Source organism: Ambystoma mexicanum, chromosome 7q (assembly GCF_040938575.1).
Source record: "Ambystoma mexicanum isolate Mex_15411 chromosome 7q, UKY_AmexF1_1, whole genome shotgun sequence".
Lineage (NCBI taxonomy): Eukaryota > Metazoa > Chordata > Amphibia > Caudata > Ambystomatidae > Ambystoma > Ambystoma mexicanum.
In genome coordinates, this window is record NC_090941.1 from 350,915,607 (window position 1) to 350,987,695 (window position 72,089).

Genomic DNA, 72,089 nt, shown 5'->3' on the forward strand with positions numbered 1-72,089 from the left:
GGCGCTGGTTTTCAATGCGATTCCTGTCACGTGATTGGTCACGTGTTCCACCAAAGCTACGCCCCCTTGAGGAAGCGGCCAGCAGCAAGAGCAAGGCTCGTAGTGCTGCTTGAAGTGAAAACTCGATTAACACAGGAACGAGTGTTCAAGTTAGTGAAAGCACCTTCCCAGTAGCAAGAAACACGCCGCTCGGGCGGCTGGGCGCTGGTTTTCAATGCGATTCCTGTCACGTGATTGGTCACGTGTTCCGCCAAAGCTCCGCCCCCTTGAGGAAGCGGCCAGCAGCAAGAGCAAGGCTCGCAGTGCTGCTTGAAGTGAAAACTCGATTAACACAGGAACGAGTGTTCAAGTTAGTTAAAGCACCTTCCCAGTAGCAAGAAACACGCCGCTCGGGCGGCTGGGCGCTGGTTTTCAATGCGATTCCTGTCACGTGATTGGTCACGTGTTCTGCCAAAGCTACGCCCCCTTGAGGAAGCGGCCAGCAGCAAGAGCAAGGCTCGTAGTGCTGCTTGAAGTGAAAACTCGATTAACACAGGAACGAGTGTTCAAGTTAGTGAAAGCACCTTCCCAGTAGCAAGAAACACGCCGCTCGGTCGGCTGGGCACTGGTTTTCAATGCGATTCCTGTCACATGATTGGTCACGTGTTCCGCCAAAGCTCCGCCCCCTTGAGGAAGCGGCCAGCAGCAAGAGCAAGGCTCACAGTGCTGCTTGAAGTGAAAACTCGATTAACACAGGAATGAGTGTTCAAGTTAGTGAAAGCACCATCCCAGTAGCAAGAAACACACCGCTCGGGCGGCTGGGCGCTGGTTTTTCAATGCGATTCCTGTCACGTGATTGGTTACATGTTCCGCCAAAGCTCCGCCCCCTTGAGGAAGCGGCCAGCAGCAAGAGCAAGGCTCGCAGTGCTGCTTGAAGTGAAAACTCGATTAACAGAGGAACGAGTGTTCAAGTTAGTGAAAGCACCTTCCCAGTAGCAAGAAACACCATTTCATTTGAATGAGCTTTCACTGACTCCTTACGTTTCCTGGATGAGTACTTTGAAAGTATAGGTATAAGGTTCAAGTGAGGAGCATACAGTACATGCAACCTATTATATTCTTCAATGCAAGAAATGCCAGCTGTCACTTTCCTTTCATCAAAGTTTATTAAAAATAAACCTTCAATATTTTTCACACATGGAAAAGCTACATGTGACATTCCTTCTTTAAACAAATGTCAATAAGTGCTGTTTCTAAAGTCAACCCTGGTGATCAATGAATAGTTATTGCATAAGCACAGCACACGTGAAACTGTACTCTTTTCACAAATGTATCATTTAAAAGCATGACACGTGTAGAGCTCTGAGAAATCAAACAAGTACCTTGTACTCAATCACACTTAACTTTCACATGTTCAATATACTGCACTGTGAGGAAAAGCGTGAAATGCAATCACTTTTCCTGTCACTCCATTAACTAGACCAATTTCCACATTCAAGTTCCTCTTTAAATTACTTGTGCATTGATGCAGTTTTAAAACTCCTTCAAGACCTGCTGTTTTAGAAATGAAAATAGCATTGTAGAGTTAAACTTGTTAAACTCTGAAGTGTGCACAACAAAGCAACACAAGAAATGTTTCTTTCCTTAAGCGTCAACCTGGCATCAGACGGACTGCAATCTTCATGAAACATGTTAGAAATCAGTCTTCTCTTTAAGACTGCTTTCACATTTTCCTCAAGAACACCTATATGAATCTTATTAAGCATTTCTACATACTCTAAGTCTCCAGATGGCCGCATAGTAATGGTAAGTTCCTGGAATTCCAAACAATTCCAAAGTTTAAAATGACCAATACTTCCTATACTTTGAGCATCCTTAGATTTCAGCATTCTGAAAACTGTTTGATCTTTCAAAGGAGTTAATTGGAACAAGTCTCCAAAAACAAGTACATGTTTACCTCCAAACAAAATGTTGTAGTCAGTCTTCAAAACCTCTTGCATTCACAATTGAATGAAACCTGGCATCAAGTTAGACACCATACTTACTTCATCTACAATCAAGGTATTTCATTTTCTAAGAACTTTTCCTACTTCTTGTGCTGCACTTGATACCATTTTCTGATTCTCTAGTTTGTTGTCATGTTCAACTGGTAACATCAACAGGCGATGTAAAGAAACACTCCCTAAATTAAATGCTGCTAAACATATTGGAGCAGTTACACTACATGACAAAGAGTAATCTGTTACATTTTGGACCATAGCTCTTATTGCATTAATTAGATTTACCTCTATGTCCACTAAAATACAACAGTACAGGTTTGTATTACACACAAGAGGATTCATGCTTGTCATGCAGTAAACCATGTAGGAACCTATCTTTAATGTATAATAAACTTCTTTTTGCTTTATATTCAGTTTACTAACAAATTAATCACAATTCACATCTGCAACTTCACTTTGTTGCATTACAATTTCTACTTCCTCATAGCAAGCTCGACATCAGTTTGAATAATTGGCTCACCAAGAACATTTTGACATCCCGCTGCAGCATCTTGACAGCCCTCAGGAGTCTCTTTTGCAAATTCAGCTGCCAAAAGTTCTTCTTGACTTAGTTCTTTCTCCAGTAACTCCAAGTACTGGTCACATTTTGGATATCTAGTTAAGCCTTTTTTAACCAAAACATGATTTTTCAAAAGATTGAAAGCTTCCAAGTAAATCAATCTCTGCATGCCATGTGAATAACAACTGCAAAAGGCAAACATTGCATTATTCCTTTTTCTCTGCCGTTTGGCAAGCCAGTTTCATGTGGTTAATGAGACTTGCCTTTTCATGTCTCACTAGACAACCACTACATTGACAGTTTAAGGTACGACAACCACTACATTGATGTACTTTAAACTGTCCTCTGTCACTGTTTTCTTCAATATTTCCATATGAGTAGCGTTGTGCTACTTCATACAAACCAAGATCCTCCAACATTTCAGATTGATTTGGATAATATGCGTCAATCAAGATGGTTTTCAGAATCCCTGTACTGTCAGGTCCTGATTCAGCTAACAGCTCGAATTCAGTCAAGGTCTTCAATACCCGATTTCCAGCACTAGCTGGTCCAAGACTTAATCAAACTGCATTAATGCTATGTCCATACAGAGGCAAACTACTAAGCCAATCTGCACTGTCATAGCTACCACAATCTCTATGTGAAAACATCTTCAAACCAAAACTTACAAGTTTCGGACTGAGACTTTTATCTGATGATAAATATGCCTATAATTCAGATGCATTGCTCTTTTCTGCTTTTGTCATGTATGCTGTAACATAACGAGCAACAGCTCTTGAATCATCAGCAATAAACTGTACATGACAATTTGCATTCCATAGCTGAGCAATGACAGGATTGTAATTATTAATGAATTGGCATTCCTTATTTCTTTCAAATTGTAGGTATTTCTTGGTCACATACCAGTAACATGGTGTCGAACTGATGGCATTAAACTATTCCCTCGACCAACTGGTGTCACAGGTCATGGAAAGCCATATCTGCACTGAATGTAGTACTTGTCTTTAGTATTTTCATTGACAGTACTTTGCACATGAATGCTTTTGAATGCTTTTGAGACCTTTCCACCTTGTTCCATAGATCAGCATTCATGTGCTGAGCTGGAATAGAACAAGTAACATATTTGTCATTGAACTCCATCACAGAGCCATCACTTTCCTTAACAAACTGAAGAGCGTCTTTGATCCACAACAGCATATGTATACGTGGAGCCCCACATTCATGGTACTCTTGCCTCCAAAACAAATGTTCCAGAAGGCTTAGTGGAACATTTTCTTTATTACATATAAAGTGTAAAATGGCTAAAAATATCTGATGAAAAAAACGTGATGATGTGTTCTATGTTGTCTTTCTCTGCATTAGTTTCCTGAATCCACGCTGCAATATCATCCCAACCAAACTCAGAGCAACTTAAAGTCACAAACCAGGTTGGAGACCCCAAGTTTCTGATCAAGCAGATAAACTTGGTGTGTCTCCTATATCAATATTCTTTAGTTCTGCTCACTGTAGCAAGAATGTTCGCAAGTTTGATCTCTAAAATTCCATTTCTTTCTTTCACCTCTTGCATCTCACATGCAGAAAGATTTTGACATCTAGTTCCAATCTGAAGTTTATGAGCAACAGCATAACATAATGTTGAAAATTCACTTTCATATAATAAGTGAAAAATATATTCAACACTGTTACAGAATCGTGAATATTATGAGTACATTCTTGTACAATGATATTCTGAAGCATAGATTTGAACCTTCCGATCATCCACTCCCTCTCCAATACAAGTTGGAAAAAAACATAGGGAAACAAGGGTCTTCTAGTGTATTTTCCCAGATACTAATTGGGGCACCTTTCGTTGCTTTCATTTGATACAATTCTAAACGGTCGCCCATGACTTCACTTGAGTATAGAGGTGGAATAGTGGAATATTCATACAAAAAATTCCCTTCGACAACAGATAGACACTGACCTTCACTGCTTTTGTGTGTTGACTCAACATCAAGCATAGACAAGTCTGGCACAGTCTGACTGCCTTTGTATAAATCACTGTGCTCCAATAGAAACGCCATTGGGTTTTTCACTTTTCAATATTGAAAATCTGTTTCGAAATCCTCTGATCTTTAGTGGCAACCCCATTTACTAAAACAAACAAAGAATCTGCAATGTCTCACTTCACTCCTACAGTAGTAAAATGTTGTTCCAAATTCAGGTATAAATGCACAACTTTGCCTCTCACACCTTGCACGAATGACTTCTAAGGCTGATTTGACATCTTTGCTTGTAATCTAACAATAACTTGGAAAGGATGAACAGACTGCAATGCAATCACTTCAAACATTTTCAATTTTTGAAGCACAACAGGGATATCAGGCACTACCAAATCCTTTAAGACACTTCTTGGTGAAATGCATGTTTCTTTATAAAAACCAAAACAGTGTCTACAAACATAAAGTGCCTCACTTGTGTCAAATCGTTCTTCTACAAACAAATACAGATAAAGTTATTTCCAAACATCTTCTACAGTGTGTTTAATTTTGTTCTCAACATACACTTGTTGCACTTGAGACTTATAAAAATGTCAGTTCTTTCAGCAGAAGACAACTCAGACATTGCAATACTTCTTTTATAGTGTTGAAAAATCTGATCCTTTGAAAGCATAGAATCATCATTTCCACTTCCTGTAAGTGTTTTATTAACATACACATACTCTTTTACATTGATCATATTTATCATATGCATTGTAGAAACTAAACGTTCTACTGTTCCAGTCAAAAGTATTTCATTTAAAACGGCAAGAGACATACTTGGTGTTTTGCATTCATACAGTTTAACTAGAAGGTATCTCATTTTAGTATGATGTTCAGCCAGCATATGATGAAACTGACTCTTGCATCTACATTTGTCTACAAGCTAAAGATTGGCCCAACAGTTTTATTTTTCACAAACTTCATACACATCTATTCTTTGTAGCATCCTGATCTGTCTTTGAACATTATCATTTTTGTGCAAAACTTGCAAAAATCTCTTTAAAACTTTAGAAGAAAATGCATCAATATTGCACAAAAAAATGTGAGTCTATAGCTCACACTCCTTCTTTTGTTTCATTGTTGACTGACCAACAGTTTCCATTTCCGTATTATTATACTGTATATTTTCTTCTTTTTTAGAAATCACACCCTTTTGGACTTCTTAGCTATGTCCACTCTAATCAATTGCTAGTGGAACATTCTTTCCTTGAATGTAACTCTCCTAATTAAAACATCTTTCAGTATGAAAAGTGTGTTTCCACTCTCCACCAAAGATGACACAAAAGTTGTCACGTGTAAGAACTTCAACTGTTTTTATATTTGTATATAATTGTGTAGTCACCTTATGCAATTTCTTATGTTTATTGCAGATGAAAATGAACACTTTTCTTTTCATGTCAAAAGCTTTGTTAATGATTACTTCTACTTTTTTTTGCAAATACTGTTTTACCACATATATAGATTTTGGTTTATCACTTCTCCAAAGATTTGTAAACACGCGTGAGTAATACATTTTCCTATATATAGATTTATATTCCTCATTTATATTCCTCTGTTTCAAATTAATAAAACATTTGCTAATGTTTTTCTGAAAAACTCTTATTTATTTTACTAGCTTGTAGATAATTTGAAACATTATTTTGTTTTTTTACTTTCAATAAAAACATTATTGGATCCAGCAATACTTTGTTTTGACATATCTCTATTTCATCTTCAACAATATTAAAACGTTTTTTAACAAACCTCATCAATAATACTGTTTTGCCAACCCACTATGCACTCTTAATAATTTGACATCTTACACACCACATTACTCATTTCTTACATACCATAATAGTTTGACATCCACAACACATCCGGAAAAAATGGTTGTGATATGTTGAAACCCAGTACATGCCATAACAGGGAAAACAGGATTTAGAAGAAACAGCATGGCAGGATTTAGAAAAAACAGCATGTAGATACCCTGACACAATAGATTTTGAAACATCAGCCATTTGGTCTACCTGTATTGCCAAATATAGAACATTAAACCACCAAAATAACCTCCACCACAAAGGAGCTGGGCATGCCTGCCGCATGCTATGAAATGAAGCAGAGGTGCATCCACTTGACCCGCTGTGGACAAGACAACCCTATATGCACCTCATACAAGTATCAGAGTACTATGCAACCTGGTGGAACACCCCCTGCTGTATCCTGTGGAGCCTTCCCTACTGATTAAGAGCATGATAACATGCATGCAACAGATGGCCCTGCAAGTAAGGAGGGGAATATTATTGCCACACATACCCAGAGTCAGACTGTCCCATAGGGCCAAACAGAGTAAAACATTAATAGATCATATTAGCTGCATCAGCCCACCATCATCCCCATACTCCAGCTCATTGATAGAGATCTTGCATGCAAACAAAACATACACACTGCCATGTCACAACATTTGAAGTCGGTAGCTACACACCAGTGTTTTGAAACAGGCTACTCCTTATGCACTGTTGGCATGGTTCCTAACCTGATACAGCCAACATTTCCACACATGCTCACAAAGGTGGTAATAGCTCCCCTACACCATGCAACAGCACACATGGCAACCCAAAATACTAGGGGCAACAGATGATATAAAAAGTTGATTTGACATCATTGGCGAGTTCCCAAACACCAATGGTCCCCTGAACTGCATGCATGTGCAATATGCCATGTGTGTCACCCATTGGGAGGAAGCATGTCTTCCACAAGTGTAAACAACAGCAAACCCTAAATGTCCAAATTATATGTGATGCAGACATGACCTCCACACCCTGTTTCACCAGGATCCCTATGTCCACACAGGACGTCATGGTACTATGAAACAGTACCCTGGATGCATTCATGGCACACACATGGGACAAGTTACATTTCTACTTGGTAAGTGAAATAACATGGAGAGAGACAAGGGAGTGACTGAGGGGGTTCAAGAGTGAGTGCCTGCTTGAGGTGGAGGGCTGAAGTTGGAGTGCCTGTGTGGGTGGGGGTGATCGGGCTAGTCTGATTGGAGGTGTAGAATCATCATATGACCTCCAATTATCAAATATATCCCCAGGAACATCCCAAATGATATGATATGATACGTCATTTATAACGTGCATGTACACATGTGTTTCTAAGTGCAACAAGACAAAGGAGGAAAGACAAAGGACAGACAAAATAAGCGATCTTACTAGGCTTTATGTCATTCAGGTCATGCAAGTGCAAGAATGAGAAGTGCAAAGGGAAAGAGAGGGAGAAAGGGAAAGAGAGGGAGGAAGTGAACGAGAGAGGGGAGTGGAAACCAGGGCACAAATGCTCTTAGTGCAGCCAAGGGACTGTAGGGCTACAGTTACAGCCCCTAAGTGCGTGGTAGATGCAGAGGCAGTGCAAGAGTGACTGATCAAGAAAAAGCCTGGTACCCAGTGAGACTGTTAGGGTAGCCAAGCAACCAGTTGTACAGCAGATGGATTGGTCAGGTAGGACAGAAGGGAAGGAAGAGAGAAAGCAGAGGAGACAAGGAATGTTATGAGCTGCTTCTGGGACTTCAGGTGGTCCGGCTGAAGTTTGAGATGGGGAGGGATGCCATTCCAGAGGGAGGCACCTACAGAGAAGAGATATTTACCCCTCACTCTCTGCCTGGAGAAGTGTCTAACCCTTAGAGAGTTGGAAGTAACAAGAAAAGGGCTTGAGAAGGAAAGTATTTTGGAAGAGAGTGTTGGATGTAGTTTGGGCCCCGGCCTCGGAAAGCCTTGTGCACAATGAAAATGGTCCTCAACTTGATCCTTGCAGCCATCTGGATCCAGTGGAGAGATTTAAGAGCTGGAGAAATACAGTCCCCGGGCTTGTGGCCAATGATAGGTTTTGACGATTTGGAACCCATTCACTGTAATTGTGAATATACACCAAAGTAGCATTCAGCACTGACTCGTCTTCTCCCTCATCCCAACAGCTGATGCTGGGTATCTGCTCCAGATATGGCTCATGAGACCATTCCAAAAACCACAGACCCAGATGAGCAATGTTAAAATGTAGCCGTCAAAAGAACAACATTATTGAGGACATTTGCACTTCTGTCTGGTTCTTCAGCCGGGGTGGCCTGTGCAGGCTTGAAGGGCTTGATGGGCTTGACTTTGCATTCTGGATAGAGGATTTGCACTGGCCACGCATTTGGAATGATCTGTGCAGGCGGCCTATGGATCCAGGGGTTCCCCTTCTTTCTCGGGTATGTGCATTATTTTGTGTAGCCTTTTAGCTGGTGGGTACAGAGGTTGCAGTGTTGCTTGCTATACCTAGGGCACTGATGCTTGCTGGTAGAGTTGTGGGCCCACCTGATCTTAAGAATGACACACCCTCTTCATCTCCTCTGTGAAAACACATGATTTACATGGTTGGTTAGCTGCTGTGCACACTTTTGAATTCATGGCATATACAACAGGTTTAGTGACCTTAGCATCACCACTTCCTGTATTTCCAGTGATGTAAACTACTATTGCTGTTTTTTCTTCTGGCGAGTGCATGACAGGGACTGGGATGGTTCCTCTACCAGAGGCCATGCAAGCATCTATGTGGTCAGATATTATTTTGATTGCCCGCCTCTTCAGGTCATCACATTGCTTTGTAATATATCTCACTATGTAGGGTTATGCTGACACAGCCATTACTTTGTCCCATATCCTGCCCCATATTGTTGTATGCTTGGCTACGGTCTGTTTTAGATAACGGGTAACCAATGAACCCTGGATGTCTCATTGGCCCTTTCCTCAGCTATTATCGTTTGCTCCTACTCAGAAAATCCTTGTTTCCATTGACTCCCATGAGGTCCTTGACCACTTGTCGGGGCCCCTGACCACTGACTGATTATCCTCTTTCAGTCAATGTGGTATTATTCACAGGAATTGTGTCACCTGTTCATGAAGAGAGGTGAAAATAGTGTGCTCAGTGCTTTAGTCAAAGATGATGGTGATACAATGTCTGGAGAAAATCAGTCCAGTAAATAATTTTACCATATGTGGCAAAGAGAGTTGTACTGGATGATTAGAACTGTGTCACCACACATGCAGTAACGGTAATTACTGGATGCAAAAACACAACAAAAGTGCATCTGGGAAAACCCGAAATGTATAATTTCTATCAGTAATGCTTGTACCAGAAGCAGAAACAAAACATATGCTGAAGTAAACACCTCAGAGGGAAGCCAGCATAGGAGCTCAATCCATCAATAATAACAACCAGGGAATGCATCCATGTTTCAGGTGGATGCTCTGCTTAGATGCATGTGATTTGTAAGTTTACATTAAACAAGAACTCTTTAGGATGATATTTATGGTTAAAGCATTAAAGCATCTGTGACCATCGTATGCACCCATGTTCCACATTGACAAATACAGTATAAAGAGGTTTTTGTTTGTACAACCTATTAGTAAAAACTATATGCAGTACAGCTTATTTTAAAATACTCTATTGCATCCAAAACCAAACGCTCTTAGGGTACTGCTTTTGTGAAACTATGCTACAACTATGCTACAAAATGCACAGATTACACAAATTGTCTGCAAGGTTTTTCTGGGCAGAAACTTCTGAACCCATTTTGGAGGATGTACGTGCTCGCAAATTCAGAGATCCCCATTTATGCCTCACGCCTTTACAAAGACACCAGCAATTACTCCTACCAACAATCCTGCTGAACGAAGTAATTCCCAGCTACATCTCACCTTTAACTGCTTAAATAATGTGGAATATAACTGAACAGCTCATCATATACCATACATAACTTACAAAAAGTAGAATTCCATTAACTGGACATTACGTTTGCCAAGTTCTAATATATCTGTGCTAGGGACCATACATTTTTCAAGGATAAACCTAAATGAAAAGTGTGTTAATCTTAAACACAACACTACCAATTTCTTACATAGCATAACAATTCTTAATGAAGCGTACACATAAACATTTTATATATACATAAACCATTCATGACAAAGGAATCCAAATAAAAAACTGCACAATAATGCACTGACACTGTGTTATTCCACCCAGCTCCAATTTTCAAAACTCAAAACCCTCTACTAAAGGATTGCAGGTTAAATCCAGATAGACAACATTCAGACTACTGCTACTCACATAACTGTGCTGTCACAACCTTCATCATCCTAACACCCATTTAATCAGTCCTTCTTAGTCATCCTCACCCAATAACATGTAAAGTCAAATGCATATTCAACTATCTGACATTTCACCTAAAAACTAATCACTACTACGACTAATAATCAACAAAACATATCAACATGCTTGTCCTCCTTTCACTGCCCATCCCCACTCCACTAAAGTTTCAATGACCATGTGCCCTAAGCAGCCCCAGAATACTTTCTTAGCAAACCTCACCAATAATAATGTTTCCCCCAACCCACTATGCACCCTCATTTATTTTACATCTCCATATGTCAGCGCATTGCATAACAACATATTGCATTACATAGCATGGAACCCAGATAGATTCCAACCCTTCCAAAGCACAGCATTTTCAAGCAAATTGGAAAAATGCCAAATATGATTGTGCATTGTTTCTAAATTACTACCAACAATTACATGACAGTGGACATTCTGCAGTATAAAAACATGTCCAAAATAATATCAAACCCTACCCACTTAACCAATATAAATTCACCTTCTTCACTTCATAATTTCACACTTCCGCAATTCTAATAGTAGTAAATCACCCATATAGGGTCACATGCCTGATGTTAGATCAAATGTACTGAGGTACTTGGCTGAACCAAGTCTATCCACCAATTCATCTGTCCTTGACAATGGATGGGCATCAGTCTTTGTGACTGCATTTAGAGCTCTATAGTCCACACAGAATATTGACTCTTTGGATCCTGCTTTTGGTGCTAGAACAACTAGACTGGACCATGGACTGGAAGAGGGCTCTATAACCCCGATATCAAGCATCTTGTTGACCTCTCCTTTGATGTGGGATCTCACATGTTCTGACATTCTCTAACCTCTGCTTTTCACAGGTAAACATCACCAGTGAGAATATCATGCTGGCCCCAATGGGTCAGGAATGGTGAAAGTGAAAACAGGGAGGCAAACTGATTCATCAGAACTTTGCACTCCTCCTGTTGTTCAGATGTCAGCTGAGAGGCGAGATTGACTCCTATGTTCTCATCTAAAGAATGGCCTCTGAGGAGGTCAGGTAGAGGTTCACTCTCCTCCTCCTCTTGAGCTGAATCTAGAAGCAAAGCTCCCACTTCTGGTCTCGAGACACATGCCTTCAAATGGTTGGTGTGAATGACTCTGGGAGCCTACTTAGGTCTGCCTAAGTCCACCAAATAGTTCACCTCTCAAAGTTTGCCCACAACCTTGAAGGGTCCTATCCATTTATCCTGCAAGGCCCTCTGCCTTGTTGGCACCATAACTAATACAAGCTGTTCTTGAGTAAACTCAACCATGCTGGCCTCCTGGTCATGACAATGTTTGACCAGAGTTTGACCTGCTTTTAAGTTAAAACTAGCTTCTGCCATCATGTGTGACAGCCTCCTCCAGAGACCTATCACATAGTTAGTCACTCTGACTGGCTTAGGGGAAGGAACACTCTCCAACCGCTCATTAATCAGGGCCAATGGACCTCTGACTGGATGTGCATAGAGAAGTTCAAAGGGACTGTAACCAACTCCCTCCTGAGGGACTTCTCTATAAGCAAAGAGAAGGCATGGCAGTAGAAGGTCCCACTTTCTTTTAAGGGGTTCCTCTAAAGCACCAATAATGTTCTTCATAGTTTGATTAAACCTCTCTACCAGTCCATATGTCTAAGAATGGTAGGCTGTAGAGAACTTGGAAGTGACACCACAGTTCTTCCACATGGCTTGCATGCAGTGGGACATAAAATTGGATCCCCTCTCGGATATCACTTCCTAATGAAACCCTACTCTGGTAAAAATACCAAGTAGAGCCTTAGCCACAGCCTGAGCTGTAACACTCCTCATAGGTATTGCTTCAGGATACTAGTAGCATGATCTACTACAACTAGGATAAACCTGTTTTCCTGAAGAAGTGGGAGGGTCGAGGGGACCAACGATGTTGATGCCCACCCTCTCAGAAGGAACTCCCACCACTGGGAGAGGCACCAGGGTTACCCCATTCTTGGCACCACTCTTGCCAGAGGTTTTGCAAGTGTGATAGCTCCTACAGAATTTGTCAACTTCTGAACCCATTTTAGGCCAGAGGAAGTATAAGGAAAGCCTTTCCTTGATCTTTTTGAAGCTCAAATGACCAGCCAAAGGTATCTCATGTGCCAACTGTAGGAACTGGAGTCTGTTTGCTAGGGGCACTACAATTCTTGTGCAGTCCCCAGGGATAGAATCAGTCGGTTCACTGTAGAAGAGGCCATCTTCCCAGCTCAACCTATGCTTTCCAACCTCTTGCCCATCAAGTTGAGAAGCAGCCTGTTGTCAAAGACCTTTGGGAGTATGACATTCTCTTTGTCTTCTCTTGAAGTCTGCTCTGTTGGGTCCACCTTCTGCCAGTAAAGACTCCAGATCAGGATGGTCAACAGGGTCAAGATCTCCAACCAAAACAGTGTCTTCCTCCAGATCTGACTCTTCAGAAATGGGATCAACCCCAACAACAACCACAAGAGGGTTGTACCTCATACTCTTCCTCAGCAGATGGAGACGTCACAGGTGTGACTTTGGACAATCATGGGGAAGTCCTTCTTGGTAGCACAGGGGTGCTGTCTGTTTTTTTCATTGAGGGCTTGGGTTTCTCCTTTGCCTTTTTATTTCCAGAAATAGCAGTGAGCAACTCCTGTGGCGTGGGAGTGATAGTTTCCTCTACCAACTCCTCTGGAGAGCCTCTCAAGGTCCTCCCCCTTGCAGGTCTAGTGAGGTCCTGTTTCCTTTTACTGGGAGGCCTGGGGGTACTAGACACAACTCCAAGAGTTTTCAGGTCATTACCCAACAGGACTCTCCAAGGCACTTTACTCTGCACACTAACAGGTATTTTGACAGTCAAATCATTACACTGGATGAGAGCTGGTAACTGGGGAAGCATTTGCACAGGGCCTCCAACTAAATTGGTGAGGCGTTTGTGTGCCTTAGCAACATCCTCCACCTTGAAAAATGATTAATCTACCACAGTAATGCTGGCTCCAGTGTCTCTGATGGCAGGAGTCTCCTGGCCATTCAAAAGAACACTATCTTTATAATACTCGTTAGTATTATCTGGGAAGGAATTATAGACATACAATTCTGATGTTCTCACAAGCCCAGGGACACTAAAGAAACACTAGCTGAGACTCTCATGGGTTCATCAGCCCATAGGTATAAGTTTCCACTTGCAATAGGTACTTATTCATCTGGGGAGACGGCTAAGGAGACAGTGTTGACCCCTGAAGGTTTACCCTTACATCTGGGATCCCCTTTCACATGGTCAGTTGACCCACAAACATAACATTTCCCAAATGTTTTGATGAATGGGGATTTGTTCTGACCTCCAGCTGGTTTGGGTCCAGATGGTACACTAGCATGATTCGGTTTCCCTTGTGGTTTACCCTTATGTTGCTGTTTGGGGCCCTTCCTTTGTATTGGAGGTATTTGAATTCTCCTTGTTATCTTTCTTTGGCTGCTTTCCCTCATCCTTCTCCCGAGTTGCCCCAGAATCCTTGTGAGTAGCCCTGTTGGCAACCCACAAGTCAGCAGCCTTAGCTAACTGCTCCTTAGAATCAGCCAAGTGCTGTCTGAGCTCAGGAGAGCAGGCATCATAAATTGACTCCAACATAACAAGATTTCTTGTACTTTCATACGTGTTTACTCTGCAACCTTTAACCCAACCATCTAAGTTTTTCAAACAGTCACATACCCAGGTAGCCCAAGGGGTACCATCATGCTTTATGAGTGTCCTAAACCTCTTAAGGTTCTGGGAAGGGGTCTTCCCAGATATAGCAATTAAAGCTAGCTTCACACACTCATAACCCATCCTATTCACCTCCCCCAACTCCATCACAACATCAGATGCAACAGTGGGTAGCCTAGAGAAGAGCCAAGGAAGCAACTGATTCCCTGTAATGTCTTGATCCCATGGTTACATTCAAACATTGCCAACCAATCCAAAATAATCAAGCTTTGCCTCATACATACCCACAATTTCTTTAGGCATACAGGGTCTCTTAGGACTGGAAGATCTAGAAGACTCTGGGAGAGAAGCATTTTCAATAGACAACATTTTCATTTCTAAGGCATGGTTCATCTCCATTTCTTAAGTTCTTTATGCTTTTGTTTAGTTTGAGCATTTAAATGCTTAAATTCCAATTCAAGCCTCATCTTTTCTAGAGTAATGAATTCAGGACTGAGTGTAGGACCTGTAGGGGTCCCAGTTGACAAAGGTTGAGGTTGCTGTGCAGGTAAGGGAGCAGTGAAGCCTACATTATGAGACACCTCTGCCTCTTCTAACTGGTCAATAATAGACACATTATCATCCTCATTATTTTCCACATTTGCTGAGGGGTCAGTTATGTCAGACCCACCCTCCAGACTTTGTTTCTCTAACAACCTTTCAATCAATTCAGAATGTTTACCTTTAACCAGAGAGATTCCTTTCTACAAAGCTTGTTCAGATAATCCACAGTGTAACTAAGGAGGGTCGCCTGGCTGTAGCTTTCCATATCATACATGATTAATATTGCTTTTTAGTGATGTTTAGCCTTGTGGTTAGTTGATGCAAGGTAATAGCAGCACTCTAAGTGTAATCACTATACTTGACACTCACCACTGTACACCAGTGTTAGGCAGAACTATATGCAGTACCCTTTGGGAACACCACACACAATTAGGACTAAAAGTGACAGTACAAATTCATCTTTGGTACAAGCCTGTACTACACAGTAAAGTGGTAAAGATAGCTGAGCAGCCCAACTTATCTCAAGAGTAAAGTGAGCAGTATCAGTAGTTACACAAAGGACAGCATCACTATGATTCAAACAAACACTGACTCAAGGTTTCTGAGGAAAAGAATATACATTTATTTACACATCAGTTATTAAACATTTCACTATTATCAAGTAGTAGAAAAATCATGTTACTAATACACTACACTGCACCAAATTGATTCTGGACAAGTTATGCTCAAAATTAAGTGTGAGCAAAATTGCACTCCAGCAATCTAAAAGGAAGGGTAAGACAAAGTTAGACAGAAATTGTGCAGCACCAACACGTGAGTAAGCAGGGCAATCTAGAAAAAGGAACTACAGTGAGGAAATCAAAATCAAGAGGCCTGGCCCAAAGTCAATGACCAAAGTCTTTGCAGAGGACCACACAGTTCAGAGTAGTTTGTGGTTAAGTCTTTGCCAAGAGTTCAGAATGAAGTTGGTTAGATGAAAAGTTACTTTAAAGAATGGAGAAGGACAAGCTCTCGGATTGGTGAAAGATTTCACACACTTTCACCGCGGCTGGACGAAACGAACAACTAGGTTAGCACAATACCTTTAAATCAGAAGAATGCCGTAGCTGAGGCAGATGATCCTGGCAGCTCCTGCAGGCTCACGATTCCTGAAGGGACTTTCCGACTGACAAGAAGGATGAAGACTGGAGGGTACTGCCCAGGTAATAAACTAGAAGCAGAGCAAAGTGACAAATAAAAGGTGTGCTCCTTAAAATGCAAGCATGGTCCGTTCCCCCTGGCTATCTGGTTCACTGTAGCTCTGTACAGCAAATTCGACCCGAGAAGGGAGGCCTGGCGAGCAGCTTGGTGAACTGGTTGTTCGGACCATCTCAAGGGGAGAAGATTCCTTGTCGTTGAAGTTTCGGACCCAGAGCAGTGCTTCACCGGGAGGTTCAGTCGTGGTAGAGGTCCTCTTCTGTCGGATTCTGCTCGGCTCTCTCGATCCAGTGGCGACTCTGCCTTTCCAGACCCAGAGACCTGCTTTTTATGCAGTTTTCCCCCATTCACACAGCCTGGCTGTCAATCACACAGCAGGGTGGCTGTCCCGCCGGGACAGTCACCACAGCCAATCATATCAGAGTGCAACATGGGTCTCCAAGGAGAGCCCGTGCAGATAGTCCTAAACCCCTCCCTCACATCCTGTCCTCCTCAGACATACAGGCACCTAAGGAGGGCTTCTGTGCAGAAGCCCGCAAAAGGACAGCGAACAAATGAACCAAACCTGGTTTGGCGCGCAGAGTAAAACATGAGAAAGACTTTTACAAAAAGAAATGGCGAATAAACCCAACCAGAATCGTATAAAAACATGTATGGTCCAGCGGGTTTAAGTTTGAGACTACGAAGATAGCCTAAAACAATACCATGGCTATTTAAGATAACTGCAGTAGGAGAAATAGGGTAGTTACCACTGCCACCAGCCAAGTCTTAATGACAAGGGAATGAAACAATGTTCCAAGAGAAACAGCCAACAATGGGTACGTATTAACCCTTTCCAGAACTCTGTAAGATAGTTTGTACTGGGTCTGTGAGTTTTAAAAAGAGACTAATAAAGTCAATGGCAACTTTACATGTTCTGAGAGACAGTAGTCAGTCTCAGAAAATCGAGTAGGAGTTGGGAAGTCTGAAAAAGACAACCCTATGGCACTGCACTGAAGGTGCTGTGTAATACACAGTAAAAAGATGATGCCTATGGAGTAGGTGAGTCTCAACAGTCTATGAACACAATAAAATCTTAAAGACACACAGCAAAATACATGTAAGAGTGGGAAAAAAGGCTAACACTCTTACCAGGTGAAAAAAAAAATCCTAGAAATCCAGTTGCTGAGGGACTCAGTAGGTAAGGGCAATTAGCCATTCTGGAGAATTCTCCTTAACACTTGCAGCTATAATACATTTTACAGAATAAAATATTTCAATGGATGCTATTCTAGCCACAGCCATTTTTTTAAAAAAGGGCATCAAATATACTTAAACAAGTTCTCTAGGTGGCTCTTAAAAGAACATTTGTTTTTTGTTTACCAACATATCACCAAAAATATATTTTCATTCAGAAACTACTCTTCACATCGATGATGATTCAAAACATTGCAAACAACGTGTCTGTGCCCTTTTTTAGATGTTTAATTAATTTTCTTTTCCTGAAGAGAGAAAACCTGTGCTGCCTGTAAAAAAGTATTTCTCCACAATTGCAGCATATACCTCTCGTTTCAAACACTCCATCTAAAAAAATGTTATTAAACCAAAAATCCTTGTAAGCCAAAGCTTTGAGAACTCATCACCTATCGCCTCAACATTACTATCAACCCCATTCTCAAAAAATGTTCCACAGTATTCTGAACAGAAATTCCTCCCCTTCTGAAATTGGCTCCATGCTTCAAATATCAAGTGAAACAATAAATGTACCCCCAAAATAGCACTATCTCCTAAAGTTACATCTCACCCTCAAACAAGAAAAATGTACTATATATAAAAACTCTTACTATAATACAATAGTATCTACAATTGGATTGGCATACATAAACATCACTAAAATAAAATACATTCTCGCAAAGGCTCTATACAATTCAACAGCATCTGAGGTACTTGAAATTCATTGGGCAGCCACCCACCATACAAACAATGAACAACCAATCACAAAGCAAACACAAATGTTCCACCTTCTCTCATCATTAATCTTCCTCCATTCCAAATTCTAACTCCGAACTCACCAGCAGTGATTCTCTGTAACACTACTAAAATGGAACAGTACATGGAATGGCTGGAGGACAATTACCCTACAGAGGACGAAATTAAAAAAGAAGACGCTGAAAACAATGCTCCAGAAGAAAATACATAAAAAATACTTGTCACTCAAAGACAGGAAATGAAGAAAATAATAATGAACACCATCTGATAGCAATGGTCACAACAACCAAAAACACTGCAAATAAACCTTCAAATGTGTAAATAAAGATTAACGCTTACTTTCACCACAGCCACACTGCTGCCATGTGCACACTCAGAGTTCAGGAATCAAAATGACAAAACTGCAGAAAATGGTGGCTTTTATACTTTCCAAAACAATCTTTCCTATCACTAAGCCCTACACAAATGCAAAAGTAAGAAAAACCAATAACAAACAATGAAACTGACACAACCTATTTTACCCCACGTACCATCTTTCATAGCCACGGCTAATCAACGCGGCTACAGATTTTGATTTGTATCTGAGGATACATGCACATTTTTCTGCAAGGCCAAGATCAAACTATATTGGCCTTCAAACATTCAAATCAAATAAGTGAACAACTAAGAACATAAATTAACACACACACATAACATTCTGTACTGTATGATCCACATGAACAAATGATTATTGGACAGAAAATATATATTTATAGACATGACTTTAAATATCCCGGCGGTTCGAGCCACAATGAAATAAACATGGAATGGTATTGACATGCCTACACACATGCTTTTAACAGATGCAGCTATACAAGAGCCCCTCCTAGATATTTGCTGCTAAGACTAACACCCAGGACATCAAAGCCTTCTCGCAAAGGCTCTATACAATTCAACAGCATCTGAGGTACTTGAAGTTCAATGGGAAGCCACCCACCATACAAACAATGAACAACCAATCACAAAGCAAACACAAATGTTCCACCTTCTCTCATCATTAATCTTCCTCCATTTCAAATTCTAACTCCGAACTCACCAGCAGTGATTCTCTGTAACACTACTACAATGGAACAGTACATGGAATGGCTGGAGGACAATTACCCTACAGAGGACGAAATTAAAAAAGAAGACGCTGAAAACAATGCTCCAGAAGAAAATACATAAAAAATACTTGTCACTCAAAGACAGGAAATGAAGAAAATAATAATGAACACCATCTGATAGCAATGGTCACAACAACCAAAAGCACTGCAAATAAACCTTCAAATGTGTAAATAAAGATTAACGCTTACTTTCACCACAGCCACACTGCTGCCATGTGCACACTCAGAGTTTAGGAATCAAAATGACAAAACTGCAGAAAATGGTGGCTTTTATACTTTCCACAACAAGCTTTCCTATCACTAAGCCCTACACAAATGCAAAAGCAACAAAAAACAATAACAAACAATGAAACTGACACAACCTATTTTACCCCACGTACCATCTTTCACAGCCGCGGCTAATCAACGCGGCTACATATTTTGATTTGTATCCGAGGATACATGCACATTTTTCTGCAAGGCCAAAATCAAACTATATTGGCCTTCAAACATTCAAATCAAATAAGTGAACAACTAAGAACATAAATTAACACTCACACATAACATTCTGTACTGTATGATCCACATGAACAAATGATTATTGCACAGAAAATATATATTTATAGATATGACTTTAAAAATCCCGGCGGTTCGAGCCACAATGAAATAAACATTGAATGGTATCGACATGCCTACACACATGCTTTTAATAGATGCAGCTATACAAGAGCCCCTCCTAGATATTTGCTGCTAAGACTAACACCCAGGACATCAAAGATGACATCACAAATGTCATTGATGACATCACTGATGACATCACATGTGTATGTACTTTTCATGAAATATGTGTACAAGGGATTCTTATTATAATGTTGCGAAACAAGTGTTAAGGATCATTGCAATAAATATCATACCCTAATTAGTGCTTGAACGATGCATTGATATAAATAGCATTCTATTATGGGGTTCTATCTGGTATACTAAGCTACTCATACAGAAACATAACATTGTGTGCAGCGTACAAGATGAAGGTATAATATTCGTAATGTTAATATATTGAATAATGAAATGATAATTGTTTTCTTAATAGATTTTTGTGTACTGTGAAAGGAAGCCCGAACCACAAGGACGTAAAGGAAATTGATTTGGTCCTATGTGGTATTGACTACTTTGTCCCAGAAAGCCAAAGCCCTGGGAGGCCAACACCAGATCTGACAAATTGGAGTCCAACTGCAGCCATCTGCCTTGCAGGATCGTCTATTAGAACATTGCCAATTTGTATGACAGTGTTGCTGTTCCGTACAAAAATTACTGAATGGATTGACTGCTACCACAATTGACAAGACAACTACCCTTAATCTCCTGAAGAAGACGTATTAAACCATCTTTTACACGTCGAAACCGGTCAAGAAAAACCTAGGATAAGGCCGCTTATGAAGATTCTGTTTGGCCTATCCTGATTGCTGACCACAGTCTTCAAAAATCTACTATGGTCATGCATTAAGTGTTGTTGCTGCTGACCACTTACAAATTTATTGTGGCCTTGCACTATGCGTTGTTTTGCACAAAAATTGATTGTATAATTATGAAATTGTATATGAATTGTTATATTTGTTATATGTTTTTATCTTGTAATTGTCGATGAGGTGTATGAGCTTATGGATGGATGTAGTATGAATGCGGGTAAATGTTTGTATGATTTAATAGGATGAATTTTATCAAACTGTTTTGTTTTTAATTATTCCTGCTATGTAAAATAAAAATTGCTACAGTGCAGATTAATTCGTGACTAAATTCACAAAGTAAAAAATGTATTGGGTATAATAAAATCCTTAATACGCCTTTCCTTTCTGAGAATTATTTCCTCTGGATTTTCTTTCTGAGATGAACAAATACGTAGCTAATGAAAGACATGTATTATATAATTGCATTACTATAGACAAAACACAAAGACACAAGAACACATACCAATATGGGTATATACAGGGAAAGTGAAGTTAGCAAAAAAAGCACAAGTAGTAGCAGAAACAATTCATAACTTAACTGATTATGTTCATGCAAATACATGATTGCTCTGTTTGAAAGCTGCTATTTACCCTATGTATATATATCACTTGATGTGATTGGACCCACAGGGAAAGTACAGCCATAAAAAAAACAACAGAACTATCAGAAAGTGCTCATAAGTCTATTGATTATCTTTATGCACAAAAAGGATTGCTGTCTTTCAAGCTTGTGTCTTCCCGTATGTATATGTTTCATATGATGTGACTGGACTCTAAGGGAATTACTGTAAGAATGTACTTGAAGGATACGTCTCCAAATAAAATAAAATGTTTAGTTTCTGACTGTTACTGAAGAAAACCATGTGGCCTAGATATGTCAGCAAAAGAAAAAAGAGTGAGCCAGACATGTGATGTCATAAGTGATGTCATCAATGACATTTGTGATGTCATCTTTGAAGTCCTGGGTGTTAGTCTTAGCAGTGCACGGTGGTGGCGTGAGTTATGGTTGCTTAGCTTACCATAACTGTCGAATTTCAAGGGTTTTTCGGTTTTACTTGGAACCATAACGTCCCTTTGACAAAGTTTTTTCACTGAATTTCATAGGTTATTAGTAACGCAACTTAACCATAACGTCCCTTTAACAAAGTTTTTTCACTGAATTTCATAGGTTTTTAGTAGCGCAACTTAACCATAACGTGCCTGTAACATTTATTTTTTACTAAATTTTAAAGGGTTTTATTAGTGCAACGTCACCATAACATCCTTTTCAATAGATGAAGACCACTAGCATCTTAGGTCCTCAAAGTGGGAACCCCGGGTGGTAAAAAAAAAAAAGATTTTCCTTCCTACACCTAGGAAGGAAAATCTTTTACCAAGATGGCCACCATGGAAAGGGAAGGCGGGGTGTATAAAGAGAAATAAACAGGGCATGAGCGGGGGCAGAGGGGGAACAGGGGAGACACATGGGCATGAGCGGGTGGTGAGAGGGAACAGGACACAAACGGGGCATGAGCATGGGGGGTATATATATAGATATATATTACATAGGTAGCGTCCATGTAGTTATGGTTAAGTTGGTGTTTCCATAGGATGAGCATTTTTTGGGTGGCTTATAACTTCTCTCCCTCTGGACGAATCCTCACCAAACTTTGCAAAAAAAGTATATGGCCCACTCTGAAAGTTTGGAGAGGTTTGGTCCAGGGGGGCAAAGTTATAGGGGGGGTCCCAAAACTTTTTTTTTCCCATAGACATAATGGGAAAAAACTTTGCGCACGCCTACAGCCCAAACCGCTGGACGGATTTACACCAAATTCACGGCAGGAGTGGGGGCTTGGTCCCGAAAGCATGCTTTTGCAAATTTGGTGTAAATCCGTCCAGTAGTTTTTTTTAAAATGACCAAAATGTAAGGCAAAAAAATTACTGATATCTCCGTTCGCTCCGCGGACAGACTTCCTGGTTCGCTCCGCGGACAGCGCACTGATTTGCCGAGCGGCTTGCACGATGTCCACGGACATCCGGCGTGTTCGCTGATTGGACGGCGTGGGGCATGGAGCGCGTCAGATTTTTGGTGGCGCCCGCCATCTTGCATTCGCGGACGACCGCGGACGACCGCGAGGTGAAACTTGGTTTAAAAATTGTATTTAGTGGAGTGTGTTGGTGTGTAAGAGTGTTTGGGGAGGGTGGGGGAGTATGAGATAGGTGCTATGTTGTATTTTCTTTATGTGCTAGACGCTTTTGTTGTGTTGGATTTGTCTGCGGACAACACGGCTGTTCTGAAATGTTCGTAAATAAACAGAATGGATTTGGTGTCAAGTTGAAAGTGTTCTAAGAACACACGTGGGGTCCTGGAATGTTCGCAGGGGGTGTCCTGAAGACTTTGTCTGTATTGTTCGTTGGCAAGCTGAAAGTGTTATAAGAACACTCGCGGTGTCCTGATATGTTCTTACATAAAGAAAATGGGGGTGTCCTGAGGACGCTGTCCGTATCGTCCACTGGCAAGTTGAATGTGTTCTAGGAACTTCCTTGTGTCCGCGGACATTAAAATGGTTGCAATGCTTGAATCTATGGGTGTGGGTGTAATATGCTGCGGTGGTTGTGGACAGGGTATAGAATGTTGGGTGCATGGCCATTTGGCCATGCACCGAAGACTCTATGCCCTGGCCACAACCACCGCAGCATATCACACTCATATGCCATGCACCCAAGAATCTATGCCCTGGCCACAAGCACCGCAGCATATCACACTCATAGTGGCTTATAACTTTGGGTAAAAATCAAATTTATAAGGAACAATGTTATAAGCCAGTATGGGTGTGATATGCTGCAATGGTTGTATTTATCATGTTATACTTACTATTTGGTTTAGCAACAGGAGTCCATGTTTTTTTTGTTCATTTCTGTGATAAAAGAAAATAGCATGTTACTATTAGTATTTTATAAAGACTTATATTGTACAATAAACATTTTCTTCTTTTTTTGACCCTCATATTTAGTAGATGACAAACCAGAGTACTGTGCAATTTGCTCAGTTTCTGTGTTTGTTGCTAAAATCATTGGGTCTGTGGGAGAAAATAAATCCATCGAGGATTAAAAAAAAAACTTTTTCTGTTATGCTACCGTTTATTTGTTTGTTTGTTTTCAGTGTTTACTTGTTGTTTCTGACTAATGCTTTATACATTGGATTGTTCTAGTTTTTGGGAGCAGTAAGATATTAGGTATTTGTTTGGATATTGTAAAATCTTGGAGCAGTTAGATACCAGTAGGCATATTCTAACTGTTTATTTTTTTATATAATTTCATGGTATTGATTTATATGTTTGGATATTTCTAAATTTTGGGACAGTTAGATACCAATTGGCGTATTCTAACTGTCTATTTCTTTCTCTATTTGAGTGGTATTAATTTATCTGATTAGTTGTTGTAGCATCTTTGGGCAGTTAGATAGCGTTTGGAATATTGTGACAGTTTATATTTATTTACTACAGGTGTACTTAAGGTTTAAGTACAGTTTAGTTATCAAATTTTGGTTTTAAGAACATTAAATACGCGTTTGTAAGATTTGCTGGTAATCTCTGCTTTAGAGTAATGGTACTATCATTACATTCAAACCATCCACATTTCTTTTTTATATATGCAGTGTATTGCCCTGAATTGGTTGTGGCTCCTGCGTGGTAGATTATACCTATTGTTGTGAAGGTTTTCCTACCAAGTGATATTTGACCATGTGTGAATCCAGTCAGCTTGCAGTTGTTTTTGGTACGATCTGCATTGTAATGCAGAAGCATTAGTATTACGTATTTACTATGTATTACTAACGTGGAGCGATTATCTGAATTGCAGGTCGAACATAATCTACCATGGTTTGCATTTTGTACAAGTTGCTGAAATGGAACGGATTCACAATTAGGTATTGATATATATACACAAAGCGTTCATTGGGGATTTGTTCTTGTGTCACATTGTTGCACATAGTGCATGTATGTTTCCACATGTCTGAAATCTGGAAGATTTCATTTATAGGTATGTTTTTGTTTTCCAATACTAATAGTAAGTACATTAGAAATTCTTGTGGATCTTCCTGTGAGTTTATAGTGAATTTCACCATTCCAGCACAGTAGTCCAATTGTTGTCTTCTTCCATAAACACTATACGTGTTGTCAGGATTGTTTGCTGCATTTCTTTGAAGTACTAACATTTGCAAACACAATGGGTCTGTACTGTGTAAGTAAATGTTCTCAACAATTGGTGGTAATTGAAATAGAATATTCATTGCTACATTTGCTTAGCAACTTACAACAACTATATTTGAGAGTTTAAATGGACCAGGTAGTTCTGTATCTGACAGCTTTTTTGGAGTTTGTCTTCCTTCTTTGAAGAAGTACCTGGTTTACTTTCTTTTTTTGCATGTGGCACTTGATGAAGTATTACTTTCTTTTACTCTCTTTGGAGGATTTGCAGTGACATCCTGTTGCTTTTCTGTTTGATTTATTTTTCTTTTATAATGTTTTACTTTTTGTGGAACATAATATGTGTTTAGATGGGGAGTGTATAGTGAACGAAGTCTATTGTATTCTAAAATGCAAGGAATATCAGCGTTTATTTTACTTGCATCAAAGTTGATTAGAAATAGACCGTCAAGTGTACGTAAGCGTGATAGTGCTACGTAGCTCATGCCTTCTTTAAAGACTGTGTTACCAATGTCTATGACTGCTTTGTCTAGGTTAAGACCTTATGATTTATGAATGGTGACTGCGTATGCAAGAGTTAGAGAAAATTGTTCTCTGCGTACATACATGTCTTTGAAGAGAAGGAATCGAGCTGTTGAGCGTCCTATTCTTTTTACTTCTCAAAGATTGTTAAAGAGAATATTGACAAACTGAATTTTGTTGTCACGTGGGTATGTTTGAAAGCCAACAACTGTACCCAGTGCTCCATTAACTAGTCCTTGGTCTACGTCAAGGTTACGTTTCAGCATTACTCTGCAATTTAAGGATAATTTTAATATCTTTTCAAGCCTGCTGTGTTTGAGATTGATTTTTGTAAACTATTTAGTCTTGTTGTGGCTTGGTCACACATGGGTAGTGTCATTCCATGTACATCTAGTTTGTCTGTGGCGCTAATTTCCATTATTGGTTGCATTTCTTTACTTAACATGATTTCATTGAATTTGAAACAGCTTGCAAGAGTTGGCATTAAGTCCATATAATTGACATTTTTGTGGGCTAATTGTTCCATAACATCTGTAGCACATGCATTATCACCATAAAGTGCATGAATGTGCCAGGTTTTCAATATTGCTTCTGCTTCTTTAGAAAGTATACCAACTCTGATACTTTTTTAAGATGTTGGCATAAGTGAGATCTGCAGATTGGCGCATGTTTTCTGTTAATTCTCTGTATTGGAAATGTTGCCAAAGGTTGAAATTTCCAATGCTGCCAACAGTTTTACGGCAGAGTTTGTGTCCTAATGTTTTAAAAATAGGCTCACCTTTTACTGGTGTCAATTGAAGAAGATCTCCGAAAACAATAATGTGTTTTCCTGCAAAGAGCTCTTCATAGTTTGTTTTGAGTCCTTCTTGTAATCTGAGGTGAATCAAAGCCAACAGTAGGTTGGACACCATGCTCACTTCATCTATTAGTAGCATTTTCATTTGTTCCAATACTCTGCGTAGTTCCATTACAGCTTCTGCAGAAAGTTTGTAAAAATCTAATTTGTTTAGGTGTTCTACTGGCAGGAGTAGTAATCGGTATAAAGTGACACCACCTATGTTGCAGCCAGCTAAACCTGTGGGGGCAGTGACAACAGCTGACAGTTTGTTGTTTGTCAATTGTTGAATAAACTTACTGATGATTTTGATTAGGAATGTTTTGCCAGGTCCAGCTTCACCACTGACATACAATAGTATAGGTTTGTAATTTTGACAGGTGCATTCTTTGTTTTCATGTTGTACACCATGTGCAATTTCTTTTGTTACTTCTTGAAAAATGCTACGTTGCTCATTGCTTAGCTTTCATTGTAGTATAGTTAAGTCTTCTATATCTTCATACTGACACATGGTGTTTTCTACTTCTATCATAGCTAATTCTGCCTCATTTGTTATTAGTGGGTCTCCCAGTGGTTCTTGGCTTCCTGTAACAGAAGGTTGACTACTGTCAGGAGTGTCCTTATCTAGTTGGGCCTGGAGTTCTTCTTTGTGTTGCTGTTCATTGTGCAACATTGTTTTGTACTGTGCAAAGTTTACATCAGTTATACTGCTTTCATTTGCTTGAAAGCGTCTTCATGTGAGTCATAGTTATCTCGTATTTCTTCTTCTTTTCTCCATGGTTTAAAGAGTTGTAGCAGGGACATATAATATACTTCTTTATGTTGAGGAGTCTTTAATGACAATTTGATATGATTAATTAAATTTGGTTTGGTGAGTTTTACTAAGCTGCCTTCACAGTTTGTCACTTTACGGTTTTGTTCATCAGGTTTTATATTATTTTTGTATGTGTAGTTTTGGGCTATGTGGTATAGACACATGGTTTCCAAAGTGCTACTCCTGTTTGGGTAGTATGTGTCCAATACATTTTTTTTTAAAATGTCTTGGCTGTTGGGATCATGTTTGGCTATTGTTTCTATATCTTCGTGTGATTTTAGAACTCTTTTTCTAGATTTAGCCGGACCAAGACTTAGCCATACTATATTTTCAGATTTACCATACAATGCAGTACCAGTTAATCGATCAGCTGCTTCATAGGATCCACATTCTCTATGGGACAGCATGTTTATGGCCAAGCTGTATAATTTCTGAGACACTGTTTTATCTGATGACAGGTCATTCCAGAGCACTTGGAGCTCTGTCTTTTCTGATTTGGTTAAGTGTGCTGTGACATATCATGCAACTGCAGTAGAATTGTCTGCAATGTACTGCACATCTATGTTTGCATTCCATAAGTGGGCAATGATTGCATTATAATCATTGATATATTTTTCTTCTTCTTTTCTTTTTATGCAATATGTATTTTTAGGTGGCTTACCTTTAACACTATGTCCAACTGAAGACATGAGGTTGTTCACTTGACCTGTATTTGTAACTGGTCTAGGGAAACCAAATCGGCATTTGGTGTAGTATTTCCCTTTGTTTTTTTATTTGCGACGAAAGTATTTGCCACATTTGTGTCTTTGGAATTGTAAAATGTTTGCATGAAGATCACTATTTGTGGATTCTGATGGAATTTCACAAGTGACATATTTTTCAGTAAACTGTAAAACAGTGGCATCACCTTCTTGACCAAATTTAGGAGCATCTTTAATCCATAAAAGCATGTGGACATGTGGTGCTCCTCTGGCTTGGTATTCTTTTCTCCAAAAGAAGTGTTGCACTTCTCCAAGGGGAGGATCAGTTTTATTACAAATAAAATGTAGCATAGCAATGAAGCGATGGTGAAAATAACTTGAAACATTAACAGGATCCTGAGAACAAAGTTCTCCAGGTGTTAGTATATCTATGTTTGTTTTGTTTTCGTTTGATATGCGTAGGAAAGCATGTAATCTTCCCATGCATATTCTGCACAACTTAATGTAACAAACCAAGTGGGTGGGCCAAGGTTTCTGATCATACAACGTACATCTCCATGACGTTAAACCAGTACTCTTTAGTACCACGCATATTTGCTAATAGATTTGTCAGATTTGCTTGTAAAACCTCATCTTTTTGTTGAACTTTTTGTAATAATTGTGTAGCTGTCATATTTTGAAAGAGTGATCCTGATTTTAATATGTGTGCAACTCTGTAACATAAAGTTGCTAGTTCACTTTCAAAGAGTAGGTGGAATATGTATTCCACATTTTGTCGAAATCTGGGATCTTCAGAATACATTCGTAAAGAGCGATATTCTGATGCTGATATTTGAATAGGTCTATCATCGTATCTTCCTCCTTTGCCAGTAGGAAAGAGTAGAGGAAAAGCATGTGCTTCTATACTCTTTTCCCATATGCTGATTGGTGATCCTTTTGTTTCACACATTTGGTACGTTTCCAGTGCATCTTCTATGGTGTCATTAGAGTGCAATGGAGGAATTGTATAATGGTCTAAAGTGTTTGATATTGTAGCAGGATCTAGGAGCTCAAATTGACCAGCTTCTTGTGTTTCTTGAATTATTTCAGTTGTATCTTTCAAGTTTTCTTCAATATTAATTTCTTTGTAATATTCATTATTCTCTTTAAGATATTGCAGGGCTTCTCTAACTTTATGTAAATCTACCAGTTGTTGCCAAATTTTTTTGTCTTTTGTAGGTACTCCATTTACCAAGATAATTAAAGATTGTTGCATTGGACGTTGCATTCCTAGAGTGTGCACATTTCATTTAGATCTAATGGTAAATGCACTACTTTTCCACGAATACCTTTCACTAATTCAGAGGGAGGTAATTTTGCAGTTTTTGGTTGAAGGCGTATTATTGCTTGAAATGGGTGCACTGTTTGAATTATGATGCTCTCATATAAATTAAGTTGTTGAAGGGGTTTTGGTAGTGGATATAATTCCAAGTTATTTGTGATAGCACTTGAAGGAGTTTGGTTGTTGTCAAGTTTTGTAGTGCAGTAACTGCAAAGTATTATGGGGTCAGTTATTTCAGATTTGTTTTCTGCTATAAGGTAGGGAGCTAATTCAAACCATTTACAATCTTCAGTGTCTTCTATTTTGTATGATAGGTCTACAGTTTTTGTGTTACTTTTATAAAAAGTTCTGCGGCAACATACACACACGTGGATTGGTACTTCAGCTGAGTATTTAGTATTTCTTTTTTGTATGTGTGTAGTGAAAGGTTGCCATGTGCAGAATTGTTACAAAGTTGGTTTACAGCTAATTCATCTTGTAAGTGGGTTTAACTTCCAAAATATTTTGTCTGGATATAGTCGATGTCTTCTAATAGGTCTTTTGCTGTACCATGTAGAAGAATGTTATTTAAATTGGCTAGTGCTAAAGCAGGACTTTTAGCATAGTACAGTTTATAAACTAGATTTCTTATACTTGCATGATGGGTTGATATCCTTTAGATATCATGGAAGGTTGTTTTGCAAGTAGGTCCTGTAATGCAGGCCAATGAATGTCCTTGTAGTCCTGTGTACTTGCGTACTGGACAAGCATCCATATTTTGCAGTAGTTTAATTTTGATTTTGTCTTTGCTTTTCACATATTGATTGAGGAATTGGCGTAAAGACTTGAACATTTTTTTTGGGAACGTTAAACATTGACGCGCATGGCCATTTGTACACTAGATGTTCTGATTCAGTTGAATGGAGGGGTAAATCAATGTTTTCAGGGCATATTTTTGTAAGGAGTACTTTTTGTTCCATTATGCTATAATTAACTTTTTTATAACCTCGACCACTGCTATGTATGGCAATTGTATTTGTTTGCTTTTGTTTGTACGCTTCTTCATTAAACTATGGTTCTGTGCTTGTAGTGTGACTCCATTCACCTCCACAGATATTTAAGAAGTTATTTCTGTTGACATTTCCTTTATTGAAAAGTCTTTTTTGTAATTTAGTCATTAGTTTTGTTAGTGGTTTCATTCTGTTTAACACTAAAATAAATAACTTTCTTTTGAGAAGAATTTCATTGTCTATCAATGCTTCTAAGATTACTTTCCTACGATAGGTTTGAAGTGCTGAACCTGGTTTCTCTCCTGTTTTTATAAGATTTTGAAGGACTTTGTGACGGAACATTTTGGCTAAAATACTTTTCTTGGTATGCTCACTTTGTACTATATCAAGATTTATAGAAGAAGTTTTATTTGTAGTGATAGTTGATTTTCTGTAAATTATTTTTTGGGTTGTTTTACTTTTTGATAGAGGAGGCAAAGTTTTTGTACTAGAAACTTCTTCTGTTTCACTACATGAAAGTATTAGCTGTTGTGTTTCAACTTTTTTTTACAAATTCTGCTATAGATGGATGTTTATGTTGGAGACTTTTCTTTTCATTTGCTCTACCTCTGCGTTCCTTTCTATGGAGTTGCTTTTTGATAGGCATTCTTTAGGGTCTGTTGAAAAAAATACAGAAAGTATGGGTTGGGGTGTTCTGCAATTCATGTGTGTCGTGTGCATAAGTGTTTGAGTAAGATGATAAAGATGCATGTAATGGTGTGTGATTGTGCATTGGGAAGTACAACTACTAGGGATGGGTATTCTTGAATTAATGTGTTACTAAACTGGGGTTCAGATGACAGAAAAAAGTAAGCCAGTGGTGTGGAGAAGTATAAATAGTATATCTAAAGCTATACAATTAAAACAGTTGTTTGTTCTACAACATCTAAATTCTAGCGGCCGAGTTGGGTAATTTGTGTGTCGAAAAATATGAATTTGTGGGCCATTCTGACTGTAAATTACTGTTTAAGATGGGGAATTTTTGGTCAGAATGGTGCAGAATCTCTATTTTTAGGTACAGAAATAGCATGAATTAACCTTACAGTGTGTTTGAGTAATAATTCAAATATTATGGTAACATTCTACTTACTTTTTTTCTAAAATGAGCAGTTTGCTTCTTAGTTGTTCTTTGTACTTCAAATTTGGCTGCTTCTTTTCAGGAGAATGGTCTTCACTGCAATTGTAAAAGAAAGAAATTTGTAATTTGGTTTGTATATAGCACTGTTTTTAATTTAGACAGAGATTTTTTAAATTGAAATGCTCAGCGCCTTCCTCAAAACCATTAAAACTATCTTATGACTAACTGTAGGAAAGAAAATATCTTTACCATGGCTTGTGAAATTCATAATGTACCACTGTATACCACTATTCCTGTAACTAAGCTTTTCCACATAATAGTGAGTCAATGTCATAGCCTGCTTTTCCACGTAATAGTGAGTCAATGTCATAGCCTGCTTGTCCTATATACATGTAAGTAATTATATAAATTAAAAAAATTAAAACCAATTATGTGTTTGTACAAATATTATTGTTTGAGATTTGATCATAGAGTGTGCATGTAATTTTGTTTGATTATATGTAGTCTATATATTTTATTTCAAAAATGTTAGTTTAACATTATTTGCATGTGTGTGTGTGTGTATGAAGAAATTAAACAGTATAAAGGTTTGTAAGTCACAGTTCATTTTAGAACAATGAAAACATGATCGTAGATTCATTTTACAGATTACACAAGGTAAAAGTCGGTTAGAAAATGTGTTCATGTACTGTATAGAAAATATGCATACCTGTAGTTTGTGTTCATGCATATGGATGTGGAAGAAGCTGCAAGTAGAAATCTTGGAGACTTGTATATCATTTCTCGTAGATCGTGCTTGCCAATGGTATGAGACTTGTACTCCGAGAGATTCACCGTACATTTGCAGTGCTGATCTATGATGATGTAGTTACATGTATAGGTCTTGGATTTGACTGGTGGATGGTCATGCGATTTCATAGCTACATACAATGAGGGGATGGCACAGAGAGTGAATTGGGAATGGTAGAAGGGCTGTCCATGTTACGATATGTTCGCGGACATGGCGGTAGTTCTAGGACACCGCGTATTACATCCAGGGAATTTGAGGTGGGGAGGCATGCAAATGATATTGAATGTAGAAAGGCATTGGTCAGTAAAGTTTAGTGAGTGTGTTGTGCTAGGAGAGGTTTTCTCAGATATTCTTTTTGCTGAGAGAAGAACAGATAGCTATGGCTGAGTGTTTCAAAAAACAGATTGTGTGGATTTTGGGAGACTCGTGGATACATTGGTTGAAGGTGCATGCAGAAAGCTGTGGAGTATCTATAGATCTTGGATTCACACATGTGGAAGTGCACTGGAATGGAGTGCGTGGAATGAAGTGGTTGGACTTGCTACCTCTCTGTGCAACTTTGAAGATAGAGGAACATCCAGACATAATTGTAATTCATTGTAGAGGGAACAGTTTATGACATGTGTCTGGAATTTCTTTGCAATTTGCAATGAAAGAAGGACTTCAGAACATCATGGACATGTTTCCAAATTCCAAAGTAATTTTTTCACGGATTGCGCAGAGACAAATGTGGCTTCGTTCTTTCTCATGTGGTCCACAAATGGAGAAAGCAAGGCGTAATGTTAATAAGGCTGTTTGTGCCTTCATAAGAGATTTTGGCATGTCCTCTTTTCACAATGAAAATATTATGTTTCGTAGTACATACATTTTTCGCAGAGATGGAGTCCATCTTACATATGCTGGCAATCAGATTTTTCTGAGAAATGTACAAAATGCATTGCAACCTTTTTTTTAGAAATACAGCATTCATTTTGAAGTAGGTGTTAAGTATTTAGAATTTTTGACATACAAACACCTCCCAAAGGCTCTTTTCAGAGCCACCACTTCCTCCCAGAGAAAAAGGCAATGGTTACAATAGGGTAGTACCCAAATTTTGTTTATGTTCATGAACTGTCTGCAGACTTTCAAGAAATACAAAGGGCCATGCTTTATTTATCTTCACTTCTATTTTGTAACTGTGAAAGGCGGCTCTGAAAAGAGCCTTTTATTTTTGTCATTTTGTATTTTTTTGGGTTTTTTATACACAACACACTAAGAGAGGAGGGGAAAGGAAGGTAAAGGTGGCAGCACCAAGCACAGGGATAAGAAAGGGCAAGCTGAGAGAGGAAGATGTAGAGTGGGTTTTATTTGGGTAGTGAGCAGGTCTCTCGTGCTGTGTGATGATAGTCTCAAAAGCACTCTGAAGTCGCTCCCCCCTGCAGAGTACTGTATCACAGTACATACATACAACTGTGACCCTCGAAAGGTAAGGGTCATCAGAATTCTGTATGGCCTGTGAGGCAGCTTGAGGAAGACGCTGTCCTACAGAGGTGTTCCTTGTGGTGACAGGATCAGAAACGGAGGATGAAGTAGAGGCAATCAACCTACTACGCTCTTCGCAAGGTACAACCTGGCGAATGGCCCCAGTGTGGAATGAGTTGAGGTGTTGCTTCATGGTAGTGGTCCCAAAGCTGTATGAACCATGCCTCCCGCGACTGAGTACCATTTTGCACTCATTGCAGGTGACACGGTTCGCACGAGCCTTAGGACCATTCCCATGAACGGTAAACAACCGCCACACCCAAGAATCACGCCAAGGGTGGGTAGTAGGGATTTCCTCTACCTCATTCTCGTCATCCTCTTCTTCCTCCTCTGTATCCTCACTCCTGTTCCCCTCTTCAGGCCCTTGGGGAGATGGTGGTGGTGGAGGGGGTGGGGGTGGTGCTGAGGCAGATGTAGCACCAGGTGGCAATAGTGGAGCCATGGATGTCATCGGCTTGGAGATGGAAATCTCAAAATCTGCAAAGTATGCATCAAAATGCAGTGTGCTCTGTGGAATAGCCAGAAACACAATGAGAATGAACTATAGGGCGTGCTCTTTTATAGGGGTGCTTGTACGCGGTTCACGGACATGCGTGCCGTCCGCAAGACCGATCGAACACCAAAAAAGCTTCAAAAAGTCACAAAAACTATGTGGAAACTTAGGATTAGTATGTGGGATTTGTGGTATGGTGAGTTTTTAATGAGAAATATTGTGGATTACTTGGAAATGTACTTTTAAACTGTTCGGGGACATGAACAGTGTCCACATTCAGAACACGCGATCAGCGTGGGCGCAGTCACATGATTGCTTCGTGAGCATGTTCGCTAAGGAAGCAGCCGTTTGCAGGACACCCAATGTCTGGACATTGCTTTTGCGCATGCCCGTTGATGTTCTACGGACAGTGTTCGGGTCCTGAACTAATTAAAAGTGCGTCACACGTAAAACGAACAGTTACGGACAGCGTTTGTTCTTAGCACAGTTTAACTTACTTGCGAACAATACGGACAGACATAGCGTCCCCAGCACACCTCCATTTTTGTTTATTTACCAACAATTCAGGACACCACGAGTGTTCTTAGAACAGTTTCAACTTGCTAGCGAACACTACGAATAGGCATAGTGTTCTTAAGGACACCTCCATTTTTGTTTATTTACGAACATTTCAGGACACTACGAGTGTTCTTAGAACAGTTTCAACTTGCGTGAGAACATTACGGACAGATATAGTGTCCCCAGGACACTTACATTTTCGTCTATTTACGAACATTTCCGAACGACCGCGCTGTCCATGGACACCTACATTTGTTTTAACAAAAAGAACTGAAACTAATTACAACACAATATAAAAAAGTAACTTTATTTGACATATATTACCAATTTATGACTGAGAAGATGGGGCAGAAACGGAAACAAAAACAGGAGAATTAGGGATTTCAACATAATTGGGATCAGGTGAAGAAGGGATGGAAATGTGATCAAAACATTTTGGTCCATGGAGAGGGTTTGGGGTTAAATGAGTGGGATATGGTGAGGGGGGACACGTACAGGTGGGACAATGGTATCTTGTTGTTAGTTTTAAGTGATCTTCCACAAAGTTTTTTAAATTGGTAAAATTTGCCATAAGTTGGTCCATTTTTTCGTTTATGTGTTCCAGAGTGTTATCCACCACTTCTTTTTCTATAGTAGTTTCAATTTTTGTATGGTCTGTACAAAAAAAAAAGTGTATGTTAAATGTATACAAAATAATATTTATTAATTGGTTTATATAGTAAAGTGTATACCATTAGGTGCACTATCTTCTGACATTTCCTCTTGTGGGAAATGCTCCTCTAGCCACTCCAGAGTAATACACATTTCTGTGAGAAAACAAAGAAGTAATATATTTTTTTTATCTAATACAAAAAGTTTATAAATATATGAGTAAAATGAAGTGCACTTACTATTTCAGGTAAGATATGTGATGTGTAGTCTGTACGTCTGGTCTTGCTCTTAGTTGTGGAGTGTCTGTGAGGTAATTTTGTTGGAAGCCACTTTATCTTCTTTGGTATATTCCATTTTAGAACATATTGTATTTAAATGAATGGTTAGTGTGTTACATATATGGGTTACATTTCTTAAGTATTACTACATATACTTTGTATGTGCACTGCTTTGTGAATTTGTTAAATGTTCCTATGTTATGATATAACAATTACACATACCCCCCCAGAGTTTTTAGGTGGTGGTACTGTTGTCCGAACATGTCCGCGGACAGTCAAATTCAGTAGAAAGGGTTCAGTATGTTCCATATTACATGTACATAAAGTCAAAGTTATTATTGTTAAGTTGAGCTACTAAAAAACTATGAAATTCAGTAAAAAACGTTGTTAAAGGGACGTTATGGTTCAGTTGCGCTACGAAAAACCTATGAAATTCATTAAAAAAACTTTGTTAAAGGAACGTTATGGTTAAGTTGCGCTACTAAAAACCTATGAAATTCAGTAAAAAACTTTGTTAAAGGGACGTCATGGTTCCAAGTAAAACCGAAAAACCCCTGAAATTCGCCAGTTATGGTAAGCTAAGCAACCATAACTCCCACCACCACTGTGCACTGCTAAGACTAACACCCAGGACATCAACGATGACATCACAAATGTCATTGATGACATCACTGATGGCATCACGTGTGCATTTACCTTTCATGAAAAGTCTGTACAAGGGTTTCTTATTGTAATGTCAATAAAAGAAAGTGTCAAGGATCATTGGAATAAATATCAAGGGCTAATTAGTCCATCCAGTATACTAAGGTGCTCCTGTAGAAACATAGGCATTGTGTGCAGCATACATGATGGAGGTTCAATATTCATAAGCTTGCCATGTTGAATAGTGAAATGATAACTGTTTTCTTATTAGACTTTTGCATACTGTGAAACATGTGATAAGTAGATAATAAAACCCACTTACTACATAATTGCATTATTACAGACAAAACACAAAGAGACAACACCACATATAAATATGAGTATATACAAGGAAATTGAAGTAAGAAAAAAACAGTAGTAGTAGCAAAAAGTGTTCATAACCTAACTGATTACCTTTATGCAGAGAAATGATTGGTCTTTTTTAAAGCTGCTACTTATCCTATGTATATATATCTCATGATATGACTGGACCCTAAGGAAAGTAGTGTGAATACAAGATATAAAAATAGATGCATATACAGGGAAAGTACAGTAATAAAAAAAAAACAACAGAACTATCAGAAAGTGCTGATAACTCTACTGATAATTGTAATGCACAGAAAGGATTGCTGACTTTCATGCTTGTGTCTTCCCCTATGTATATGTTTCATATGATATGACTGGACCCTAAGGGAATTATTGTAAGAACATACTTGAATGATAAGTCTACAAATATACTATCTTTTCCACTTTTAATTCCTGACTGTTACCGAAGAAAACCATGTGGCCTAGATATGTCAGTAAAGGAAAAAAGGGGGAGCCAGACATGTGATGTCACCAGTGATGTCATCAATGACATTTGTGATGTCATCTTTGATGTTCTGGGTGTTAGTCTTAGCAGTGCACGGTAGTGGCGCGAGTTATGGTTGCTTAGCTTACCATAACTGGCGAATTTCAGGGGTTTTTCGATTTTACTTGGAACCATAACGTCCCTTTAACAACGTTTTTTTACTGAATTTCATAGGTTTTTAGTAGCGCAACTTAACCATAACGTCCCTTTAACAAAGTTTTTTGAATTATATATATATATATATATATATATATATATATATATATATATATTCAATGAAAAAACTTTAAGTTGCGCTACTAAAAACCTATGAAATTCAGTGAAAAAACTTTGTTAAAGGGACGTTATGGTTAAGTTGCGCTACTAAAAACCTATGAAATTCAGTGAAAAAACTTTTTTAAAGGGACGTTATGGTTAAGTTGCGCTACTAAAAACCTATGAAATTCAGTGAAAAAACTTTGTCAAAGGGACGTTATGGTTCCAAGTAAAACGGAAAAAAACCCTTGAAATTCACCAGTTATGGTAAGCTAAGCAACCATAACTCACGCCACCACAGAGCACTGCTAAGACTAACACCCAGGACATCAAAGATGACATCACAAATGTCATTGATGACATCACTGATGACATCATATGTGTATGTACTTTTCATGAAATATGTGTACAAGGGATTCTTATTATAATGTTGCGAAACAAGTGTCAAGGAGCATTGCAATAAATATCATACCCTAATTAGTGCATTGAACGATGCATTGATATAAATAGCAGTCTATTATGGGGTTCTATCTAGTATACTCAGCTACTCATACAGAAACATAACATTGTGTGCAGCGTACAAGATGAAGGTATAATATTCGTAATGTTAATATGTTGAATAATGAAATGATAATTGTTTTCTTAATAGATTTTTGTGTACTGTGAAAAATGTAATACGTAGCTAATAAAACACATGTATTACATAATTGCATTACTATAGACAAAACACAAAGACACAAGAACACATACCAATATGGGTATATACAGGGAAAGTGAAGTTAGCAAAAAAGCACAAGTAGTAGCAGAAACAATTCATAACTTAACTGATTATTTTCATGCAAATAAATGATTGCTCTGTTTCAAAGCTGCTATTAACCCTATGTATATGTATCACTTGAGTCTTAGTGCACGGTGGTGGCGCGAGTTATGGTTGCTTAGCTAACCATAACTGGCAAATTTCAAGGGTTGTTCGCTTTTACTTGGAACCATAACGTCCATTTGACAAAGTTTTTTCAATGAATTTCATAGGTTTTTAGTAGCGCAATTTAACCATGATGTCCCTTTAACAAAGTTTTTTCACTGAATTTCATAGGTTTTTAGTAGCGCAACTTAACTATAACGTCCCTTTAACAAAGTTTTTTCATTGAATTTCATAGGTTTTTATTAGTGCAACTTAACCATAACGTCCCTGTAACATTTTTTTTAACTACATTTTAAAGGGTTTTATTAGTGCAACGTCACCATAACATCCTTTTCAATAGATGAAGACCACTAACATCTTATGTCCTCAAAGTGGGAACGCCGGGTGGTAAAAAAACAAAAACATTTTCCTTCCTACACCGGGACGCCTGCGGCCTCCCGGTGTAGGAAGGAAAATCTTTTACCAAGATGGCCACCATGGAAAGGGAAGGCGGGGTGTATAAAGAACACAACAGGGCATGAGCGGGGGGGTGGGGGAACAGGGGAGACACATGGGCATGAGCGGGGGGTGAGAGGGAACAGGGTACAAACGGGTCATGAGCAGGGGGCGGGGGGAAGAGGAAGGAAACACGGGGCATGAGCGGTGGTGGGGGGAACACGAGAGAGACACGGGGCATGAGCAGCGGGTGGGGAGGAACATGAGGGAGACACGGGGTATGAGCAGGGGGTGGGGAGGAACATGAGGGAGACACGGGGCATGAGTGGGGGGTACAGTGCACACACGGGACAGGAGCGGGGGTGGAGGGGAAAGGAGAGAGACAAAGGGCATGAGCGGGGGAGGGGGAACACGAGGGAGACACGGGGCATGAGAAGGGGTGGGGGTAACATGAGGGAAACACGGGGCATGAGCGGGGGGTGGGGGGAACACGAGGGAGACACGGGGCATGAGCGGGGGGTGGGGGCAACAGTAAACAGACACGGGGCATGGGCGGGGGGTGGGGCCAACAGGAGAGAGACACGAGGCATGAGCGGGGGGTGGGGAGAACAGGAGACAGACACGGGGCATGACCGGGGGATGGGGGGAACAGGAGACAGATATGGGGTATGAGCGGGAATGGAGAGAACAGGAGACAGACACGGGGCATGAGTGGGTGGGTGGGGGGCAACAGGAGACAGACACGGGGCATGAGCAGGGGGATGGGGGCAACAGGAGAGAGACACGGGGCATGAGCGCGGAGTGGGGGGCAACAGGAGACAGACACGGGGCATGAGAGGGGGTGGGGGGAACAGGAGACAGATACGGGGCATGAGCAGGGGTGGGGGAAACAGAAGACAGACACGGGGCATGAGCGGGGGAGTGGGGGGCAACAGGAGAGAGACACGGGGCATGAGCGGGGGTAGGGGGTTACAGGAGACAGACACGGGGCATGAGCAGGGGGTGGGGGCAACAGGAGAGAGACACGGGGCATGAGCGGGGGGTGTGGGGGTACAGGAAAGAGACACAGGGCATGAGCGGGGGGTGGGGGGCAACAGGAGAGAGACACGGGGCATGAGCTGGGGGTTGTGGGACAACAGGAGGCAGACACGGGGCATGAGTGGGGGGTGGGGGTCAACAGGAGACAGACACAGGGCATGAGCGGGGGGTGGGGAGAACAGGAGACAGACACATGGCATGAGCGGGGATGGGGGGAGGGAGAGAGACACACGGGGCATGAGTGGGGGGTGGGGGAGGGAGACAGACACATGGGGCATGAGCGGGGGGTGGGCTGGAGGGAGAGAGACACACAGGCATGAGCAGGGGGTGGGCGGGAGGGAGAGAGACGCACGGGGCATGAGCAGGGGGTGGGCGGGAGGGAGAGAGACACACGGGGCATGAGCAGGGGGTGGGAGGGAGGGAGAGAGACACACGGGGCATGGGCGGGGGTGGGGGGGAGGGAGAGAGACACACGGGGCATGAACGGGGGTGGGGGAAGGGAGAGAGACACACGGAGCATGAGTGGGGGGTGTGGGGAGGGGGAGAGACACACGGGACATGAGCGAAGGTGGGCAGGTGGGGGTAGACACACAGGGAAAGAGCGGGGGTGGGTGGGAGGGGGAAAGTCACGGGGCAAGAGTGGGGGTTTGGCGGGAGGGGGAAAGACACGGGGCAAGAGCGGGGGTGGGCGGAAGGGGGAAAGAGACACAGGGCAAGAGCGGGGGTGGGTTGGAGGGGGACAGAGACACGGGGCAAGAGCGGTTGTGGGTGAGAGGGGGACAGAGACACGGGGCAAGAGCGGTTGTGGGTGAGAGGGGGAAAGAGACACAGGGAAAGAGCGGGAGGGGGAAAGAGACATGGGGCACGAGTGGGGCACGAGCGGGGCATGAGCAGGGGGGTGGGCGGGAGGTCGAAAGGCACACGGACATGAGCGGGGGGTGGACAGGAGGGAGAAAGACACACGGACATGAGCGGGGGGTGGGCGGGAGGGAGAAAGACACGGGGCAAGAGCGGGGGTGGGCGGAAGGGGGAAAGAGACACAGGGCAAGAGCGGGGGTGGGCGGAAGGGGGAAAGAGACACAGGGCAAGAGCGGGGGTGGGTTGGAGGGGGACAGAGACACGGGGCAAGAGCGGTTGTGGGTGAGAGGGGGAAAGAGACACAGGGAAAGAGCGGGAGGGGGAAAGAGACATGGGGCACGAGTGGGGCACGAGCGGGGCATGAGCAGGGGGGTGGGCGGGAGGTCGAAAGGCACACGGACATGAGCGGGGGGTGGACGGGAGGGAGAAAGACACACGGACATGAGCGGGGGGTGGGCGGGAGGGAGAAAGACTTTGTGTGCAGGCGGCAGATCCCGCTCCTCGGCCCTCCGCTGGCCACCGTGTGCCGATGGCGTGAGCGGGGGGCTGGAGGAAAAGGAAAGACAAGGAGCATGAGTGGGGGTGAAAAGAAGGACACAAGGGGCATGAGCCGGGGGGTGGGAGGAACAGGAGACAGACACGCGCATGAGCGGGGGTGGGGGACTTACTGTGCAGGTGGGATACAAAGCCTCTCATGCGAGGAACAAAGATGGCGAGCGTCTCTGAAGCCAGACGCACTGCACGCTTTCACCACATCCAATGAGAGAGCACGTCAGATGTCCGCGGACATCACGCAAGCTGCTTGCCCAATCACTGTCCTGTCCGCGGAGCGAACAGAGAAGTGTGTCCGCGAAGCGAACACAGATATCACTAATTTTTTTCACTTATATTTTTGTCATGTTTTTAAAAACTACTGGACGGATTTACACCAAATAAAGGAAAGCACACTTTCAGGACCAAGCCGCCGCTCCTGCCGCAAATTTGGTGTAAATCCGTCCAGCGGTTTGGGCTGTAGGCGTGAGCAAAGTTTTTTCCCATTATGTCTGTGGGAAAAAAAAAAGTTTTGGGACCCCCCCTATAACTTTGCACCCCCTGGACGAATCTTCACCAAACTTTGCATTAAAATCCAGAGTGACCCAAATACTTTTTTTGCAAAGTTTGGTGAGGATTCGTCCAGGGAGACTGAAGTTATAAGCCGCCCAAAAAGTGCTCATCCTATGGAAACAGCAACTTAACCATAACTACATGGCCACTACCGTGGCCATGTAATAGATATATATATACATATATATCTATATATATATATATATATTCAATGAAAAAAACTTTATTTAGTGATCAGTTAAGGTAAGAAACGTATTGCAACAAAATCCCTGAAAATCCATGCATTGGGGAACTCCGAGACATCTTAACTTGGCACTATTCCATTGGTCTGCGGCATTTTGAATCCCTTCTCTTTTATTAAATATGTCCTCTTAGGGTTAACAGGAACATGCCAAGTTAAGCTTTTTCTAATCGCCCCAATGCGTTGAATTTCAGGGGTTTTGTTGCAATAAGTCTCTAACATTAACTGATCATAAGATACAACATTTTCATTGAATTTCAAGGGCTTTGTAATTTCATTGATCTTTTCTGCACCACTGGACATGGCTAAATTTTAGAAAACTTCCAGACCACTAGCCATGGTCTTCAGCCATGACCAGCGGGAACGGCCGTCAGCAGTGCCCACTGTAGTTTTAAAATCACTACTTGCTAACTAGCTATGGCAATTGTGGATGGCCAGTGGTCATGCCTTTGGATGTGCCTACTGTACATTTTAAAACACTAGCATACTACTAGCCATAGCCAAACCATGGCCAGTGATTTTTCACTCAAAACCTCACTCTTTCAGTTAAAATGAGGTTTTTTATAACTTGTTTTGCAATAGCCGTGGGTATAATTATAATTAGGTTTTCCTGTTTTCAGTGTTTTTTTTTTTTTACTTCTGTGGTTCTTTTGCCAGTGATTTCACAATTTTAAGAATTATTTTAGAATCTGTGTTTGTCACTGTTTTCCAGTGTGGCCTCTTCAAACAATCATGGATAGCTGTTTTTTCCAGAGTAAACACACACACATATTATTTTATCATTTCATTGCATACATAAGTAGGGTAATATCTCTCATGACCAGCAGCAAGAATACGATATGCTCAGGTTTCAGAAGATAACCAAGAAAATCCTCCCTAATCCAACCATCGTTCAAAGAAGTTCATCAATCGCAGAATGCTTTTTGACAGTGGAATTGTTATTTATAAAAGGTGGCAGGCCAAGGATCACACTGTTTGGTTATGCAGCATGCTAAAAGCCCCCTTGTTTTATGGCCGGTCTCTTGGTGACTGCTGTTATACATCTCACAACCCCAAATAACTGCATTTAAGAAAGAACGGAAAAGGGTAAAAAATGACCAGCTGCAAGAATAACATAAGCCCAGGTACAATTACGCCCGTAGCACAAACCAAATGCTGGCACCCCTGAATATATGCGCAGTAAGTGAACATACATCTTAAAGTGAAATATATAAATGCAGTTCAATTGACCTTGCCCTGTGTGCGACAAAATAGCATTGGACGTTCACAAAAAGTTATGAACACCAGAAAAATAATCGGCGATTGGATATGTTCAACTACATATACTGATAAAGTATGAAATGCACTAACATTTTAAACCCAGCAATCTGTAGTGAAACATTCCGTGTAAAACAAAATTCCAATATGAAACAAGTGCTTGTGGCCTTTTGGGAAATTGTTTGCACTGGGAACATGCCAACCTGAGCAAAATCCTGTTAGCCAAATAGTTGAGCAAGCTTGCTAACCTCAAAAAATCCCAAGGAGTTGCGTCCGCCTGCTGAAATAAAGTTACACTGTCCTGCCACATGTGTGCTTTACTTGTGCCCTGAAAAGCAGTCACAATCAGGGCAAGATAACTGCAGTAGTGTCCAGGATTGCAATCTCTCTTGGCACATCCTGGGCACATACTCATGACTTACTTGCCCTCTCATCATTTTCCCTCATCACCCCTATGTCTGGTTTCAGCAATACTCTGCTTTATAAAGATAACTTGAAAAGTACACATACCATAGTGCCACTCAAATATATAAATCGTTATAGAACTATGTTAGGCAAACAGTGTACAATTTGGGTGGTTTATAACTTTGCTCTCCCTTGACAAATCCTCACCAATCGTTGCAACAAAAAAAAGTATATGGCCCACTCTGAATATTTTTGCAAAGTTTGGTGAGGTTTAGTCTAGAGGGGGCAGAGTTATAGGGGGGGTCCCAAAATGTCTTTTTGTCCCATAGACTGAATGAAGAAAACATGTTGCTCATGCCTACAGCCCAAACCGCTGGATGGATTTTCACCAAATTTGCAGCAGGAGTGGCGGCTTGGTCCCGAAACCATGCTTTTGTAAATTTGGTGAAAATCCAACCAGTACTTTTTTTTTTTAAATAACCAAAAGGTGAGTCTCAAAAAATGTGTGATATGTATGTCTGCTCCGCAGATACACTTCCCTGTACGCTCTGTGAATAGTTCACCGATTGGCTAATCGGCCTGAGTCATGTCTGTGGACACATGACGTGTTCGCTGATTAGTTGGGGTGAGGCGCAGGGTGCGTCACATTGTTTCGATGTGTCCGCCATATTGGACAGCCAGCGTGGAAGTGAGCATAAATCCAATTTTGGGGAGTGTGTTGGTGTGCAGGAGTGCTTGGAGAGGGTGAGGGAGTAAGAGATGGGTCAAATTCTGTATTTGTTTAGGTGGGAGAAGGCCTTGATGTGTTTGCGGTGTCCATGGTCACCGCGGTTGTCTACCGACATACTAAAAACTGGGCGCACTGCTGGCTATTTTACTTTACTATGATGTTTGCTTTGGGTCTTTAGTAGAGCATTGGGGGAAAGAGAGTATTAATTGAAGAGTTTGTGCGTTGGTTGTAATTATTATTTTAGAATGTTAATTGAAGTGGATAGGTTTTGAGCTGGATATGTTATGTTTTTGTGTGGTGGTCATTTGGTAGGTGTTTGTTTCTATGGGTGTATTATGCTGCGGTGGTTGTGGCCAGGGCCTAGAGTCTTGGGTGCATGGCCATGCACCCAAGAGTCTAGGCCCTGGACTAGCAGCATAATCCACCAATGTTGCCAAACTTTTTGACTGTGGAATGTGGGCTGCTTAGGGGATACGTTCTCAAAAAATATGGGTACTGATTGACAGTAGTGTAATAGTGTTTATTGTCATGATCCATGCCCTTGACCCCTTCAGGTATAACAGCCCCCTGGCAGCAGTGGGTCTAAAGCCCTTCACACTGGCCCCAAGGGCCTCAAAACTTCATCAGAAACATACATGGAGTCAGTCCTGGCGCTTTTGGCTCCATGCTCATTATCAGGAATAAAGCAATACCAGTGTTGGACCTTAATCCAACATAGAGGCCTATTACACAGCTCAGTTCTTTAGAACCAAGCAATAAGTTCTAGTGTTTTGGGTTTGGTTGGGCCTGGAACTACTTGGCCTGGAACTACTTTACCTGGGCAATTTAAACCACACCCAAACAGCATAACACACTTCTTACCGTGTCCAGCTCCTGCTCATCTGCTTCTCCGGTGGCACGATCCTGAAGCCCTAGATCCGGATTGCATTAATAACCTGGAAGAACAAGAACAGCATTAGCGAGCAAGAACACTTACCTGTGAAGTAATCGATCTTGAATCCATTCTGTGCTTCGCTTACATCACCCATCTCTGGAGTTCGCTGCAACCTGCAAAGGTAAAGAAACAAGAACAGCATTAATAACAATTCTTACCTCTGCAAGCACCGAGTCCTGGCAGCACCCTGCGCTTCTCTTACGTCGCCCATCTCTGGGTTTCACCGCAACCTGCAAGGGAGAAGGAACAAGGTCATTATTAACAAAGCACTTACCTGGGCAAGCAGTGCTTCGATCGCTAATCACTCCGGAACATCACCGCAACCTGGACAAAGAGAAGAGAACACAGGTTAGCAATTAACACAAATAAACAGCACAGCGCTCCGCGCATCAATAACTCACCGTGGTCTTCGCCATTGGTGTGGTAACTCTGAGATCGCAACCATCCCTATGTAACCAAAAAGAGACATTGTTAGGGAACAGCGTAGTTGAGCAAGATGCCAAGAAGACAGAGAAAACGGAGGGAAGGAAAGAGACAGCATAAAGACGGAAAAGACATCATAACTCACTTGGAAGTAAGCAAGCAAAGTTGGAGCCACAGCCGGTCTGGACCCGACATAATGGCACACGGACCAGTGAAGCAACTAGGTCCATGAAACGCCTGCACCAACCACGTGCCCCTGCACAGAGACGCAGGACGGAGAGTTCAACGCACAAAAACCTTAGGTGAGCAATAACTCCAAGGGAGGAGATTTGGACCAGAGGACACAGAACCAGTATCTTAACCCGCCATTCTCCTGTTATAGGCGCTACCCAACGTCTGGCACATAACCAAGCAGAGAGGGGTCTGGGGTAGCGCTTAGACCTCCTTCCAGTATCGTGTGGCCCCCGTGGATACCAGGTGAGCGTAGCATTTATAGGGTAGTGAGATGATGTGTGTTAGTTTCTTTGTTGGATTGAGTTCAGAATGTTGGTATTAAAGACAGTAGGCATTTTGGGTTGTATTTATTGGTGAGGTGTTCTTTTGCACGGTTGTGTTATGTTGTAGTTTTTGAGAGTCCACTCATTATATACTTACTGTTTCCTTTGTTGAGGCTGTATGTAGAGTTTTGGCAGGCCATGCAGTTAAGATTGTAGGGTTTGGCAACAAGCACTGCAACGTAAGATACCCATGGAAGCAAACATTTTGGATTGTGGTCTGTGGTCAGGTGTTTGCTTGAATGGGTGTGTTATGCTGTGGTGTTTGTGAGTCCAATCATTGTATACTTACTGTTTGACTTTTTGTGGTTGTATGCAGTTTTTTCATGACATGGGTAATTGTAGCGGACATTATTTTTCAATCTCTGTGATAAAAGAAAAGATCATATGTTAGTGTAGGTAGTTCATAATGAGTTATTGCATTGCATAGTAGACATTTCTGTATTGTGTCGACCCTCATAGTTAGTACTTTAGACATACTATAACTCAAACCAGTGCACTATACAATTTGCTCAGCTCCTGTGTTTGTTTATTAAATCATTGGGTCTGTGGGAAAAAAAATCCATGCTGGATAAAAATAAAAAAAACATTCTATGTTGTGGTACAATATATTTCTTTTATTGATTTCAGTAAGAGGAATTGAATAGGTGTATGGTTTTTGATTTGGAAGTGGTGGTAGCATTGTTGCAATTAGATAGCAGTTGGTGTGTTCTACGTGTTTATTTCTTTTTCCATTTTAGTGGTATTCATAAATCTGTTGGCTTGTTGCAGATTTTTGGGCCAGTTAGATACCTGTTGGTGTATTCTGTTTATTTCTTGTTTCATGGTATTCATCTACCTGTGGACTTGTTGCAGATTTTTGAGGTAGTTAGATACCTGTTGGCCTATTCTTACTGTGTATTTCTTGTTTTATTTTAGTGGTATTCATTTATCAGTTTGCTTATTGCAGAATCTTGGGGCAGTTAGATACCTGTTGGCGTATTCTAACTGTCCATAGTTGTGAAGTTGAAGTTTTGTATATGTTCATACACAGATTACTTATAAAATGTTAGTTTTAAGAATATTAAGTGTTTAGAAGATTTGCTGGTAATCTCTGTTTTAGAGTAATGGTAGTATCATTACATTCGAACCATCCACAATTCTTTTGTATCTATGAAGTGTAGTGACCTGCATTGGATGTGGCTCCTGCGTGGTAGATTGTACCTATTGTTGTGAAGGTTTTGTTACCAAGTGATATTTGACCATGTGTGAATCCAGTCAGCTCGCAGTTGTTTTAGTACCATCTGCATTGTAACTTAAAAGCATTACTATTATGTATGTACTATGTGTCTGTATTTGTAAGGTGGAATGATTATTGGAATTGCAGGTAGTACATAATCTGCTATGGTTTGCATTTTGTACAAGTTGCTGAAATGGAATGGATTCACAGTTAGGTATGGATACATATATAAAGCGTTCATTAGGAACTTCTTCTTGTGTGGCATAGCTGCAAGAGTGCATGTATGTTTCCACATGGATGAAATCTGGAAGATTTCATTTATAGGTATGGTTTTGTTTTCTAGTACTTGTAGTAAGTACATTAGACATTCTTGTGGATAATCTTGTGTGTTTATAGTGAATTTGACCATTCCAGCACAGTTGTCCAATTCCTGCCTTATTCCAGAAACACTGTAAGTGTTGTCAGGATTGTTGGTTACATTTCTGTGAAGGACTAACATTTGCAAACACAATTGGTCTGTCCCGTGTAAGTAAATGTTGTCAATTATTGGTGGCAATTGGAACAGAATATTGATTGCTACATTTGCGTAGCAATTTACCACCAAAAGAGTGCAATGATCATTATTTAGTGCATGCTTCACAAAGATGTATCTTGTTAGCTTAGTTAGTGGCCACCCCGCTTCACAGCAACCTGACCTTCACCCCTCCTGGACACTGACAACCGGACCACATGATGTTCACCCTCCCGCCAAAGGAGCAACCAATCCGGATGAAACAGTACTTCTACATCTATATAGTGATATAATGACTGTCCAATCCTGCACTGACTTAGTACCCTATGTTGATTTCGTAATGTATGACGATTCTTCTCTTTAAAATGTGATGGTATTAAGATGTTTGCCAGAGAGCTCTCGGGCAGCAGAGTTCTTTGCATGCCAATTAGATAAAGATATTTTTTGAACTCCTGCAACCGGTTCTCTTAGCCTTATTCCCCATCAGGGGGTGTCTCATTTTTTCATTTTTACACGTCTAAGACAGGGAGGGCTCTTACATTTGGTGACCCCCCCACGACGTGATTTAGGACAGGTGTCTCGAGCCCCATGCAGTGCGGCGAGATCTGGGATGCCCCCCAGCAAAACCATCGCCTCTGCGGTTGACCAGCCTGTGCGCACAACGAGAAGGGGCCATGGGTTCCCAGTTAACAAATACCCAACAGTACACGGCTTGGTTGGGGTGCGGACCAGATTGTGGATAGACCGTGAACGGTGACTCTCTGACCACCCGACTGAACACGTGAGTACCGGTTGCGAAATTTCCCAAGAGGTAAGGGAAGGGTTAAGGAAGAAGGGTAACAGGTAACAGTGGGCAGAAAAGGTAGTTAGGGTCTGTGTGAATGATACTGAGGCTTTTCTGATCTATCCTTTATATGGCCATTAGGTTTTGTGGAGATAAAGAAGTAAGAGAAGAGTGAAGAACCCTAGCCCGAACGGGATAGAATGTGGCGCTGCGTAGCATTGTCTCGTCCATTGCAGATAAATAAGTGAAGACAAAGAGAAAATACTAGGAGTCTCGTATATGTAGTAGACTCGGAGTAGTAATTTAGAATATTCTTTTTCCATGTAAGAAAGATTCTTGGCAAGGTAGTGAGGGGAAGTGAGAGGTGGGGAGTGCATGAGGAAACTAGAACATGGGTTGACAAACCAAACTTAGAAAAAGGGGAGTTAAAGCGCACAGATAGTACATGTTATATGTTATATGTTTTTTACGTTTTATGTTCTCACGTGTGTCAAGGTGTTACATGTTGATCTGTTAGTAACTGTTTATGTGCATATAAGTTGAAAAAATAATTAAGGTTGATTAACAAAATTGAAAATGCAATGTATACGAAAATGTTTTAAGTAATGGTAAATGACGAATGTTCTTAATTGAAATAATTTACGGTCTCAGTAAGTAGTGAAAAGGGGAAAGGTTGTTGAAAAAGCGTTGGTTACTAAAAGGTAAGAAAAAGTTGCCTAAGACATTGAGGTGAGAAGAGTGTCAACCAAGTGCCTGTGTCTCTGCACACAGGAAAATTGTACTACCATGGGGGAATAACACCATTAGCGCACATCTGCCAACATCTCCCATTGTATAGTGAGAAGATACAGAAGTATAATGACCAGTGGGTCACAGAGATAAAGGGAGATAGCGTAATACCTATATGGCCAGACGGAGGTTCTTTTGATAAAAGGGTGCCGGATCTGGTATACACACATTTGCTGGCGAGATATAAGGGAAAACAGTTACAGAACAGGAGGGAAGCATTAGATTTGTGGCGGATGTTTGAGGAAATAACACCTGCAGGTGAGGTAAGTACAGACAAAGCGGCCAAGAAAGAGAATGCATCAGAAGAGGTAGGTGGGGCAGAAAGAGGAGAATGTACGACAACCACAACTGAGAATAAATTCTCAGGCTGTCCAATCTTCGAATAAATTCATGTTTATCATATGATAATTTTTGCATTTGTGGAAATGTCCATTTTGAGACTATTATTACTATTTGGTCACTGATTTTGTTGATGTGAGCGCGTGATCGATACCCACCACCCATAATTTGGCCTGTTTGTCTTTTCCAGCTCTTGGTGGATGAGCTGGAGGGTATTTGGAGTTCACGCTGCCGGCTAGATCAATTACATTACTAACTAGCGCAAATACTTTAGAAGTGGTCAAGAGCGCACAGCATACCCTTTTTGAATCCACAACATCTCAATCTTTCTCACAACTGAGAATGATACAACTAAAATATACCCATTGATAATAAGGCCTGCGGCAGGATACAGTGAGCCCCAGTACGTGCCCACGTGCACCACCCCAACCACCCTAGCAGAGGCAGCAGCCACTGCCCCACCCCTGTATGACAGAGGGGGGCTCTACAGCCCCACTAGCACCCCATCAGTGAATCTAGCACGACTAACTGGGGACTTAGGCAGCTCGCACACGTGCAGATAGGAATAACATGATTAAGAGCATTATGCGACAGGGGCCAGATGCTACCAGGGGTGGGGGGAGAAGTGCTACCATTAGCAGCGGCAAACCTCACGCCCCCACCAAGTGTTGCAGGAGAATCGGCGCCCGCAACGTCAGTACCATCACAATCAGCGCCCATGCAATCAGCACCAATACCAAAAGGGCAAGAGGAGGAGTGGCAATCAGGAGAGTTCCTGTTCCATTTAAATGGTAAGCCCGTGAGAATAATACACCCGACAACCCCAGATAGCCAGAATGGGGATAGACAAGAAGAGGAAAGGGATCAAAAAGAAGAAGTAAAAGAGGTGTGGAGCGACCTTGATGAATATGAAGAAGGCGTAGTGGCAGTGGGATTCCCACTGCCATTCCATTTCGATGACCTAGTTGAAAGGTCACCACAAAGATGGCAGGGCAGGTTAAGACAGCGAGTGGGAAACATGCTGGTGAGTAAGACAAAGAAGGGGACGGTAAGTAAAACAGGAATAAAGCTCAAATTACAAATGCCATTGATACACAAAGGGGCAGAAAGGCCGCACTACATTCCGTGGGCCCAAATGGACAAGAACAATTTGTTGAAACTTCTCCCCCCACTCTCGGGTGGGATGGGGGAAATGGACACACGCATTCGAGAAGAACACAGTGGGAGTCCCACTAGAAATAGGGGACGTGTAAAGTTTGTTGGTGTCTGCTGTTGGTGACCAAGCAGACACAGTGTGGGTGAAGGTGGGGTTCCCGGGAGTGACTATGAGTTGTGACCGCCATGATGGATCGCCATTCTATAACGTTAGAGTACAAGTATGGGATGCGTTGCGGCGGACGTGTCCAGACATTCCAGATTTACACTTAGTGATGCAGTGCACGATGGAAGAGGAGGAGGAGCCTATGCAATTTATCCTCCGGGTGCAAGACCTGTGGAGAAGTGAAACGGGTACGGCGTGAGATCACTCCACCGCCCTGTTTTATTTTATAATTAAAAAGGGGCTTCCGAAGGAGGTACAGAATGCCTTGGTTAAAATAGCTGGGATAGAAGCCAAGGGCTGGCCTGAGATTCAAAGCATAATTACCCACTCACCCACCCCACGAGCAGGAGCTCCCCAACCTGATCTAGCCACTGCAGGAGCAGTGGGCACCCCCCAGCATGATGCATGTACCCGCGCCCGAAAATCCACAATTGTTTTAGTTATAACGGCCGCAACGGTGAAACCACGGAAAAAGCAGCAAAGGTCCCACCAACGAAGCAACGCTGCTATATGAGGGAGAAATAGGCTGCCGGGCTTAAGGGAGAAGATCTGCTTCTACACTACTTGCCCTCCATCCAGCTATCCACGAGGCAACCACGCTCAAAGATGGCCGCCCGATATTTGCCTAATGGCACTAGTGCCTGACGAGGCCCACCTCAGCCAACACCTCATCCCAATTGGCTGCCGGTGCCTTATACATCCTAATAGGCCGCCGGCAGGCGTAGCCGGCCCTCTCACTCCAAGGCCCTCGAATGCAAGGCTACTTCCTGTTCCCTTGCCTGTTACCTGCCGGAGCTGCCGTCTGCCAGTCCCCCTGGCCCACACAGGCTAGCTCCAGCACGGAAGCCCATTCGCGTGTCATCGCCTACCAGCTCCTGGAGACAACAGGTAAGCTAGCCAACAACATACTGTTTGCGCTAACCCTACCAGCTGGCTGCCGCCCCAGACGCCCGACTGCCACTGGCCCAAGAGTTTATGAAAGCCTTGTAGTGCTTCCCTTGTACACATAGGCGCCCTGCTAGGCCACTGAGCTCATAGTAGCTGCACAATCCTCACGCGACTATTGGATTATGAACCTACCATGGTCAGCTGCACCCTACCCACGGCTGCACAACTTTTCTATTGGCTATCACTGTGACTCATTGCTGCTTGATGCACCCAATTGTACTTACACATGATTATCTGTATGCCTCCGCAACATCTAGCACCTACCGCTATTACCATTGTATGCCACCCGATATTGCGCTTTTGCACCCAGTTCTGTCTGGTTGGATCTGACTGCTAAACTTACTACTTAACCTGCCGGCCTACCTGCCACCATCAGCACGGTTCATTAACGCTAGATATGAGAGAGCCTTAAGCATGGCCCACCTGTTACCGAGCAGCTTCTCATTAGCACAAGCATAGCTGCTGATCCTTGCATCTACACTATTGCAATTTCTACCTGCACACTGCATTCTGCCCTACCTAATGACTGCTGAATCTAGGTAGACTGTCTCAGTTAGTACTATTTGCCTGCACACTGCATTTTGCCTTATTTTTGATTTTCGAATCTAGGTAGACTGTCTCAGTTGGTACTATCTGCCTGCACACTGCATTTTGCCTTATTTTTGACTTTCGAATCTAGGTAGTCTGCCTCAGTTGGTACTATTTGCCTTCACACAGCATCTTGCCTTATTTTTGATTTTTGACTCTAGGTACACTGTCTCAGTTGGTACCATTTGCCTGCACACTGCATTTTGCCCCATATATGATCTCGGAACCTAGGCACCCTCTACCCACCCTCTACCAACAAAATGTTCATCCCAGGTATTTACTCAATACTGCTGAGAATCATCCTCTACACTATCAACTCTGCATGCTCGCCTAGCACCACCTTCAGCATGGTCGCCCTAGGCACCATTTCACCCCCTCCCACAGAACCACACGCCATAGCCATGCTTACCCTAGTCATCCCACCGTGCCTTTCTGAAAGAAACATCAGATTACGGTCCAGACTGCCGAAAATATACGAGCCCCGAGTCAGCGACTCCACCCAATCCAAACTAACCAACCGCTCCTCTTCCATCAGCACATGTGCCAACCTTACGTTGAAAGGACTCAAACCCAGCCCTCCTAATACTACGACCAAAGACAAAGCGCATAACATTGCGACCACCCCCACCAAGCCCACCACCCCATCCATAAAAGGTGCCCTTATCAATGCACGCTCCATAATTGCACATGCTGCAGACATAGCAGACCTCATTCTAGCTGAAGACATAGATTTGTTTGCCATAACTGAGTCCTGGCTCCATGTGGCTGCCGGCCCAGCCCTCTCGCTAGCCATCCCCAATGACTACACCATCATCTGAGAGGATAGAACAGATTCTAGAGGCGGAGGCCTGGCCATAATAGCCAAAGCCCACCTCAACATTAAACTTGACTCAGCTATTCACCTCCCATCATGTGAATCCCTCACAGCTAAACTGCCCACTGCCAAGTCCCAAACGATATCCATTCAACTACTTTACAGACCACCTGGAGCCCTAGGATCCTTCGAGGAAGACCTCAGCGCCACCCTCATCAACAACTTAAAAAACTCCTCCCAGAGTCTCATCCTGGGGGACTTCAACCTAGGCTACAAAGACCCTAAAGACCACCAGGCCACCCTGATCAATAACACTCTGTCTGAACTAGGCTTCACACAAAAAGTATCTGACCCCACCCATAACAAAGGGAGAACCCTTGATTGGATAGCAGAACATAACTGCTCGGCATCCATCACTAATAACTCAACTCAATCCTGGTCTGACCACCATCTCATTTCCTTCTCCCGTGAAGCCTCGAGCCCCATCATCAACAATGTACTAGCCTTAGCCATCCCCACGAGAAGCAAGAAAAATATCACTGTGGAAAAATTGATCCCTCTCATCCTCCCATCGCTCAACCAATTCCCTGCCACTTCCAACCCCCACGACCTAGTAGAAGGCTACAACAAATCCATGCGCACAGCATTGGACTCCATTGCACCACTCAAACTAAGAAAGTGCAGACCGAAAAAGCACCTTAACCAATGGTTCTCCAGCCACCTTAAAGTGCTCAGACTGGAAAAATGCAAAATGGAACAAGCCTGGAGACAGTCTCCCACAGATCATAACAAGACAATCCTGAATAAAATAAGGTCCAACTACAAAAAAGAAATCATAGCTGCCAAACAAGAATCCTATAATCAGAGAATTGCACAAGCCAATTCCAGCTCCAAAGAGCTGTTTACGATCATCAAAGAATTGGAAACACCAGTGCTAACTCCAGACACCTGCGTGAAGGATAAACAATGGTGCACTAGTGCCCAAAATGCTCTCAATAATAAAATCACAGGCCTACAAATCAAAATTAAAAATAAGAAAGAATCCATAGCCAAACTATCTAACCCCACCAACACCACCCCGAGCCCCTCACCCCCACACCCCCCACCCAACCCCGCTCGCTTCAGCTTCTCCAGAGTCTCCACTTTAGAAGTGGAAAAAATCATTCTCAGCCTAAAACCATCCAACTGTCAGGGTGACCTCTACCCCCCACAAATCATTAAAGATGCGGCAAGAGACCTCTCGCAATTCATCACTAGACTCATCAAAGCCTCCTTCTCTTCAGGTTTAGTCCCCAGCAACCTCAAAGAGTCCTGGGTCCTACCCCTCCTCAAAAAACCCTCTCTTGACCCATCCATTCCCACCAACTACAGACCCATTACCACCGTCCCATTCCTACTCAAGATACTAGACAAGACAGCATACCTACAAATACAAAAACACCTTGAAACAAACCACCTCCTAGGGATCCGACATTCAGGCTTCAGACCCCAACACGGGACAGAAACGGCTCTTATGGATCTGAAGGCTCACATTGACACCCTCAGAGATAATGGGAAAACTGCTTTATTACTTCTCCTGGACCTCTCTGCAGCATTCGATCTAGTCGATCACAAAATCTTATGCAATCATCTGGATTCAGCCGCCCACTTTTCCCAAGAAGCCATCGGCTGGATTGAGTCATTCCTCAGCAACAGATCCATGCGTGTCGTCTCTACCTCTGCTGCCGCCGACCCCATCCCCATCACATGTGGAGTCCCACAGGGCTCTTGCGTCTCCCCTACACTGTACAACATGTTCACAAAGCCCTTGTTTGATGATCTAGATGGCCTGGGTATCACCTACACTAACTATGCCGATGATACACAGATCCTCATCCCTTTGACGGGAGATTACAACCATGATTTGGCCTTGGTGAACAGGGTGTACCTCATCATCCAGGCATGGATGGCCTCGCACAGTCTATATCTGAATGATGACAAGACTGAACTCATCATCCTAGGGTCCACTGCTAACCTAACCAAACTAGACCACAATTACACCAACTTCATTATAGACGGGAACACAATCAAGGTAGCCAAAGAAGTGAAAACCTTAGACATATACATCGACTCATCCCTCTCCTTCCATAAACAGGTTAGCTCCATGGCATCCTCCACAGCCTACACATGTAAGCTGATACGAGCAGCCAAACCCTTCCTATCCACCCAGAGCTGCATTACGCTAGCCAGAGCCCTGATATTATCAAAACTGGACTACTGTAATGCCCTCTACGTAGGAGCCAGCAAGCAGGTTACCAACAAAATCCAGACACTACAGAACAACTCTCTTAGAGCAGCGCTCAGACTCCCCAGGAGAGAACACATATCCAACATTAGAAGAACCGATAACTGGCTCAGCACCACAGACAAAATCCTGCTTAAAATAGCCTCCCTAACACACAAATGCCACGCTATCTAGCCGATAGAATAAGCAAACACACCCCCAACAGACCCACCAGAACCTCTAACGCAAATCTGCTCACCGTGCCCAGGTTCAAATGCACCAAAATGCGTGGCAACAGCTTCCAGGTGAAAGCTGCCCAACACTGAAACGAACTCCCACCCCCCCTCAGGACACCCCAAACTTACACAAACTTTAGGCGGAACTACATCCAGTGGATAAAGAACAAGGACCACTAATACTACTAGCCTAACTCACTGCCACATACCATATAGTATGCTGATTTGTAATCTTGTAAACTACATGCTTTTTTGCTTGCCTTTAAATCTGTAAACTATTTGTAACTTGTATATTCTTGTACATTTTTGCCCCTTTTGTCTTTTTGTAACACCGTAATGCATAGTAACGTGTAACCAAGCTGTGAATAACCTTGCTGCTCCTGTGCCCTCATACCCACGGGTCTGGTGTGCAATACAAATGAATAAACTAAACTAAACTAAATAACACTGTAGGAGGATCAAAGAGAGAGAAACAGATATAGCGTAGAAAAGGTTGGCAGGCAAAGCGAAATTAGTCCAGAATAAGTTAGTTAGCAGCCACATCAACTGATAGAAGCGTGAAGGGGATGACGGAACTGGAAATGCACCAGTCAGAATGGCCGCAACATGGGCTGCAGGAGGACAAGAACAGTGGGACAGAGAAGAACAATACGGAGGGGCCCAATGGCAAGGGAGACCAACAAGAGGACGGGGTGGGTACAGAGGGCCAGGAGGGGGATTCGGAGGAATGGGAAACAAGAGGATTAAGTGGGCCTTGGATGAGAGGAGGACCAGAAGGGTCATGTTGGAATTGTGGAAGATGGGGGCATTATTCAAGAGATTGTAGAATGCGACCCAAGGGTTACTTTCAAGGGCAGCCTCCTATGGGAAATGAGCAGCAATACGGACATCCACACCCCGGTACCCCTACGGGTTACCTATGGGAGGGGGTGGGCAAAATGATCAATATTATAATGAGCCCCAAATGCAACAAAGACAGCCACCCCCACAACTGCAGCCACAACAGAGGGGAGCGCAACAGCCTATGGCCAGACAAAGCACAGTAGGGAGCACGAACAATATCATTTTTGCAACGGCAGCTAATGGTGCGCCTGCACCTTTTCGCGGCACAGCAGTGGTAGGAGATAATGTTTTCTCAGTGCCAGGAACTGAGAATTATGCAGATTAGCACAGTCTACAGAGAGCACTTGCTTGTCCAGTCCTATCAACTACCCTACATGCAGAAGAGGAACCACTAGTGGGAGCAGAGATAGGAAACAAACAGTTTATCTTTATGGTAGACACAGGAGTGGAAAAACATGTCTCATGGAAGGGTGATTTCGGCTCTCGGGAAGAAATTTGGAAACACAGGGGTTCTCCGGGGCTATTTTAAAAGTTCCTTACACAAAAGATCTTGACATAACAGTGGGGGGACAAACAGTGCGCACACCCTTACTGTATCACGAAGACGCGGCAATCAATTTGCTGGGGAGAGATTTGTTGAGTAAGTTAAATATGACTATCTCTTTTACTGAGCAGGGAATAGTGTGTTCAACCCCAGGAGTATGCCACGTACGAGTAATGATAATGATCAGTACTATGACAAACAAAGTTGCAGTAAGAGGGGTGCCCATTGATATGGATATGATCATTTATGGCATCAGAGTTTTGGCTCGGGTGGTACCAGAGATAACAAGAAAGGAATGGAGGGTGCCCTCTGACTTTATTTTCCTTCCAATTGTAAATACAGACGTTGTGCCAGGAACCATTTTGTCTATTGATCTAGTGGGGGTTCAGGTCTCGAGCAAGCGTATCGCAGTGATAGGACTGGATACACATGGATGTGAATGGAGAACAGTACTATGCATAGACCCAAATATAATGCTGTGTGATTAAACTGATGAAGAGCTGTTCACTGACAATAAGAGTGATGGAGAAATAATAATGGAAATAAGTATACCATGTGACATCATGATTCAATACAGGGCGATACACAACCAACTCATGGCTAGTGTTAATGTACCACCCACAATATTTGAGGAACACATGGAAAGAGTATTGCCTGAGATCTGGACAAGAGGCCCCCATGATGTAGAATTACTGCATGAAGTAACATACATTAAAATAAAATTTAAGCCAGGTGCCATACCCCCAAGGGTCAAGCAGTACCCACCATCAAAACAAGCGGCGGAGGGGATCAGAGAAACAATAAGTGCCCTATTAAAACAGGGAATAATAGTTCCATCTAACTCCCCATGTAATATGGCTATTTTTCCGATCAAAAAAGCAAAAGGAGGGGCGTGGCGAATGATACAAGACCTCCGCCCACTCAATGACGTAATTCAGAAAGAGTTCCCATTAGTACCTAATCCGGCATCAATACTGTGCAGCATACCCAAAGAGGCCACGTGTTTTACTGTGGTAGACCTGAAAAATGCATTCTTTTCAATACCACTTGACCCAAGCTCCCAGTATCTCACGGCATTCATGCTAGGGGGGAACAGATACACACATTGCAGGTTAAATCAGGGATATTGTGAAAGCCTCAGCATTTTCAACAGGATCTTACACGAAGATCTTGGAAATATTGATGTAAAGAGCACAATAATACAGTATGTAGATGATCTGCTCATCTGCAGCAAGAGCGAAGAACAGTGTAGAGAAGACTCTGTAACACTGTTAAATTTGATTGCTATAAAAGGATACAAGGTGGATAAAGGAAAATTGCAATACTGCCTAGCCGAGGTTCTGTACCTAGGGCAACTAATATCCAAAGATGGCAAAAGAATACTTCCTGACAGAGCAGCTGCAATATGCCACATGATAATACCGAAAACAGTAAAAGACATGCAAAAGTTTCTTGGCATCTGTAATTACTGCCGTGCATGGATACTTGATTACGCAGCATACATGCACCCATTGCTACAAGCACTAAAAGAGTCACAAAAGAATAATGCCCCAATAAAATGGACAAATGAAATGATGACACAATACTTCAAATTACAAGACCTGATGGCACACGCACCAGTTCTTGCAAACCCAGATTATGACAGGGGATTTTACTTATTTTCACACTGCAACGGTACACTAATGACTGCAGTATTGACACAGAAAACATCACTTGGCCACAAGCCATTGGCCTACTACAGCGGAACGCTGGACGCGGTAATGCAAGGACACTTCGCATGCGAACAAGCTCTTGCTGCAGCGGCCTTCGGCATTGAAAAAAGCGCCACAATTGTAATGGGTTTTCAGTGACGTTATATGCAGAGCATTCACTCTTCGCCATCTTAGAAATATCCAAATCAACATTTACAACACAGAGGGCAACAGCATATGAAATTATAATATCCAGCCCAAATGTGCACATGGTCAGATGCAAAACAGTAAACCCAGCCACGTTCATTACAGAACCATGCAATGTAGAAGACATGCAGGAGCATGACTCTGCCACATACGAGGGAGAGGAAGATGATAGTCCCAAAGCAAGTGAGAATGCATTACAGGAAGGGGAAATATACTTCATAGATGGATCAGCAACCGCAGATACTGAAACAGGAGAAAAACATGTGAGGATGGCAGTGGTAAGAATGAAAGAAGACAATTATGAAACGATTGTCCAGAAACGCCTCCCTTCTCATTACTCCGCACAAGCGGCAGAACTAGTGGCACTAATTGAAGCGCTGCACACAGCAAAAGGATGTGCAGTAACCATCTATTCAGATTCAGCATATGCCACAACAACAGTACATTCAGGATTATCGTGATGGCGACGGAGAGGGCTTCGAAGGGCAGATGGGTCGCCAGTTCAACATGCTAAATTACTAAATTAACTAATAGAAGCACTAGCAGAACCATCAGTAGTGGCGGTACTGAAATGCCAAGCCCATACCAACAATACAGATGCAATCTCATTGGGAAAAGCGGCAGCAGGAGAATCGGCTGGCATATCAGCAGCAGGAGAATCGGCTGAAATATCAGCAGCATGGCAATCGGCTGACGTATCGGCAGCACCCCAACCAGTGGTAACAGAGCCTCCAGTATATGAACTGTTGTCAGAAAATTACTTAAAAGACCAACTCTCTCACAAAAGGAGATCATCCAATTACATCTCCTCTGAATCCTCTGCTCTTCTTGCTGAGATCCCGCCGAAGTATCAACTCTTCAACTCCGCAGAGACATTCTTTGCTTCGCTCCTAACACCAGGACTCCAGGCCCAAACTAACGCCAAGTGGTTACAGATAGTCTGCTGGGAGCTGATCCAACTCGCCAACGACACTGAAGAATGAATTCAATGTCATAAAAGTGGAACTCTGCGCTTTGCACCTAATGACAATGCAGAACCGGTACGTCTTAGATCTCCTCACGGCGATGGACGGCGGTGTTTGCTGAAAAATCGGGCGCGCATGTTGCACATTCGTGCCATCTGAAGATACAGACAATGGAACACTTTCCCATGTGATCTCAGCAGTGCACAGCCTGGGAGAAAGGATGTCGAAAGAAGGGGGGAGTAGAACCAAGCACTTGGTTTGACAACATGTTCATCTGGATACCGTCCTGGTTCAACACTATGATGAAAATGTTCGTTCCTGTCATCGTCTTCATAATGCTATTTTTCTGTGTGTGCCAATTAGGTATCCGATGTGCAAAATCTATGCCTAGTTCAACTAGGATGATGGTAATGATGGGCCGGCAGGCAACGGTAACAACTATGATAGGTGCGCAAATGCAAACTGGGGAACCTAACCCACCGAAATATCGCATGACAGCAGCATACCTCCAGAATGGGGACAGGATTGACAATCTGTATCACACCACCATAAAGGAATCAAGGGAGCTGCAATGGTACAATGAAGTGTGGGTGGACCTAGATGGGGATGGAGGGATATATATGACATGTACTCCTGATGAATATGCAGGGAAAGGGCACAGTCTGAAGAGTTTATGTAGGGCATGGATGCGCATAAAGGGTACACCAGCCTGGGATGAAGCGATAGCTGATGCTGAGTATTACCGAAGGGAGAACAAAAGAACTAATAGTTTGTTACTTTAGATGTAACAAAAGGGGGGAATGGGTGGGAGTGAGGGGCCAGTAGCCCCCCGCCCCACCTTTCCATAGTACAAACTTGGACCATGTGCCTCCAATGGTGGGGAGTGCCCCCATTGCCCTTATGTGATGCCAGCATCGGCTGGCACATGCGTAGATGGGACTGTTGCGCAGGACACAGAGCATCCATTTTGTACCCCCTTGACTCCATCTTGGTAACTAGGCCTCACTGTAATAATACGAAAAGGCTTCTCTCCCTTTTGCAGCACGGGCACACAGCTCACACGGCCCCCACCTTGTCTCTCACTGTGTCTGGAAAACTCTGCAGCTCCATTCTCACGCTCAAGCCGGAGGTAACTGCAACAAAGAACAAATGTAACATCTCACTCTTCCTCTGAGATCACTGCCCTGCGTGTGAACTGGCTTGAGCCAGGCGCTGTAGCTCATCCATCTCCACAAATCTGTCCATGCCCCCTAACCCTCGCTATTGGAAAATAACTGCCAAAGTAACCCTGTGTCCCTGCAAGGTATTCTCTTGATGTACCAGATATGCAACCTCACCATGGTGCCCACCTAGCGGGCCCCGAACTAACATTTAGACCTCTGTTACAGTATATTGTCTCTCACTACTAACAAATGCCAACGTGCCTTACATTCTTTACGAGTCCAGACCCTCGCTTCAATCAATGTTATCATGATGGTCAAAACCCTTAACCTGATGTCCCATATGAGCCACAGTTATTAATGATGTAAATGCATGAATGAAGTTTATAGGTTTACAATGATTTGTTCAAAAGAGTGCAATGATCATTATTTAGTGCATGCTTCACAAAGATGTATTATGTTCGCTTAGTTAGTGGCCACCCCGCTTCACAGCAAACTGACCTTCACTCCTCCTGGACACTGACAACTGGACCACATGATGTTCACACTCCCGCCAAAGGAGCAACCAATCCGGATGAAACAGTACCTCTACATCTATATAGTGATATAATGACTGTCCAATCCTGCGCTGACTTAGTACCCTATATTGATTGCGTAATATATGACGATTCTTCTTTTTAAAATGTGATGTAATTGAGATGTTTGCCAGAGCACTCTCGGGCAGCAGCGTTCTTTGGATGCCAATTAGATAAAGATATTTTTTTAACTCTTGCAACCGGTTCTCTTAGCTTTATTCCCCATCAATGGGTGTCTCATGTATTCTTTTTTACATGTCTAAGACGGGGAGGGCTCTTACAAAGATGGCATGTTTTTATCTTTTATGGGAAATGGCATGCTGTTTTTGAACATATGAATTGCTTTGGAGAAGCTAATGTGAAGATACTTGGAGGAAAATAAGGAAAAAAAAATACAAAATGAAAAGTGTTTATGAAGCATCTTCAAAAAAAAAAAAAGGCTTTTTCAGAGCCAACCTCATGGGGAAATGAGGGCATACTATTTATATGTTCATTCCCCACTCTCAGATTTTTCAATTTGTCCCTGCGGTTGCCCATGGACAGCACGTATTACATACGGGGAATTTGAGGCTGAGATGCATGCAAACGAGACTGTGCAGAGCATGGGATTTGTCAATAAGGTTTACTGGGTGTGATTTGTCAGAAAGTCTCTTTCCTGAGAGGAGAGCATATAGCTATGGCTGTGTGTTTCAGAAAGCAGGTTGTCTGGATTTTGGGAGACTTGTGGATAAATTGTTGGAGGTGCATGCAGATCAGTGTGGAGTGGATGCACATCTTGGATTTCCTAATGTGGAAGTGCACTGGCATGGAGTGCGTGGAATGAAGTGGTTGGGTTTGGTACCTCCTTGTGCTACTTTGGTGACAGAGCGTCATCCAGACATTATTATTATTCATTGTGGAGGGAACAGTTTAGGACATGTCTCTGGAATCTCTTTGCAATTTGCAATGAAAGAAGGACTTGAGAAAGTCATGTACATGTTTCCAAAGTCCAGAGTAATTTTTTATCGTATTGCGCAGAGAAAAATGTGCTGCGTTCTTCTTCATTTGGTTCACAAATGGAGAAAGCGAGGCACAATGTCAACAAGGCTGTTTGTGCCTTTTTGAGAGATGTTGGCATGTCCTCTCTTCACAATGAAAAAATTATGTTTCGTAGTACACACATTTTTTGCAGAGATGGAGTACATCTTACTTATGCTGGCAATCAGATTTTTCTGCGAAATATACAAAATGCATTGCAACCCTTTTTGGATTTACAGCAATCCATTTTGCAGTAGGTGTTGACCATTTGAAGTTTTCAAAACACAAAAAAAACCACAAAAAGGATCTTTTCAGAGCCACCACTTCCTCCCAGAGAAAAGTACAATGGTTCTGATAGGGCAGCACCACAAACATTTTAGAGGTCTGCAAACTGTTCGCAAACTTCTAAAATGTGCACAGGGCTGTGCCCTATTTATTTGCCGCTTCTATTTTTAAACTGTAAGAGGTGGCTCTGAAAAGAGCCTTTTTTGGGGGATTTTTGTTGTTTTATATTATTTTTTTTTTTTAAACATGACACACAAGGAAAGGAAAGGAAAGGAAAGGAGGGTAAGGAAGGGACACCAACCACAGGGATAAGAAAGGGCAGGTGGAAAGAGGAAGATGTTGGGTGGGCCTTAATCGGGGAGTGGGCAGTTCTGCTCATGCTCCCGGACCACAGCCTCGAAAGCACTTCGAAGTTTCTCGCCCCTGCAGAGTACTCTTGGGATGGCAGGAGCAGAAGCAGAGTATGCTGCAGGGGAACTCAACCTACTATGTTTATCGCAAGGTACAACCTTACCAATAGCCCCACTGTGGAAAAACCTTAGGTATTGCTTCATTGAAGTAGTACTCAGCGCATCTTGTTTGCATGAGCTTTCGGTACTCCATCAAGAGTGGCAAACAACCTCCACACCCAAGATTCACGGTGAGAACTAGTAGTAGGGACTTCCACTACCTCATCCTCATCATCCTCTTCATCACTCTCCTCTGCATCCTCACGCCTGTTCCCTTCTGCAAGCCCTTGGGGAGGTGGTGGTGATGGAGGGGCTGGGGATGGTGCTGAGACAGCAGTGGCACCAGCAGCAGCCATGGATGCCATCAGGATAGCTATCAGGAATGAGGAATAGCTAAAGCATGTCCAGCAAGGATCAATCTCCAGTAGTGCTGTGTCCTAGACAGACAGACAGAATGAGGATCAGCTCTGGGGTGTGGCCTTTTATAGGGGTGGTGGGGCACGCTTTGCGGACATTCGCACCATCTGCAGACACTTCAAACACCAAGAAAGGGCTCAAAAACATCCACAAAGTATGTAGATCACCAGGGACATTGTCTGGGACATGTGCAAGGGTGAAGTTTCACAGGAACATACCTTGTTTTGGTAAAAAAAAATCACTTTTTAAATGTCGGGGGCCCGGACTGTGTTCGCGAGCAAGGACCCATGCTTAGCGTGGGTTCGGTCACATGATGTCATCGTGGACACGTTCGTGAATGGCACGGTTTCTGTAGGACACAAAATGTGTGGGGTTGGTTGTGCGCATGTGTGTGGTCGTGCTAAGGACAGTGTTCGTGTCCCCGAACTAATTAAAAGTGCGACACATGTGCGGCGGACAGTTGCGGACAGACGAAATGTCCGTAGGACCCAAGGGTGTGATACGCATGCACACGGGTGTTCTACAGACAGTGTTCAGGTCCCCGAACAAAATAAATGTGTGTCACAACTTTGCAGACAGGTGGACGAGATATTTGTTCTATGGATATATTAATTTTGGTTGCGAACAATGCCAACAGGGTGAATGTTCTTAGGACACCCCCATTTTGACTACGAACACACCCATTTCGGTTAATTGTGGACAGGCGGACATTTTGTGTGTCCTGAGGACACCTCCATTTTAATTGCGGACAGTGCGAACAGGTATAGTTTAGAACAACCCCATTTTGGTTAATTGCAGACAGGCAGACATCTTGTGTGTCCTAAGGACACCTTCATTTTGATTGCGAACAGTGTGAACAGCTATAGTGTCCTTAGGACACCTCCATTTTGGTTAACTGCAGACATCCCGGACACTCGCGTTGTCTGCAGACACCCTAACTGCCTTTTTAAATAAAAATAAGACACAGAGGAATATAGTAACATCACAATATGTTATTACTGTATACAAATATAAAAATTATGAAAGAGAGGGGGAAGCAGAAACTGATACAAATACAGGGGAATTGGGGATTTGTACACGTTGGATGGTAGGGGAGGAAGGGATTGAAGTCTCATCATAACGTTTTTCTTGCTGGGGAGTTTTTGGGGATGGTTGGCTGGGACATGGAGAAGGGGTACAGATACATGTGGGACAGTGACATTTCATATTTTCCTTTATATCGTCCTCCACTAAGTTTTTAAAAGAATGACATGTGTCATTAATAGATCAATTTTTTGCTCCACACGCTGCAGATGATTTTCCAAGGTGTCTGTTTCTGTATTATGTTTAATGTCTGTATGGTCTGTTAAAAAAATATATGTTAAATACACATAACATAATGGTTATTAATTGGTTTATTTAGAGAAGTGTAGTGTCTACCATTAGTATCACTGTTTTCGCTCATTTCATCCTGAGGAACATTTTCTTCTAGCCAATTCCAAAGTACTAGACATTTCTGTGTAAATAACAAAAAAAAATACTTTTAGTTTTGCTGTTACTGCTGAGTAGGTGTGCTGTTGATTTTTCCTGTGCAGTTTCTGTGAGGTAATTCTGCTGGAGGCATATATAAACTTTGTTGTATGTTCCATTATGTTGCATATGCTATGTAATTGGACAGTTGGTGTCTTACATATACAGTTTCAACTTCTTATTTATCATTGAATGTAATTTATTTATGTGATGCTTTCTGAACATGTTCAGTGTTTTTATTGCATGATATAACATTGTAAGACACCCCCTGAGTTTTTGGATAGTGTTGATGTTGACCAAGTCCGTCCAAGGACATGCGCATGGTCCGCACACTTCAGAACCACTAGCGTGGGACAGGGGGTTCAGTATGTTATATGTTACATGGATTTAAACTAATGGAATCCTACTTAACACCTATCAAATTCATGCTATCTATATCTATATTTATTCAGTGAAAAAACTTTGATTAAGGGACATTACGGTTAAGTTGTGCTACTAAAAACATATGCAATTCAGTGAAAACACTTAGTTAAAGGGACATTATGGTTCCAAGTAAAACTGAAAAAACCCTGAAATTCGCCAGTTATGGTTAACTAAGCAACCATAACTCATGCCACCACTGTGCACTGCTAAGACTAACACCCAGGACATGCATGTTCCAAAAAATGTGTGATATCTGGGTCTGCTACGCGGACCCATTTCCCTGTTCACTCCGTGGACAGAAGTGTCATTGGCTTGTGGTACGGCATGCTGTTGGAGAACTTTGGATGCGGCCGGTGGTTGGCTGGAGAGAAGTGTGCTGTGCATCAACATTTGTTGGGAAACTCCGTCATGGTGTATCGGAGGACAGTGCGGTGGCCAAAGGGTCTGGAAAATGTACCGTAAGCCATGTGTTGGTGGCAAGAAGGGAGGGAATGGGTGGGGGAGTGAGAAGTGGTTCATGCAACATATATACATAGGTGGAAGAGGACGGAGGAGTGCCTGCAGTACTTGTGCGTATTGCGTCAATTTCGCAGGTACCTAGACAGGCGAGTACTTTGTGTGGTGAATGGAGGCAGCTGTCGTAACAGGCCGATGGCTTCTGGCACGACCTGTTTGCAGTGACCTCTTTCCGTGGTGAGTGGTGGCAGGTGAATTTTAGAACGGGAGTGAATTGCACATGACATCGGTTGGGTGGGTGGGCAGGTGGCTGTGTTCTGCGGCTGGAATGCAGTAGTTAAACACATTGTGGCATTTATGGGTGAATGAAGTAGCGGTGGGTCTGTGTAAGAATTGTGTGCAGATTGGTTGGAGTAGGGTCAGTGTTGCAAACAGAATGTGGGTAGGTTATCAGTGACACAATACTTTGTGAATGGAAGTGGGTATGCCCACAGTATGTGAATGAAAGTGCACAGCTTTGCAGGAGAGAGTGTTCTCTGTGTACATGATGGTAACTGTTGCAATTTGTTGCTGCATAGCTCCATGGAGGTGCACGGGTTGGGTAGGAGTGCAGTGGTGTGTATGTGGATTGTCGTAGTTGGTTACATGGTGAAATGCAGGGTGGCATTATGTTGACGTGGGTGGGTTCAAGGCCTAGACTATTGGGTGCATGGCCGAAGGCCGTAGGCCATGCACTCAAGAGCCTAGGACTTGAGGACAGCCATGGCAATAATGCATTTTTGACTTTGCATCAGAGTGTGGTGACCTGAAGGAATGGTTGTGGAGCACATTTCAGACGCCATAGAGCAGCAGAGGTGAGCTGCCATGTCTGTATGTTTGGTTTCACAGGTGAGGTCACTGTTAGAACATGGTACATTTTTTGATGGATATGGTGCAGTGAAAAGTCATGCTGTGTGGGCACTGGGTGCAATGTTTGCATACTGTCAGTATGGAAGAGGGTATGGTTGAAGTGCAGCGTATATGTGCTTGGTTACTGTGCTGTGTGCAGATTTGTTGAAGTAGGCCCAATGTTCTGAAAATGTTGTGGTTAGGTTGGCAGTGCCACACTACTTTCTGAATGGCAGTGGGTAGGGGTGCTGGAGGCGGTGGTATGTTTATGGATTCTACCAAGTGTGACCTGTTTTCGTGAATGGGCATTTTATGGTGTGGGGGAGTTGAGGCGATGTGCCGCTACCTACGTATGTTACGTTTGTACATAATGGTAGCTGACCATATAGGCGTGTGCACAGGTCCACAGTGTTCTGCTGGGTGGGCATGGGTGGACTGTAGTGTGCATGGCCAAAGGTGTGCTAGGTGCACCTCAGGATATTTGTAGATGCTGAAATGGGGCATCCTTTAGCAGAAGTTTCTAGTGGAAGGCCTTTGGAAGCAAAGGGACTGTGCGCTGAGAGTGGTTAATAGTAAATATGGAGTGGTGTTCACAAATGATAGTGTGCATTGTAGATGGTCAGTATTTGATTGGTGCGTGCGTGTGTGAAAATGTCACAGCAGCCAATGAGGAAGTGTTGGAAAAGTGCCAGTGCAAAGGGAAGGAGTATTGTGTCTGCTTTACTGGGGTGTGGCCCGCACTGCAGGTGGGAAAGCGCACGTTCCACATCCTGCCCTTCTGATCATGGAGCCTTTATAAATGGAACTGTTGGGATTCTCCAATGAGGTGTGGAGGGCGTGGTTCACAGGAAGGGGCAGTGACATATTTACCCAAACTTCGATGCAGTGACATTGGCAGAGATGGATAGATGCTGAGTTCTGATAGTGGGCAACACCTTTGTGCATGATCTGCACAGGTATGCTGTGGAAAGAGGCGTTGATACAGAGTTTCAGTTGGAAGGAGTGCAGGTTTGTTGGGACACAGTGTATGAGTGGGGTTTCGGGTGCATGGATTTCATTTGCAAATGTGTGTCCTCTGTTGGTACTGTCGATGCCAGGGTTGTACATTTTGGAGCACTTCATTTGGGATACATGTCATGCTCATGTTTATGTGCAATTCTGGGATGTTCCACACCGACTATGAAAGCATTAATAACCAGCAAGATTTCCAGTGGTTCGAAGGAAATGGTATTTTTTTTTACCTCCATTGGCAATGGTGTTCTTTTTGTGACTCTGCACGAAGCATTGCAGAGAATCCTGTAGAAATGTAAGAGAAGCATTCACCTTCACTCGAAAGAAATGTCAGGAGTAGAAGCAAAGAGAGTGTCAGCAAAAGAGAAAACAACAATAAAATGTATGCATGTACATAACAAGAACACGACAAAAACAAAACAAAATAAAAATGAGCGTTTTTAGAGACAGTACTAAAGACACAATCCCCTGCCCTGATTTACATTCCCCCCGACCCCCTCCACCCACCCCCTTCCCCTCCAAGTATGGTAAATCTGCAAATTTCGCAGTACTTTGTGGATTAGCGGTGCAACTATCGGCTCGTTTTAGGTTGGCAGCTATGGCATTGGAACTGTGGAGGCTAAGCCATTGCACAATCTGGCTGCTGGTTGTGGTGTGTACACAAGCACTGTGGCAGAAGGTATGATTGTACAGACAAATGTAGGAGGCTATGGTGAAAGTGTGCAAGGTAAGGGGCAGACATCCTGTTTGTATGCATACACTGCTAGCACTTGGTTAACGTTTCTAACATACATTCTGTGCTCCTTTTGTGGGATAACTTTTCCGACATTTGTAGTACATGCACTACAATGGAAAGACCATTTTGTGCAGTTTACAAGGTATGTGGCAGGCCCCCTGATATGAATGCAGTGTGTGTATTATATGTCATGTGATATGGTATTCTGTGGCATTTTTACAGCACCTACAAGCAAGTGTGTGAAGACGGGATGAGGAAAGGGAGGCGAAACAGAGCCACACAGAGACATTGATCCCACAAGGCCTGGTGACACAGAATGTGCAAGTGAATGGGAAGGAGGAGGGCAAAGTGGAGTACATGGGAACAACAAAAAATAGCAATACGTGCAACTACGGCCGGTGCTGGCAAGTGGAAGGATATGTGTAGACATGAAGTGGTGGATGGACTGTTAAGGTTACCAAATGCATGGGTTGGCAGAAAGCCAGTGCAAGGGTGGAACTGTTGGGAGGGAGGTGGCCTGGGGCACAGATTATAGGGTGATTAGGAAACTAATGCACAATCATGTTTAGGCAGGAATTGAGCAGGGGAGAGGAGAGGAAAAAGAAGAAACACATGGAAAGGGTTTGAGTTGCTTTCAGACCCTAAAATGGTTCTCCTCAAGTTCCAGGGAGGCAGATAGCCTGTTCCAGAGGGAGGCCTCAGCAGTAGAAAGACATTTACCACCAACTGGTTGCATGCAAACGCAACTGACCCTGTGGGATTTGGAGGCAGATGAAGGAAGAGAAGGAACAAGCAGATATTTAGGAAGTCAGAGTGCAAGGTATTGAGGTCCCAGGGACCGGAAGGCCTTCTGCATAATGCACAGGGGTTTTATTTCTATTCTTCAAAGCCACTGGGAGCTATTTCAGACATTTTAGTCTAGCAGAGATACAATTCCTGGTCTTCAGGCCAAGGACAAGTTGCACAGTGCTCTTATGGATGAGTTGCTGAGGGCAGAGAGTTGACGTTGGCAGATTTAAAAAGAGGCTCTATCAATAGTGCAGTGTACAAAGAACCACAGCCGTGCACACACTGACCTTTTGGGAACTGACTTTAGGTTGGTAAGATACATTCAGTGGTGACTTTGGTGCCATCTTTTTCCGATTAATGTAGCAGGTGGGTTAGTGGGGAACACATTCATAGCATTGTTGGAAGGAAAGAAGAGAGTTCCTGTTTCGCTAATACACTGTATGATATGGGTAAATGAAAACTTTGCAAGCAAATACCATTAAATTGCCACTTCATGCTAGGAGATGGGAAGAAAACCAGTATGCTTTTCAAACACCTAATGGATGCTTAGAGGCAGATCTTGTGCGCAGAAGCACTTATAACAGAGTTGTAAACATAGTACCCAAACAATGTTCATACCTTTCTTTTGTGGTGATGGGTGCTCATGTGGATGAATGTGCTCTTTGCACATTGTGCAATGTTTGAGTTAACTTTCCACTGTACGTGCTTTCCAATAACAGCACAGTTGCAGGCTGATTTTGTAATGGCACATATGAGGTCTTGTGCAGAACTGACAGTGTTAGATGCTGATATCTTGGATGGCATTGGTGGATGCATGTGCGACTACTTACCAATCCCCAATAAGGGTGTGGTGGGAAGAAGATAGTGGAAAGGGAAGAAAGAGTGTTTGGGCTTCACTGAGGCATGGCTCTCATAATACTTTGGGAAGGGTGCATGCCACACTCTGTGCTTCGCACCATGTTGGCCAATGGAAATGGCACTGTGGGGATTATCCAATGAAGTACTGAGGGTGTGGGTCACAGGAAGGGGCAATACTACTGGTATTCATTACTCTGCGTAGTGAGCTGGCTGACATGGAGAAATGCATTGTGTTGACTTTGGATGATGCCTTTGTGATAGATGTGCACAAGTATGCCCAGGAAAGAAACTTTCATGGCAATTTCCGTTTGGAAGCAGTGGATACATTGTGGTGCGCTGTCGATGACCTCTGTTTAGCTGATATGCATGCACTTTGCAGACAACTGCCCAGTTCCGCTACTGTGCCTGTTGTCGTCAGGTACCGTGGCAGTTTGCAATTGGGTTACACGTCTTGTTTATGTTTGTTCCGTCGACTGAAGAGGCAGATGAATGCAGTGAAAGGGCTTTTTCCCACTGCGCAGGTGGTTTTGTCCGCTATACCACCAACAACATTATGGACCACTCATATTGGCTGTTGACCCAGCTAGATGCTGGAAGGTGGCTGATTAACAGAAGCATGTCTGATATGTTTGTCCACTTATGACATGTTTTTTTACCCTAATTGACATTTCTTCCCCCACGCATGCACGCAGCATGAAAGCCTCATACAGGTTGTTTCAGGCCGGTGGCCATTATAAATGGGACTGTATAGGCTGAGGGATTGCGCAACAGCATTTCTGGGTGTGGTGTGTATGCAGGGGACTGTTGTACAGACGTACTAGTGTTACATGGAGAGTGCACATGCCATAATCTGCATTTCTCAGCATGCTGGCCAATGGAAATGCAACTGTGAAAATTGTCCAATGAGGTGGTCAGAGTGTGCGTCACAGGAAAGGGTGGCCATATTTTGTTTCATTAGTCTGTAGAGAGGCTGGCAGAGATGGTGAGATGAACAGTTTTCATAGTGGGTGATCCCTTTGTGGTAGATCTGCTCCAGTATGCCCTGTAAAGAGGCTTTAATGGCAATATCAATTTGGAGGAAGTAGACTCTTTGTAGGGTGGTGTCAATGTCCGTAATTTGGACAATTTGCTTGCAGAATGTCGACGAGTGGCCACTTTTGCTACTGTACACATTGTGGTCCTGCACTATGGAGTACTGCTTTTGGGTTCCGTAGCTTGTTCAAGTGTTTACCGCCA